This window comes from Silene latifolia, chromosome 6, assembly GCF_048544455.1.
Source record: "Silene latifolia isolate original U9 population chromosome 6, ASM4854445v1, whole genome shotgun sequence".
NCBI classification, from domain to species: domain Eukaryota; kingdom Viridiplantae; phylum Streptophyta; class Magnoliopsida; order Caryophyllales; family Caryophyllaceae; genus Silene; species Silene latifolia.
In genome coordinates, this window is record NC_133531.1 from 140,937,926 (window position 1) to 141,010,014 (window position 72,089).

At 38.7% G+C, this 72,089-nt stretch overlaps 2 protein-coding genes and 1 long non-coding RNA gene across 3 annotated transcripts; all 3 read left to right on the plus strand.

Moving 5' to 3' along the window:
- The first annotated feature begins 22,074 nt into the window (after positions 1-22,074).
- Positions 22,075-24,476, plus strand: LOC141587432 (uncharacterized). The gene is made up of 6 exons (XR_012519773.1): positions 22,075-22,372; positions 23,555-23,616; positions 23,872-23,931; positions 24,018-24,059; positions 24,176-24,302; positions 24,400-24,476. It is a non-coding gene; the product is annotated as an uncharacterized LOC141587432 (long non-coding RNA).
- An 11,032-nt stretch (positions 24,477-35,508) lies between these two features.
- Positions 35,509-36,132, plus strand: LOC141588821 (uncharacterized). Its single transcript, XM_074410243.1, has one exon. The coding sequence runs from the start codon at positions 35,509-35,511 to the stop codon at positions 36,130-36,132; it is 624 nt and encodes a 207-aa protein (XP_074266344.1).
- Positions 36,133-54,104: 17,972 nt separating this feature from the next.
- LOC141588822 (protein FAR-RED IMPAIRED RESPONSE 1-like) lies at positions 54,105-56,569 on the plus strand. The gene is made up of 4 exons (XM_074410244.1): positions 54,105-54,540; positions 54,954-55,646; positions 55,986-56,182; positions 56,516-56,569. The coding sequence occupies exons 1-4, from the start codon at positions 54,105-54,107 to the stop codon at positions 56,567-56,569; spliced, it is 1,380 nt and encodes a 459-aa protein (XP_074266345.1).
- The last annotated feature ends 15,520 nt before the right edge of the window (positions 56,570-72,089 follow it).

Sequence of the window (72,089 nt, forward strand, 5' to 3'; positions counted from 1 at the left end):
TGTGGCCCGTAACTTGTAATACGGTTTCTGAAAGGAAATCTTATTTTGTGCTTCCTGATATGCCTGTCTCTACACCTATTCCTGTTGTAACCCCTCCGCCTCAGATTGGGAGCAAATTGGAGGAAGATTCGTCTATTTCCGTTATTGCAGGAGCTGGTTTGGGGAAGGAAGAGCCACATGTTGCTCCAGCTGTGAAGGAGCCAATAGTTCAAAGAGGCGGTCTAGGATGTCTTAGCTATGGCACGGATGAGGAGCCCGAAGATGAGCCAGTCAAAGCAACGGAGCTTGATCTGGATTCCGACGAGTCCGAAGAGGTCATTGAATGGGAAGAGGTCCCACATGTTGATCCGTTGAGTTCTGTGGATGCTGGAGCTGAGAAGAGTGCAGCTGAGAAGATGTGCATTATTGAGGCTACCTCTTATAGCCAGAAGCCGACCAAGTGGGCCATTCTGTGGCCATTCTTGATCAACTATTAGTTGATTAAGACTTTTTCAAAAACTATACACTTTATTGCTTTCGTTGAACTTTTTATTGTTTTGTGTGCGCGAGACTTTGCCTTTTTATAAGTTTGCTTAGGATTTTAAACACTTTAGTTGGTTACATTTGGGTTTTGCGCAATTTTGGGGCGCGTTATTATGTGTGTATGCAGGTTTGTAGACCATATTAGCTCAAGTTATTGAGCTAAATAGACGAAATCAGAAAGTTACAGCAGGTCAGCCAGTCGATCAACTGCCTCCTATGGTCGATCTACTGAGCCGCAATTTCCAGAAGCTCCTGTTGGTGTTCACCTTGGTCGATCGACTGGGTGATGTAGTCGATCGACCGCCCAGAGCTGCTGTACCTCTTATCGATCATTCCCCTGTTGTGCTTGATTGATTTGAGGAATTGAGGGAGTCTTCCCTCCTCTTTATTTTCCGCCATTTTTCTGTTTTCTCCCGTTTTTAATTTTTACACATAATTACCGCTTCCACTTTGCTTTCTCGGTTTTACGCGTGGTATTCGTTGTCTTTTCAGGTACCTTTTAGTAGCACTGCTGGCTACTGAAACCTCCTAGCTCACGCTGGTTTGGGGAGGTTTCCTTTTGCTGCGCTTAAAGTCTTGTGAGTTTCCCTGTCTTTACTTCATATCTTATTTACTTAATTTTTTCGCAAATTCCCGTTTTCCTTTTCTTCATTACATGATTTTGCACAATGGGGACATTGTGCGATTTGGTTTAGGGAAGGGTTTTGGGTTGCATTTCATATGTTTTTGCATTCACGTTTACATTTTTGTCTTGCATTGTTGTTTCATTTCCTTTCATTTCCCTTATATATACAAAATACCAAAAAAAAATTAAAAAAAAATTTGCATCAAAATTCAAAAAAATTGCACGTTTATTTTAGCATATAGGTCGAGTCGGAACGGTAGTATTTCAATGATGACATTGCATTTGCATTTGTTTTATCGCCTAAGCCTTGCTAATTGACATGTTATTAGTAGAATCATATATGCATATCTACGAGTTTTTCGTTAAATTACTTGCTGGACTTGAAACTTGACTTCGATTTTTGGCAAACTACATCATTTTCTGAGATTTAGAGCCTCATAACTGTTGTCATCCATAACCAGTTCATCTAGGATTGTGAGTAGTACTCCTTATGAGACATGTTACATAAATGTGCATAAATGTGAACTTAATCTGCTTAATACCTGTATATATTCGGTTTGTGGTTAGTTGACACATGTGGTAGAGGTTTCCCTTTATTCATTTTACCCATAAGCTCCACACTGCCAAAAACAGCCTTTTTGTCCCATTACTACATCCTACACTTAGCCTGCCTTTGTCAAGCTAGTAGTTTACGTTCTTGGGTTGTTACTTCGTTTTTGGTGGCATATGCTCATTTTAAGATGAAGTTGGGAAGTTGGAAAAAGGAAAGAAAGAAAGGAACAAAGAAAGATAAAAAAAAGATAAAAAAAATGATTCGAAAAAGAAAAAAGAGTGTTGTATTGTTTAATGCAGTCGATCGACCGCTCTACTTGGTCGATCGACCACAGCCCGAGGAAGAAAAGAGAAGGATCAATTCGCATGATTTAAAGTTTTATTTTATGGCGATTTTTGCTCCCATGTTGCATTTATATCTTATGGGGAGTTGATTGATTATAATTATTTCGGAAATTGTGAGTTTTGTGCTTGCTATAGCACCGTGTAGATTGAAGTTTGAGCAAGAAGTGGATATTGTCATATGGTTTTGTTACGGTACTAGCTTGATCACCTGTACCCCCACATTCCCATAAATGTTTTGCCTTTCCTGCCCATTACCTACATATCCCATATATACCTCGGCATGTGTCATGGTCATTTGTTCGGTTGGAATGCATATGTGCGGTTGTAGAGATTACTTTCATATTATATTGCAGGCATGTTCTTATAGGTCGTAGTTAGGTGAGTGTCACTAACAAAATGAATTATTTCTATCTTTCACATATGTTCACCTTGTGCTTATTTGAGTGATTTTGAGCGACCCGTGAGAGTCCAATTTGATAAGTCTCTGATTGTGTTCGCAGATTTTTAACGACTCTATAACTCGTTTGCATGATTCATATTACTAATTGATTGTTAGTTGTGCATTAAATTAGTTTAGGCTATTCAGTTTGCATTTCGCTCTGAGATTGAACTCGTTCCATTAGGTTTGGTTTGGGGAAGTTTGATGCGTGTCAATTATATGATGTTTTACACCCTATTTTACACGCATTTCAGAGCTCATTTATGTGGTTTAAGGCTACTATTTGCCCCATTTCGTCTACTTTCGTATTTTATTGTAATATTGCATAATTATACGGAAATGAGTAGATATTGAGCCAAATCCGTCCCCGAGTACCTTGCACTGCATTTGACGTAAAATATTTACTCAAGGAACGAGCTTGGTGCGCATTTCGAAGCCCGAAAGACAAATCCACGAGAAGTTAAAAGCGGATCGGCTACATCGATCGATCGATCACCGCCCTTAGACGATCGACCAATGCACAGGCGAAGCTCTTTGTTTAGAGCTTACCAGTCGATCGACTGCTTATCCTAGTCGATCGACCACACCGCTATTCGGACGAGAATTAAAAGATCAAGATTAAGGAAGCCCATTGTGTTTTAGGTTTTAGAATAAAGTTGCGTACGTTTACCTATATAACGTAACTCATTCCTGATGCTACGATCATCAAGCCTTAATCTAGTTTTATTATCAGAAATTCTTTAGGGTTCCTAGTTTTAGAATATTGTTTCGTATTCAATACAAGTTACTTTTTGCATTCGGTTTTTGGATTCTGTCTTTACAATTCCTCTTCACGGTACTATCCTACTCTTATTTCAGTTTGTTACTTTATTTGCATTCATAGGTATAGAATTGTTAGTTAGTATCCCAAAATCCAATTTTATCGTTTTATGTCAATTGCTTATTTCATCGTTTTAATCATGAATTCTTCTGTTTTATTAGTCAACCTTATTGTCGTTATCATTCCTAGTATGAGCAGCTAAATTCATTGTGCTAGGATGTAGGGAATCTGTAGGTTAGGCGGCATTAAAATTGGTACGACCTAAATCGCATGCCGGTCAATCGACTGGGTTCCCTGGTCGATCGACTGGCCACGCCGAGATTGCTTCGTTTTAATTGTTTTAATTGTTATGTTTGACGAATCGAGTGCACGCGACTAATTGAATGTTTAGGAATTGACCGACCCAATAAAGATCGAAAGATAGGGAAGGAAAATAGCCTGCCTAATTAAGACGACTAGATTAATTAGATCGAAAGATAGATTAATTTAGATCCTTTAGTCACTTTTCAGGACGAAAGTCAGTATTAGTGGTATTAGGGACCTGTAGCGAGATCGGAAGATGCTACCTGTGAGAGTGGACCGAGAGGACCTCTTATTTTCCCGTCTCACGTGTTTTATTTAGACCTACCTAGTATGCTGCCACCGAAACTATAGTGAACTGACCATCTTAGCACCTTTTTTATTCTTGATTTCATCTACTGTTTAGTTTATTTGTCTTTTATTGCTTTTAGCTATAGATCAACTCAAAACAACCCCCACACTCTGTTACTTTAAGACCGAAATTAAGACAACTAATAATTACATCTGCCTCTCTGTGGTTCGACCCTGTTACCACTAGCTTCTGTTAGTTTTAATAGGTTTATAAATATTATTTTTGGTACTCACAACGACGGGTATCACCAGGGTCCCGGAACAAAATTCTATGGAAATCACATAGAAAGTTCCTCGGGTCAGATAAAGGGGCCACGCAAAATTTGAATAGCAACGGAAGACATTTGGGGGTGCCGGTATGCCATGAATCAGCATTCGTCGAACCTCGGATAATCGTGAAAAATGGACTAATGCTCGTTATTTGAGGCTGAATCGAATAGGTTAACTCCTAAAATGACCTCGGACGCGTGATTGAAAAACCGGGAAAAAAAAGAAACAGGTCAAAGACGACCTCCCGAACGGCTCAAATTGAGGTGTATAATACATGGTTTTTCGGATTTCAGGGTCCCGGAACAAAATTCTCCGGAAATCACATAGAAAGTTCTCGGGTCAAATTAAGCGGCCACGCAAAATTTGAGTAGCAACGGAAGACATTTGGAGGTGCCGGTATGCCATGAACCAACATTCGTCGAACCTCGGATAATCGTGAAAAATGGATTAATGCTCGTTTAATGCTCGTTATTTGAGGCTGAATCGAATAGGTTAACTTCTGAAATGACCTCGGATGCGTGATTGAAAAACCGGGTGAAAAAGAAACAGGGTCCGGAACGACCTCCCGAACGGCTCAAATTGAAGTGTATAATATACGGTTTTTCGGGATTCCAGGGTCCCGGAACAAAAATTTTCGAAAATCACATATAAATTTCCTCGGGTCAGATAAAGGGGCTACGCAAAATTTGAGTAGCAATGGAAGACATTTGGGGGTGCTGGTATTCCATAAACCAGCATTCGTCGAACCTTGGATAATCGTGAAAAATGGACTAATGCTCGTTATTTGAGGCTGAATCGAATAGGTTAACTCCTAAAATGATCTCGGACGCGTGATTGAAAAACCGGGAGAAAAATAAACAGGGTCCGGTACGACCTCCTGAACGGCTCAAATTGACGTGTATAATACACGGTTTTTCGGGATTTCAGGGTTCCGGGACAAAATTATACGAAAATCACATAGAAAGTTCCCCGGGTCAAATTAAGCGGCCATGCAAAATTTGATTAGCAACGGAAGACATTGGGGGTGCCGGTATGCCATAAACCAGCATTTGTCAAACCTCGGATAATCGTGAAAAATGAATTAATGCCCGTTTAATGCTCGTTATTTGAGACTGAATCGAATAGGTTAACTTCTGAAATGAACTCAGACACGTGATTGAAAAACCGGGAGAAAAAGAAAGAGGGTCCGGAACGACCTCCCGAACGGCTCAAATTGAAGTGTATATACACGGTTTTTCGGGATTCCAGGGTCCCGGAACAAAATTCTCCGGAAATCACATAGAAAGTTTCTCGGGTCAGATAAAGGTGCCACACAAAACTTGAGTAGCAACGGATGACATTTGGGGTTCCAGTATGCCATAAACCAGTATTCATCGAACCTCGGATAATCGAGAAAAATGAATTAATGCCCGTTTAATACTCGTTAATTGAGGCTGAATCGAATAGGTTAACTCCTAAAATGACCTTGGACGCAAGATTGAAAAACCAGGAGAAAAAGAATCCGGGTCTGGTACGACCTCCCGAACGGCTCAAATTGAAGTGCATAATACACGGTTTTTCGGGATTCCAGGTGTTGGAGTATGTGTCCCTGACAATGATGCGATCACAATTGTCGATCATGATGATCACATGTTTAAATCTCATATTTAAGAATACAAGAGGGAAAGTAATATTTTACTGTCAACTGGTCCACACATATCGGTAATGATTGGCTGACTAGAGTTTGACATTACTGTCGTGCGACGGTGGTGATCAGTTGATACCCTGAGGTCATACCTATAGGGTAATACTCTTAATTGATTATTTAATTAATAGTATGCCGATACGAGTTAATTAAATTGCTTAAAATTGACGGATGATTTGTGAGTAAAATTATCGTATCTCGTTATAATTCGATTAAATTAGATACGGTCTAAGTAATCGAATTGTTTTATTACTTAGATTAATTTATTGTTTACGAAACAATTGAAACAGGTTGAATAATTTATTATAAATACAAGTCGTTGTAATTTATAATTCGATAAACCATTTTGGTACAAGTAATCAAGAATTACTAATTAAATTTTGTATGTGACATATTTTATTAATATCTTAAAAATACACTATAGTGTAACATGTCATGTAACATGTGACACATGACAAAATTGACAAATGACAAAATAAAATGGACCTTCCATTTTATGTTAAGTGTACCGAAAATGGGGAGGGTTAGGGTTTAAAATTGTGTTAATTATTTTAAATAGAGAACACAATGATCACTCTAGTATATAGTCATGCAACCCTACAAGCTTTTGAGAAGAGCAACTTTTGCATGCATTGGCTCCCTAAAATCCCACCCCCCAACCGGTTTTCCCACTAGAAAAGGCCAAGGGTTTTCCTCTATAATTAATCACTACTTCATTATTTATTTTCTAGTGTTAGAAAATAATTACTCTCTACATTTGTGAAATATTTTAGAGAAAGAAAAGCTCACAATTTCCTCTCCTCTTAACCGAAATAAGAGAGGACAAAATCACTATTTTGTGTCAAATTTAAGCTTGTTTTAATTAGTACTAGTCCTACATTAATTAGAATTATTAAGGGTATTCCTTGGGTATAATTCCTTATGAGAGATTCTAAACGTGAATCTTATTCTTCCATTGTGGAAAGCTCAAGATCTAGTAAGAAGGAGAACTTACTAGTGCCCATTTATCCAAAATCATCAATGTAAGAATTGATTTTTCTTCTTATACTTGTAATAGTTTTGCATGCATAAGATCCATTTTAATTTTATGACTAAATTAATTTATTATACTATTAATATGTTAACTTTTGAGATTAATGAATCATTACAAGTGGTATCAGAGCAATATGGTTGTTGCAAGTAAAATCGGGTTTGTTTTTCCGAGTTAATTAGTTAACAAATAAAACTTGTTATTTAGGATTTATGAAGATAAATCACGAAATAATTTTGCATGTTAAAGGTTTCTGTTCCTAAATAGATTTTAGGTCAAATGGGACGATTTATGGATTTTTATTGTTCATTTTATATATTACTAGATTTTGTGCCCGTGCGTTGCACGGGTTTCAAATTTGTCCTTCCTCTAATTGTTTAGACCTTTTAATATCATTTTAAATGATACGCAAAAGTTGTATTTCAATTACTCAAATAAGGTACTCCGTATAAATAACAAAGAATTACCCTCAATACAGAGTAAAATATCCCTCTCCCATTAATTGGTCCAAATATAAATTTAGAATGAATCTCTCTTCATTAATAGCGTGTCTGATAGAAATCCATTTAGATGTTTACAATTAAGATGTATGCGTCATCCGAATTTAGAACTGCACGTATCATTCATCCATATTAAACAATACAAAGAGTAGCTTTTTTTTTAGTTGTGAAGGCGTGTGTTGAGATGAATTATGGCACCATGCGTCATTTATATATTGGAGATTTGCAAATAATTTTACGGAAGGTTTAGTTCTTCTTTTAGCCATTTTAGCATTGCCAGACTTCTTTAATTATCGTTCTACCTCTAAATAAAAGTTGTTATTCTATCTTAGAATAAGTATATAATTTAAACAGCTTATTTAAATATTTTTTTTTTGTAGTTTAGATAGTTCTAGAAGTCTTCCCTAATCACACCTATGTAACAAACCCATTATATAACTATTGATTACTCGTATTTATAAATAAATAATATCTACTGGAAAGCTGGTAGAGTTTATTAGCAAGATGACTAAAATCAATAGTGATTAATAACAAGTGAGCTACACTATATAATAAAAATATGTGTACTCCACGGAATACCAATACCAATTTTATTGTTTGAAAATATGGAATCGATGAACTTAAATTTATAATGTATACAAATATGCTAGGAGAATAAAATTGTAATGGTTAGAAAATTACAGAACAAAACTTAACCAATTTGAACAACCCTCTTAAAATTAATTTACTCCTCCCTAAAGCTTGTTAATCTAAATCTCACAACGCCGTCAATATATAATACTATAATAGTAGAATATGCTCATTGAGATGAAGCCTCAATATTTGAACAAAATTTAACGATTTAAGCAAAAATAAATGAAAAAATAAACTTAATAATATGTCACTATTATTCAAAAAAGTAATGGATAAGAGAGACACTGAACCGAATTAATTCCTAATGGGCATCAGATATAGATACGAACTCGAGTTAACCACACAATAAGGACCTCAATTATCACAATATATAACTTTAAGGACCTGAAATTCTAAAGCATAGCAATAAGAACCTAAGGTTATCTTTTCCGTTAAATGTAACGGAGGAGTGAGCATTGATATATGGTATTGTTCTGCTTGCTCGTTTCTTTGTGTTAAATTACTAAGAAGATAGTCTTTGCCTTTTTTTTTTTCCTTCTAATGAATATAGAACAATTTTTTTTTATTGTAATGTCACACTTGAAACTACTCCATATAGAAAGGGATGAGAAATTGAGTGTGAAAATTTTATGTGTGAAAGGTTGGAGTCTTGGAGATGAATATGAGGGCTGACAAAGACTCATCGGAAGAAAATAATTAATTAGTTTCATTGTAGACGGATATATCCGTCTAAAAATGTAGACGGATCAAATAATCTTATTTTTGTATGAATAGTAATCCCGCATTCACTTGTTATTTGTCTTATTATATAAATGATCACATATTTGATCTGTATACAATTTTAGACGGATAGTGTCCGTCTAAAGTGAAATTTTGTGGAAAAGAATAGCTAGGAAATTTTTGGCTCATATACCGTACATTGTTTATGGCTTGTTCCATGTGGCATATTGTTACGTCTGATTGTGTGATGTTTTAGGCTTTAACGGAATTTTAACGGACATCTATTCTAGGTCCTTAAAGCTCCCTAGAAAAAATTAACGTCCTTAAACCTTCAAAACTCAATAATTGAGGTCCTTTCAATATTGTTTACTCATACGAACTCCAACCCCAAAATAGGTTTCTCCAGCCTCAAAAGTGGCATTTTAAGACTTGAATTTGGGATTTGAGATGATCCATGATACAATGCGCTTTTGTGCATTATCTTAATGGGGCTATTGCCTATTATTGTTTACTCTTTGTTTAATTATTCTTTACCTTCATGTAAAAGAGCTAACAATGAACATATTTTTTCAGCGAGGATGATCGAACGGGTAATACTCGACATTTTTTTGGAAATTCTAACTAAAAACATTGAAATTTTCCTCCTCCGGCAAGGGCCTGCGCCTCTATTAGCCCTCCTCTAACTCTGATACTACTTCGATTTATTCAATTTTCTTAATTTCGATTCAAATAGTTCTATAACATCGAATCAAAGTATTTTATTTCATTAAATTTATTAAAAAACGTCTTACACGAGATTTACTCTCACCTAGTGAAAGCTTCTGGATGATGATTAAAGTGAATGATGAAGTAAATGGCAACTCCTTGACCTCAATAATCATATGGCGTCATACATAATTGATATACGTACAAAATGGTATAGTGGTACCATGTAGATGAGTATCACAAGAGAAGCAAACCCATGATCCAATTGCAGTTGCATCAATATCTGAGCATACGCCAAACTATTATTCAACTCACAGCGTTCACTGGTGGGCGCCGGGCGGTGACTGATCGAACCGACGAACACCGATGTTAATGAATCGTACACTGTTGAGTAATAACATGAACATGATTTCACTTTTGTTTTTATTTATAACCTCGTTTTTGCATGATCCACCTTTTCTATCGGGAGTAGGTTTACGTTTGTAAATTTGAATCATGTACCTGAAAATACGAAGGAAAACAATTAGCGATAATTAATATGCAAGAAATTATACGAGAGCAATAGAATAAAAATAAAAACACATAATAATAATAATAGACATAAAATAGAATGGGGAAAGGAAAGCCGTATTTGTTGTTTTTTATATGCATGTTAAAGGGTGTGTGTTACAAATGTAACTCTATCATATTAATTAAATAGAGTTTGTTTTTTAAATAATATCTGATAAATAAATATAAAATTTTGGGGGATAATTTACATTTTAATATATCTGTTTTAATCTCTATCTTATTTAAATTTTATCCTTAATATTTTTTTTTAATTTCTCTATTATTTATCTATTTAACGTGTTTCGTTAAAGTTGGAGTTTCTAGAATTGCCTCAAAAAAGCCTCTTTTATATATATATACTAGATTTAATGCCCGTGCGATGCACGGACCACTTGTTAGAATCTTTTGTCACAGTTTATTTATACGTGAACGTTATTTAATCATCTTAACTATGAGAATGATTTATCGACGCGACATGCAATGGTAAGATCGTCAGTACTAATAAACTTAGCTTAGTTACCCATTAACCGAAAAAAGCGAAAATTCTACTGACTTGCTCGTATCTATATGTGTGGAAAAATATAAAGAAAGGATACATACTTTATCATATGTATAATAGACTATTAGGTGTGTTCCGGGTATGAATTCCAAAGCAGGTTTGTTTACCACGCTAGCTTTGTCGAATAATGCCTCTCCTAGCCTTGACTGCTCTCCTCGGCCTCTCCTGCAACAATGAGCAAGCGGGGCTTGGCTTTGTGCCAAGCGTACTCACTCAGACGCTCAAGTCAGTGAACTTATTGTGATTAAGTAGTATGTAGCTCGATGACGTGTATTGTAGAGAGATGAGAGAGATAATACCAATTTAAGTGGTTCTTAGGTCCGATTCTCTCTACAATACACGTCATCGAGCTACATACTACTTAATCACAATAAGTTCACTGACTTGAGCGTCGGAGTGAGTACGCTTGGCACAAAGTCAAGCCCTCGATTTGCTCATTGTTGCGGAGAGGCCGAGGAGAGCGTCAAGGCTAGGAGAGGCATTATTCGACAAAGCTAGCGTGGTAAACAAACCTCGCTTCGAATTCATACCCGAACAATTGGCGCCGTCTCGTGGGGAAAACGGATACTAGAAGCTAGTCATTCCCAAACAAAAAAAAAAAAAAAAAAACCCACCCAAAAAGCTAAGAAGATGTCAAAAGAACAAGAGGTGTTCGAATCGAAGAGCCCCTCCACCGGGTGATACCGTCCACAGTGCGAGTTGTGCGGCCCTCCACCACCGGATAATTCAACCGGAGTTCGGGATGCCAATAATGCCAGATCGCCACGCCGCCGCCGACCAGTCACCGTCATGGGGACGTGTGGTTGATGCAAAAAAGCCGGCACTCCTGGACCCGATTGTCGGTCTGGCCGGCTCACACTTGTCACACCGACAAGAGCGGCGGGACCCGTCCGAAGCTAGGGCCCAAAAGGTGACTCGAGAAACCCGAACGAAGCACTAAGAGAGGCCGAGCCTACCAAGACGCCGGGGGAGCCCAGAGTGTCAGTGGTAGAACTAAGCCCTTCCCGCACTCGCGGAAGGACGATGTCGCCGCGACACCCACGAGGCATGCCTCAGACGAGCGAAAGGAGTTCGACTCACCAGAGTCGGAGAAGGAGTCCGACTCACCAGAGTCGAAGAAGGAGTCCGACTCACCAGAGTCGGAGAAGAAGCCCTTCCCGCCACGGGGAGAGGGGCCGGACTAGGGATGCGAGGAGCCGATCGCCGCGTGTCATTAGACACGTGGTCGTGACCCCTCGGTGCCTACGTCCTAGAGACCAGTGCCGCCAAAGCTAAAGCTACCGTCTATATCATACAAAGGAGAGGGCGACCCAACCGATCATGCCGAGGCTTTCGAGTCTCACATGTCGGTGTGGGAGCAACCTGACGAGGTCTGGTGCCGAGTTTTCCCAACGACCTTGGTTGGAATGGCGCAAAGCTGGTACAAGGGGCTGCCCGATGGGTCGGTGTACTCCTATTCCGACCTAAGAGACGCGTTTTGGCCCAAGATACTCTACCAATAAAGGAGAGCCGTCGAGACATCGGATCTCGACCATCGGAGAGGGAGGCGAGTCACTCCGAAGCTATGTGAAGAGGTTCGATGCCGGGGTTCAGATTAGGGAGGTCGAACAATGAACTAGCGGCCTTCGTGACGGCGATGAAAGGCCTCCCGGAGGGGACTTGAAAACGAGCTCATCAAGTGCGGTGGCCCGAGCCTTGAGTCCGCCAGAAATTGGCCGACCAGGCCATTAAGGTCGAAGACTATCACAAAATATGGATAGGCCACGGCGAGGCCGGGCACTCAGAAAGAAAGAGCCACCGGGAGGACAAGCCGGATGAAGGGCGCCGTGACAATAATAGGTCGCGGACCGACAGGCCCGCCAGGAAGCAATACCCAGCGGACGCCGGGGGGAGTTCAGGTCCGTACTACCATAAGAAGTACAAAGATCACACCCCCGGTCGTATCGCCGCCGAGGTCTTCTCCCGAGCGTAAACGAGGGGCAGAAGTGGGAAAGGCCACCCAAACCTAGGGGGGACGGTGACACGAGCCTGTACTGTGAGTACCACGGCCACACCGGTCACTTAACCAACGACTGCCGGCATTTGAAGAATGCCATTGAAGAGCTGATCCGAAAAGGGAGCCTCGGCAAATATGTTGCGGAGGCAAAAGACTAACACCGGTGGCTCGGATAAAAATCCGTCTTTCAACGAATAGGAACAATTCATGTTGTCATCGGGGGAAACGAGAACGGCGGATCCGCTCACGGGCACAAGCGGCACTGAACGAATCGTATCGGGCCGTCAACTTCGTGCCCACTACAGCGGCCCGCGCTTCCAACATCCCGAACATAACTATTGGGAAGAAGGACTACGAAGGAGTCATCGCCCCACATAGCGACCCACTCGTAGTCCACTTAGACATAGCTAACCACCTGGTCATGAGATGCCTGATTGACACGGGTGCTTACACGAACATCATGTTTGGAGTGCTTTCGGGGCTCGGCACGAAAATTGCGGACCTTAGCCCATGCACCAACCCATTGTACAGCTTCTCCGGGGCAGGCTTGGTCCCCCTGGGGTCTATCAAGTTACCAGTGATGTTCGGCCAGTCCGACGCGGCCAAGAATGTGATGTCCGAGTTCGTGGTCATCGACGGCTCATCCGCATACAACGTTCTCATCGGTCGTGTCACCCTGAGTGAGGTCGATCTTTGTAATGTCCATCCAGGGCCCCGACAACGATGTATGTCTCGGACCGCGGGGAGGTTCATAAACTCGTCTCAAAGAACGAAAAAGACGAGGTGGTCAACGTCCAAATATCGGCCAGAGGATGCAACATGCAATCCTTCAAAGTGGCAAAGAAAGAGGAAAAAGGGAAGAGCCCATCCTTAAGACAGGAAGACGAACCGATGAGCACCAACCACGTCGCCATGGTCGAAGGGGCTGAGACCGAACAGATAGAGATTGATCCAGGACGCACCGTGACTGTCGGTGTCGGCCTGGAACCAAAATTCAGGGCAGATCTCCTAGACCTGCTGAGAAAGAACAAAGACGTCTTTGCGTACTCAGCAGCCGAGATGCCAGGTGTAAGCCGAGAAGTCATCGTTCACAAGCTGAACGTACTCCCAGGCTCGCCACGTGAAGCGAGAGGGTGAGAAACTCCTCGGCCGAAAAGGAAGATGCCATCAAGGCCGAGGTTGATAAGTTGTTAGATGCAGGCTTTATCATCCCTTGTACATACCCTGAATGGCTAGCTAATGTTGTAATGGTTAAAAAGTCATCAGGGGGGTGGAGGATGTGTGTTGATTTTACGCAACTTAATAAAGCATGCCCGAAAGACATGCCTAAATGCTGAGCCTGCTCGACGCCTTTTCAGGATACCATCAGGTATTCATGGCAGAGGAAGACATGCCTAAATGCGCATTCATCACCATACACGGCACCTACATGTACAAAATGATGCCGTTTGGTTTGAAAAATGCCGGCGCGACTTACACAAGACTGGTGGACAAAATATTCCAAAATCAAAAAGGACGAAACATTGAGGCTTACGTCGACGATGCTATTGTCAAGAGCAAGTCCGACGGCGAGCACCTAGCCGATTTACACGAGACATTTTGTTCACTAAGGAAATACAAGATGAAGCTTAACCCTACAAAGTGCAACTTCGGTGTCCGGGCCGGCAAATTCCTCGGCGTGCTTGTTAGCGCCAGGGGAATTGATGCCAATCCAGAGAAAGTCCAAGCAATTCTCGACCTGCCGGAGCCGAGGAACCGCAAAGAGGTTATGATACTGACCGGAAGGATGGCGGCCCTTGCCCGTTTTATCTCTCGGTCAGCCGACAAGAGCACCCCTTTCTTCAAAGTGTTGAAGGGGAATAAAGACTTCTGCTGGGGGGAGGAACAGAGCACGGCTTTCAAACAACTGAAGGCCCATCTGCAAACTCTCCCGACCCCCGTCAGGCCGACGCTGGGGAAACGCTATATCTATACTTAGCAAGTAACCTCGGCCACGGTCGGTCGTGATCGTCGAGAGAAGAAAACAAGCAAGAAAGACACCAATATACTTTATCGACCATACTTTGTTGCCGCCGAGAGAAACTACCCGCCGATTGAAAAAGGCCTTTGCCGTGGTTGTTGCCGCAAGGAAGTTGAAACCCTACTTCGACGCACATCCCATGACGGTCTTAACCGACCAGCCGTTGGAAAAAGCACTGGAAAAATTCGAACAATCGGGCGCAGACTTATCAAATGGGCGGTGGAGCTATCTGGCTTCGGCATCCAATACAAACCGAGGCCTTCGATAAAAGGGCGGCCGCAGAACTTCTTGGCCGAGTGCACGTATCGGAAGAGTCATGTCCCGGCATGTGGGAGGTATATACCGATGGATCCTCCACAACGAACGGCTCAGGAGCCGGCATCCTTATCATCAGCCCAAACGGGGACGAGTTCGAGTACGCTTTGAAGTTTACCTTCTCGACCTCAAACAACGAATCCGAATATGAGGCAGTGATAACCGGAGTTGAGTTAGCTTGAGCCGCCGGGCGTAACACATCATTTTGAAAACAGACTCTCTCTTGGTGACTAACCAATACGAAGGAGAGTCTGGCTCGGGACGATGGGATGGTAAGATACCTGGAAAAGGTAAAAGCCGAGACCTCAAAATTGAAGTCATTCAAAATGCGACACATCCCCAGGTCTGAGAACAACCGGGCCGACGCTCTCTCAAAGCTGGCCAGTTCAACCATAAAGAATATCACCGAACCGTCTTTGGTGGACATCGAACGCTAAAAGCATTGACGAAACCATGGGCATGGTGTGCGACGTGGAAGCCGAAACGACATGGATAACTCCGATAAAGAGGTATAAACTGACACATGAGCTACCGGAAGACCGCAATCTCTCACAAAAGATAAAGAGGATCGCAGCAAGGTACTTGGTGTTTGAAGGAGAGTTATACAGGAGGTCCGTGACAAGGCCACTCCTGAAGTGTGTCGGTCCAGCCGATGCAGAGCTAATACTGACAGAAATACACGAAGGCATCTGTGGTCATCACATGGGGGCAAGAACACTAGCCCACAAAGCTCTCCGAGCCGGCTACTTCTGGCCCACCATGCTTGAAGATTCCAGAAACAAAACCAGAAAATGCAACAACTGTCAGATGCACGCTCCGGTGATACACGCACCTTCCCGAGACCTGCAACCAGTGCTTAATCCCCTTCCCTTTGCACAGTGGGGAATGGATCTACTAGGGCCATTTCCAACGGCATCCGGAGGAAGAAAGTTCCTAATCGTCGCCGTCGACTACTTCACCAAATGGGTTGAGGCCGTAGCAGTTCCTGCGAAGACTGCGGCGGCCGTAAGAAAGGTGATCTGGGAAAATGTCATAACTCGCTTTGGGTTACCCCAAGTCATGGTGTTCGACCATGGCCGAGAATTTTGGAGTGACACAATAATGAGCTGGTTGGAAGAACTCGGCATCAAATTTGCATACTCCTCCGTCTGCCACCCCCAGAGCAACGGACAGGCGGAGGCAGCCAATAAAACGATCCTCAACGGCTTGAAGAAGACAGTTGAAGACCTCAAGGGAAGATGGGCCGATGAGCTACCCGGCGTACTATGGTCCCTCCGGACCACGGAGAAAGAAGCAACGGGTACTGATCCTTTTCACCTAGTCTACGGGTCCGGCGATCCCGCCGATTGAAGCAACGGTGCCAACATTCAGAACGGCCACTTTTAACCCAGATGAAAACGAGGAAGGCCTAAGAACCTCCCTGGACCTGGTCGAAGAAAGCCGAGATACGGCACGCCTCAACTTAGCAGTATATCAGAGCCGAATGAAAAGGGCTTACAACCGAAGAGTCCACAAAAGGGACTTAAAAGTAGGTGATCTGGTCCTAAGGAAGTCGGCTGCCACCAACAAAGGAAACATCCATGGCAAGTTGACGGCCAACTGGGAGGGTCCCTACAAGGTAGTTGAAGAGATGAGGCGGGTACATACCGCCGATTTGACGGACATGGGAGATGTACCTTTGATGAGCCATTGGAACACCGACAATCTTTAAAATACTTTGTATAACAGCGGAGTTGCCCAAAACAATTGTTGGCACCCCAATGCATATTCATATCTAATGAGGAGTCATCCAAGTTTTTCATCAAAGTGTTAATCCACCCCAATCAGAAGGCATACTAACATATGTACACAGCAGACAGAGCCAAAACCTCGGTCATCCCGGCCTTTAACGGGGGTGACGGGGGGACGAGCCGATATGCTAACATATGTTCAACGGCGGTCAAAACGTAAACTCCGTTGCCCCGGTAACTGGCCGGGAAGAGACGAGTGAAACGCGACTGCCCTCGGCAAATTAAGACCGAGTTTAAAGACGTTAAACACAGTTGAGATACGCATTCTAACTGCCTCGGCTAAAGCCAAAGGTAAAAACGAAAAAGCGCTCAATTAATTAACGCAACTGCCCTCGGCAAATTAAGACCGAGTTTAAAGACGTTAAACACAGTTGAGATACGCATTCTAACTGCCTCGGCTAAAGCCAAAGGTAAAAACGAAAAAGCGCTCAATTAATTAACGCAACTGCCCTCGGCAAATTAAGACCGAGTTTAAAGACGTTAAACACAGTTGAGATACGCATTCTAAACTTCGCCTCGCCGAAGCCAAAGGTAAAACGAAAAGCGCTCAATTAATTAACGCCAAAAGACAAGTGAAGGGATAGACCAAATGCCTCGGCCCACCGGAGGCAAAGCAAGCAAAATTCTCATTAAGAAAAAGATAAACGAGTTACAAGAAGGAAAAAACAGACGGCGGTAGTCCCCTTTGGGATAAGCCAAGACTCTACCTACCAAGGTCTTACAAAAATACAAGGAAAAGTAAAGCAAAAGGTTTCGGACTGGTTCTTTGAAGCGCCAAAAGGATGGCAGGGAGAAAAGGCTTAATAGTTGGCCCCGAATAGCCTGAAGCTATCCGAGACGCCGGTGAGACCGGGTGACGACCGCCCGTCTCCCTATGCCTGCTTCTTTGCTTGCCCCCTTACCGCCATCAGCAGCGTTACCCTCGGTGAGCGACTTAGATGCAATCTGGGCAGCCTTAGCATCCTCAGCTTTCTTGGCAGCCTTAGCATCCTCAGCTGCCTTATCCGCAGCTTTTCTTAGCGGCCTTAGCATCCTCGGTGCCTTGATCGGCGGACTCCTCCCGGCCGCCCTCGTCTTCTCGCAAGGGCCGCTTTGCAGCGGTCGCCTCCTCCTCCTTCTTGGCCCTCGCATCCTCGGCAGCCTTATCCGCCGCAGCCTTCTCTTTAGCTTCGAGCCTATCATCGAACAGCTCGTCGAATTTTGTCCACAGAAAGGAGCCATCCGGATAGACCTCATCTATCACCTCCCTGAAAGCTTCTTCGGTCAGGTCCCTATACTGAGCACACATGCGAGGGAGAATCGTGCTTTGAAGTGTCTCAATATCCTTCTCCCTTTGGGCAAGGATAGCACTAGTCTCCCTATGCGACTCTGCTTGGAGCCGATACGCCCTTTTCGACTCCTCCCTTTGGGCGACAACAACGTCGTAGCCGCCCTTGTACCTGTCCCGTTCCTCCTTGACTTGGCGGCGGCGGAGATCGGCAGCCTCTACCTTGGCCTTCTCGGCCGACAGCGGCTTCTCAATTTCCTCAACCGCGCTTGTGCGGCAAGGAGGTCATGCTTAGCCTTCCCGGCCACCCCCTTTGCGGCAACAACATCGAGCCTGGTTTGCTCTATCAACGGTCCCGTCTCGGCCAAGGCCTTTTCTTGCTCCCTAATACGAGAGCCGACCAGTTCGGACCAAATCCCAACCTTCTTGCTCAGCTTTGTACCCTCCGCTATGAGCCGGTCGTTGGATATCGACGCGAGTACGGAGTCGGCATTTTTTCCCGCCGTCTGCATAGGCCTCTTCTCAACTCGCCGCTCAGTAATTGGGATGATGCGCCGGTTGATCTACAAAAATTCAACCAAAGAGTCCACGTCAACGTTCATGGACATACCAGAGAGCCGGTCATCGGGTATATCTAATGAGCCGGCTAAACCGAGCCGCAAGTTAGACTGTGCACGGAGGGCTTGCTCTTCTTGGCGGTTGACCCGTTTCCTCACGCTGGCATTAACATGAGCGACGGAAGCAGAAGCATCGGTGGCATGGATAGATCTTTTCCTCTTACGCCTAAGCGGAGATCCCTCAGCATCGGAATCCTCTCCATCGACAATGTCAACGACCTCCACCTCTGGTTGAGGCGGAACCGAGGTTGACACCGTCGCCGCCGTAGACTTGGCTTTTCGGACCCGGCGAGGCAAGGCAAAGACTACCTTGGCCTCGAGCCGTCTCATCCAAGCCCTTCAAGAGGTCAGTAGGCGACGGACGGCGGTCATGCACATCGACCTTCGGATTCTTCTCCTTAACGTTTCCGTCTTTGTCCAGCCCCATCTTCTCGAGGAGTTGCTCAGACAGTTCGGGACCAAAGTGCTCTGTAAAAGAAACAAAGTAAAACTTAGACAAAGGGACATGTCAAGAAACAAACAACGAAAAACATTAAAGCAGAAATGGGCCTCACACCGACCCCACTCACCCTGTGCTAGGGCCGGTATGAGGCCGACATAGCAAAGCGGCTCGTCCATCAAGATGACTTGCGTCGGGGGCAACCAAACCTTCGGCGCCCCATCATCATCGACCTCGAAAAGCTTCAGTGCCTGCTTCTCGTCCTCATTAAGATAGACATTCCCGGCGTCCATCTTATTCTTGCCCTTGGGGATCATCTTCTCACGCTCCCCTTTGCTCTCGCACCGCAAGTTAACGTGGTGCTCAAAAGACCGAGGCAACGGATAATCATCTGGGACCTCGACATACACCCACCGTTCCTTCCAGCCCTTGCAAGAGGTGAGCTTAGGCACGGTGAGATAGCCTGGCTCAGTCTGGACGCTATACCACCCCCGGCCACCTTGAACATTCATTCGAAGAAAATGAATTCGGCGGAATAAGTTTACCGTTGGGATCACCCCCCTGAAGCGACACAGCCACACGAAGCCAATTATAGTCCTAACGGCCAAAGGATGAAGCTGCGCCGCTGCAACGTTCATCGCCTGAATTATGGAAGAGACGTACATATTGAGAGGAAACCGGAGACCATACTCCAAGTGCCTCATATATACGCCGATGTGACCCGGGGGAGGGCAACAGACGGCCTGACCCTCTCCAGGGATGACAATGTTGTACCCCTCGCCAAAAAAGAAGTGCTCTTCGAAAAATTCAGAGCCAGAGCAGCGGGCGAGCCCATCGGTCCAAGCACGATTGGGGCCGATGGTGCAGACATCGTAATGATGCAAGACTGTCGCCCTCTCCGCACCGGAAGGATTCCTTTCCTCATCATCAACATCATCTTCCCACTGCTCCAGAACTCTGTGGTCAACTTCAGGGGAAGGAGACCTAGGGCCCCTCGACCTTAACGGAATTGCGGCTACCGCCTCCTCCTCATCAAAACGCGACGGGGAACCCCCCGGCGCACGGGTACTGGGACCGGCATCAGTAGGAGACATGGTTCACAACAATTACTTAAACAAAACAAAAAGTTGAAAAGGTTTTTTCGGTTTACCTTGAAGAAAAGTGCTACGCCGACGTAAAAATTCTGAAGATCGGAAGAGAGGGAAAGACTTGGAATTTTGGAAAGAAGAAAATTTTTTTAGAATGAATGAAATTATTAACCAATTTCATTCATTGATCTGGTATTTATAGGCAAAGGCCCATAAAGGAGGACCAATCAAAACGCAGCCCATGAAGCGTCAGCCAATCAACGAAGAGACACATGTCAGGCATGCGTACACGGAATGTCAATCGACGCAACAGTTGAATGTCAATCAAAGCAACAGTAACCAAGCGTCTTCAACACGCCCCTTCATATCCCTTTGCCTATTCATCTTCCTCAGCAAAACTCTTAAAGTATCTATTCTCCGCCGGCAACACGACTAAACAAGCTAGGCAGCACCGGCCGGGGGCAATCAAAAATACACCGGCACTCTCAACCTTGGGTCCGCCGGCCAGCAGCACCTTCTCTTCCACATTTTGATGTCCATTACACATCCATGTGGAGGGGGGATACGGTACGGCCTGTACAGAAGTAAGCCGAGGGAGAAAAAGTCGGGGCAGAAAATTTTCACTTGCACAGAATATACACTCAGCATACATCGGAGCCCATACCACGGCATAGACTACGCTGGGGGCAAATTGATGGGGCATATTCTGCACCGCTGACCAAGTCAACATATTGAACGAGGTCAAAGATATCCACAGCAAGCCAATGACTTAGACATCCCAGCCGATGCGGCCTTTCGGCCTGCCAGCCTGGGTCTCGGCATGGCAACCTACCAGCCGGGGCACATACCCGCGTACTCATATCCAAGAACCCTCGGCATGGAGTCAACCAGGCTCGCCGGCCTGCCATAGGTCCCTCGGCCGAGGGTAGATCAGTCTTTCCACCTGCTATGCCACTTGGCCCACTTGGCCACTACGTGACAAAAAGTGAAAGTCTATAAATACTCCTCAATCCTCATTGAGGAAGGGATCTAGAATCGGACCTAAGAACCACTTAAATTGGTATTATCTCTCTCATCTCTCTACAATACACGTCATCGAGCTACATACTACTTAATCACAATAAGTTCACTGACTTGAGCGTCGGAGTGAGTACGCTTGGCACAAAGCCAAGCCCTCAGTTTGCTCATTGTTGCAGGAGAGGCCGAGGAGAGCAGTCAAGGCTAGGAGAGGCATTATTCGACAAAGCTAGCGTGGTAAACAAACCTGCTTCGGAATTCATACCCGGAACAAGGTGCGTTTTATATTAACTTTAGATCTTTATAAACTGACATAAATATGGTCTTGTTCCATGGCAACTCACAAGTATATTTGTTAAACTGTTCTTTTGAACTTAATTTCAGCTTATTTCAATTCAATTTAGCTCTATTAAGTTCAGTTTAACTCTTCTCTCACAAAACAACCCTTATTTCAGTTTAATTCATTTCCATTAAGTTAAGTTTAACTCAATCAAGTTAAGTTCAGACAGTTTCAGTCCAAAAGAATAGGACTTTAATGTCCGTTTTTTTTTTAAAGGATCTGTTTTTTGCTGAAAAGAGTTGAGCTGGAAATAAGTGGGCTGAGCTAAACTGAATGAATTTGAAGGAAGTGTTAATTTGGGAAAAGATGAACTGAAGGAAATTGAACTGAATAGAGCCAAAAATAAGTCTGAAAAAATTAGGGTCATACTCTGTATATTTAAGCCACGTGAATCTACACCTTACCTTAAATGTGTGAGCACCATGTTACTATTCACTAATGAATAGTAACTTGTATAATGAATAGTGTCACAAGGTTGGGCTGGGCTGTTCTTGTGCGGATTTGGGTTTGTGGCGGGTTTGTGCGTTGGGCGTGTCCAGTCCACACTAATCACATGTTTTCCTTTTAGCCTTTTTCACTCATCCCTTCAATGGCCTTTCCATTTCTCTCACCCACAACCACAATTTCAACTTCATCAATTCCCCTCATTCTGATCCACTCATTCTCATCTCACTCAACTCATCGACCCTTTGTCAATCTACAAAATCAAACCCTAATTTGATCTTTTCATCTCTCACCAGTTTTATGATCATCTCCCTTCACCATCGTTATGATCATCTCCCTTCACCATCTCATCTCATCATCACCTTCAATCTTCACCCTCGATTTGAGGTTAGTAATGGACAGATCATCACTTTAGACATTGATGTCAACAAAGCTGTAAGTTTTTCCCCTTTTCTCAATCCCTAATTGCGTACTTTTTTCAATAAATTTATCATTTTCAGGTATGTTTATCATTAAATTAAACTATGATATTTATCCCAATTCGCAATCTCCGGGTCGAAAATGTCAAAGCTTTGCTCGAAGTCGAGGTGAATGATTTAATTATCACTTTTTTTATTTAGGGTTCTACAGATTTACGGATTTGCCCAATTGCTATTTTCATAGGGTTTTGAGGAATTTGATGCTGTTTTGCATTGTAATTAGCTTAAATAATGCTCTTTTATAGTTAAGTTTAGCGTAATTATCGTGAAATTGTGAGGTATGCAGAGCGGTATAGCGTTGCACCACCAACAATTGTTGTATAACGGGAAGGAGATGAGGAATCATGAGAAGCTTAGTTCTTTAGGCGCAACAACTACTCATTTTTATATCGGCGTTATACCCATGGTGACATTTTTATATATGGGCATTACTTGTTTAGTGTTCTTTAATCATTATTATCTCTTGCTTATAACATAACAAAATGACCTTGACATCTAGCATTGAGACTTTCTTGGGGACCATACTCTTGGTTGAATTGGTTTTTCTGTGTGGGAAACTTTGAGCACAAATATTTAGGACCATCTGACTTTTGCTTTATGTTCAGACCATCATAGTTTTTAACTTTTCATGGGGGTTAATTTTCGTGTGAGTTTTAGGGTGTGTTTGGATTGAGAGATTTGGAGAGAAAAGAAAGGGAGGGAGAGTAGGGGAAATAGAATCCCTTGTTTGGATAGCAAATGAGGATAAGGAGAAATTGAGGGGGAGAGATTTGAAGGGATTGAATTTCTCTCCAAGCCTAATCAAAATCTCTCTACAATAGGCAAGATTTGGAAGGAAATTGTATCCAAACACCCACACCCCATTCCCCCTCCCCTTCCCTTCTCTCCCTTTCCCTTCCCTCCTTCCCCCTCCCCTCCCTTTCCCCCCACTTTTGCTATCCAAACACACCCTTAGGGTTTTTTCTCAGTTGCTAAAATGATTGAAGTAGACGATCCCTGCCATGTTTCTTGTACAAGAGCAGATAACGTTGCTGTAATAAGGCTTCTTGAGCCATATATTCTAATTTTTGGTCCAACTTCCTTTAAGTTATGTTGTCGCAGACAATTGACTTTATTGGTTTAATGCTCTGGGATTTAGGTTGTTTGAATAATGCTTCCAGAGACGATGGTACAGGACTGCTGCTTGCTACATACTTCTAGGTACATTCAGTACTTTCTTAAATGTTATGCGTGTAATTCTATCCTTGACAAATGATCTTTGTCATTACATTTACTATAATCTGTGGTGTAATGAATGCTTGTCCTCCTAGATGATTCGCTTTCCAAAATTTTGAAATATGTCAAAACATAACCTATCACATGCTGACAACTAATAGAGGGAGGCTTTAAATTTTTTACTCTTCTTAAAATGTTCCATAATAATGTTTATCTCTCACAAATGCCTGCTTCTGCTAGGTGATTGCCAAACTTGAGGGTACTGCAGTGAGTCAGTATTGTGTTTTGCGCTTGTTACAGGTACTCAAGTGGAATACAGGTTTCATCTATACTTATCGGTGATTGTAGTCAAGTCTTTCTCTGACAGGGAGTTTTTCTTTTCGCAGGCCACTCTTGATGATTCTTTATATGAACTTGCTGGAGAGTTGGTGCGTGTCCTTTTTATTTGGGAGTTCTGCTCAGTTTTAGTATCTTACATTCTTATTTCTCTGGTTTACATATTTTTTTTCCTTCACTAGCATATTTTGGTTTCTTTGTGTCATAGGTGAGGTTCTTGTTGAGATCTTCTCGAGAGTATGAGCAGTTACCAACAGAATTCGATGGATTATATCACCTAGGTTTTTGGGGTTTTTGCTGTTCTCTTCAAAAAAGCGGTCTACAGATTCTAAGAGGTAATTATTGCCCTTGATATAAATATTATTGTAGGAATTTATCGCGTATATATTTAAGGAGTTTATTGATTGAAATTCGGGGTTGTGGTTGTTGCAGTTATTCATGAAATGATGAGCTGAGAGTTGATACAAATGGGTCGGCTGTGAGCCCTGCCACTTTTTAACAACAAATTCTTATCTCATCTTGCTCACAAATTAAGTGTGGTTTGGCGAAATAGATCCAAGTATTCAGAATTTTTTGGGTATTGCAGGTGGCAAAACTTCAAGGCTTTGTGACACCAACTGAGAAATCGGAGCAGATGTATCTAAAATACGAGAGAAAGAAGATTCAGATGTTATGCTCCACCTAGGGTACTGTTCTATCCTCTTATTGCGCATGGCAATAGATTTTTATCTGTTTGAACGAAGATATAAGTGGCTGGTCAGTGTTGGAGGTCCAAATTCAGTACATGTACGTTAAATTCGAGCAAGTCATTTATGTTCAGTTTACTAAACGTCGCTCTTTCATGATTACTCTGCTTTATCTAAGAACAAATGGCATTGCTGGAGAATGAGAGCTTATGCAGACAAGTGATTAAGTTCATTTCTTATCTCATCTTGCTCACAAATTAAGTGTGGTTTGGCGAAATAGATCCAAGTATTCAGAATTTTTTGGGTATTGCAGGTGGCAAAACTTCAAGGTTTTGTGACACCAACTGAGAAATCGGAGCAGATGTATCTAAAATACGAGAGAAAGAAGATTCAGATGTTATGCTCCACCTAGGGTACTGTTCTATCCTCTTATTGCGCATGGCAATAGATTTTTATCTGTTTGAACGAAGATATATCTTTCATTGATTCAAATTCAATTGATTCTTTCACTCATGCCACCTTGTTGTGAAACGCGGAAAAGGAAGGCATATGAGAGCGAGTCCGGATTTCCAACTGTTAGTCCCTGATGTTCTTCTCCATGTCAATGATGGTCGTAGGTTTTGATCATGTTTGATCCAGACATTAGAAAAACCAGTAAAACTTATGTCAAGTATTTTAGTGATATGTTAGCTGGCCAAACATTGAGATCACTGTTTTATGGAGAAAATTGTGACGTCAGCAATGTTATGATAACATATCTCATAGAACTTGTTTATGAACTTTGTCAAATTTGTCCAAACTCAAATGTGAAGCAATTTTAAAGTTTGTGGCAACAAGCCTATCGAATATACAATTACAACTTATAAGTGGAGGACGAGACAACTTTATGTGTGAGACCAACTCAAGTTCTATTATTAGTCTCACACGTCTTTGCTTATTCCATCCTATATTTTGACTTACACTTGGTAAGTATACCCACAGGTAAGGTTGACAATTATGACGCGATCTCGGTGACTCAAGGAGAACTCGAGAATTTTGCGAACCCAAAATGATTGACCCTACCCGATAACGGTAGTCCGATGATCAGTGACCCGAACCAACTCGACCCAATATGAACCCATTTTGATTAAAACGATAACTCGATAATTATTAAGCTTAATATTGACCAAAATCAAATGATTTAGTGTTTATTTGCTTACGTTTGACTTAATAGTAACTAACCTAATAATGTTCGAAAACTAAACTATAGGTCAAAACTGAAGTAATGCGATAAATTAGACCCGATAATGACCCAAACCAAACCTGATATGAAATGGTACATCATTTGACCCGACCTAACTCCGAAATTGTAGGTTGACCTTATATGACTCGAACTTGATCCGGGCTGACCTGGCACATCATTTTGACCCGACCTGAACCTGACTCGACCCCGAAAGGGTAAGCTGACATTATATGACCCGAACTTGATATGATTTGACTCAAATTCGACATGACTGACCGAATTGCCTCCTCCAATACACAAATTCTCATTGAAGACATGACATATCCGTCACAAGCTGAAGACGGATACCATTTTACCTCACAATGTACCCACTTTTTCTCTCTCTGCAACACTATTCATGTGGTCCCCTTTCTCCACTAACCCATTTTGTTACCATTTTATCTCACAAAATATCCGTCACAAATGGTAACCCGTCACAAGGGAGACCAATTACCTCCAATATTAGGATGGTAAACAAGAATTATACATTAGAAAACCTGCCAATATAAAGTGAAAGATGGTAAACCCCCTTTTTCTTAATTGTTTACTATACTGACCGATAGTGGCCGTCTCCGTTTCATGCATCGTATATGTTGTTTTCCACAAAAGCTTTATAAATTATCTATAAATAATCTCTATAAGCAAAATTTATGCATTATATATCCTCACGTGCTCATAGCTCAATGTGGTGATGGTTATGTTCTCAAGTTTAAAAAGGCTAAAATTTCAATAAAGAAATTACAGTCTCTAATTATCGTCACTTGTGGAGCTTTGCCATGAAAATCGTCAATTGACTGACTAATGATTAGTATAATTAGTTAATTATACGTCTGATAAACACAATTATTTATGTTAAGCATCTTAATAAAAAAATAATAGATGCAATATTTACCATGTTGGTAAATCGTTGTTAGTTTCATTTGGGTTTGTGATGTGTGTTTATGTTACTCTACGAGCTAACAAGTACTGTTAATGGCTTGTATGTTCAATGTAATTATATTCTTTAACAACTAATCATTCAAAGACAAGGTGTGGTTGTGTCTTAAGAATCATATTCTTGACAAAGTTACATATGAATTATTTACGAGTACTTGTTTTATTTAGGAACAATTTACTTGTCAATGAAGTACAACGATAATAGTTTACTTTAATGACAATCAACATGTACCTACAACTAACATAAAAATTAAATGTTAACATGCGCATGAAACGTCAACAATCAAGAATATCTTGGGCTATTGCATGAGAGAAAATGGAGAGAGAAAGAGGAGGACAAGAGAGAGAGGGAGATGTATGAGGAAAGAGGAGGATGAGGGGGTAAGAGGAAAAGGGCGAGTAGTATGAGGAGAATAGGGCGGAGGAGTAGTAGTAATATGAAGAGAAGTGGTTATAATGAGACATTTTAAAAATTATCAGAGAACTCCTCTTAGAAAATAAAATTTATTAAATGTATCGAATTTCATTTTCATTAGTGTATCAGTTAATAGAGGCAATAGTAACAAGGATGTCATTTTCTTCGAACAAGCATAGAGAGACTATACATAAGAGGAGGCAAGGAGACATAAAAATAGAAGGGGAAGAAGGAATAGGAAAGGCGACAAGGAGGATGAGAAGAGGGATGAGGATTAGGAGGCGACAACGTTAAAGAGAAAAAATAGGGGGAAAGAAGAGAACGAGGGGAAGAGGGTGAGGAATAGGGGGGAGGAAGGGAAAGAGGGAGTAGGACAAATAGTAGAAGGAGAAGGGGAAGGAGTAGAGGAAATGGACGGAGGACGACGAAGAGAACAAGGGGAAAGAATAGGAGATAGGGAGAGGGAAATGGAAGAATGTGAATGGTAAGAGGAAAGAAAAAGATAAAGGGTGAGGGAGGAGAAAGGGGAATATATGGAGGAGTATGACGAGGAAAAATTGGAGGAATAATAATATGAGAGCAAGTAGAGGAGGAGAGGAAATGGAAGGTATAAGGGAGGAGGAGGGGGGAGGAGAGAGAGAGAGAGAGAGAGAGAGAGAGAGAGAGAGAGAGAGAGAGAGAGAGAGAGAGAGAGAGAGAGAGAGAGAAATGGCAGGATGCGAACGATAAGGAAAAGGAAAGAGGAAGGAAGAGGGGGGAGAAAGGAGAAGATATGGAGGAGTAGTACTACGAAAACAGAAGGGGTAATATGTGAGGAAGGGAAAGAGGGAGTAGGACAAATAGTAGGAGGAGAAGGGGAAGGAGTAGAGGAAATGGACGGAGGACGACGAAGAGAACAAGGGAAAAGAATAGGAGATAGGAAGAGGGAAATGGAATAATATGAATGATAAGAGGAAAGAAAAAGATAAAGGGTGAGGGAGGAGAAAGGGGAATATATGGAGGAGTAGGACGAGGAAAAATTGGAAGAATAATAATATGAGAATAAGTAGAGGAGGGGAGGAAATGGAAGGTATAAGGGAGGAGGAAGGGGAAAGGGATGGAGGTCGAGAGAGAGAGAGAGAGAGAGAGAGAGAGAGAGAGAGAGAGAGAGAGAGAGAGAGAGAGAGAGAGATGGTAGGATGCGAACGATAAGGAAAAGGAAAAAGGAAGGAAGATGGAGGACAATGGAGAAGATATGGAGGAGTAGTACTACGAAAAAAGAAGAGGTAATATGTGAGTAAGTGAAGGAGAAGGAGGGGCAATGGAGGATACATAAAGAAGGATAGAAGAACATAGAAGGTATATGGGAAGAGGAAGGGGTAAGGGAAGAAGGAGGACCACAATATTGAAGAGGAGGAGGTGGTTTAGGATGCGGCGGCGTTGGATAGAAAGGGAAAAAGAAAAGAAAGAGGGGGACGAGGTAGAGGGTGAGGACGGTGGGGAAAATGGAGGAGGAGGAAGGGTAAGAAGGGCTGGGGAGATTAGTATGAGGAAAAAGGGAAGGAAGAGGAGGAAGGATGCTTACGTTATTCTGCAAGTTACAACATAATAATAATGTCTTGCGTATTCCATGTAATTGTATTCTTAAACAATTAATCATCTAAGTAAAAAGTGTAGTTATATTCGGATATTCATGCTCTCAACAAAGTTAAATACCCATTATTTAATGGTTGTAACTTTGTTTGCATTTGATTCAACCATCAAAACAGTATAACAACAAGAGTTTTACTGTGATCGACAATCGATACTCAATATATACAAAAAGTTGAACCAAATAAAGATACGTTAATACACACATGAAACGTCAAAAATCAAGATATCTTGGGGGACCGTGCGCTTTCGCGCACGGTGCAACCAACTAGTAGTGATAAATAATACGGAGTACCATTCATGTTTTGTTCCACTAAATCACATTTTATTTCATCAATTAAAGTTAAAAACAAATTCATCTCTTCATAATGCTAGTTTATTCCCAACCTAACAAAAGTGTCGTCTTTCTTCGTTGGAAGTATAGATTTGATAAAAATGGCGTTTAATCGTACCTCCTCTGTATACTGCATATATTTAAGCCTCATGTTAGTGAGGAGCCGCCACCGATCAGTGAGGAACAATACTGTTAGCGATGAATAATACATTTTGCAGAAATTGTAGATTAAGACGCTCACACCACGAAACATACCTTTCTTTAAGAAAATCATTTATTTATTGCATGCTATCAAAGAAAAAATGAATCTTATTATATAAATAGACCGTCTTACAGTGTGAGACCGTCTCCTATAATAATCAGTGTTTTATACATGTTAATGATGAATAATATACTATTTGCACAAATTCTAGATTCATATGGTCTCACACCATTAGAAGGTTCTTTACTATAAAGAAAGACAATTTATTATGAATAGTTACTTTAGGTATTATATTGATTTATTTAACTTGTGATTTTACACTTACATTAAAAAGTTGTTTCAAGAAGTTGTTTCAAGAGGAAAATAGTAGTAATAAAGGAATCTATAATTTAATGAACAAAGCATAAGATTAACTTTATGCTACAATCGGAAACAAAGTAAACATGATTAATATGCATGTATACATTTATATGAAACTCAATTACATACTCTGCTAACTAATCACTATGTATGGCAGTATGGGTAGTCTCATCTTTCAACTATATAAAACCGTCCACTTGAGTACAAAATTAGGGTAAACACTTATTAGAAAACTATTTCCTAATTGATACAAATTTGAAAATTTGAAAATATAGACAATCCACACTCCACTAAAATATGTGCTTCTACTTGCATACATAGCGTAATGGTAAACAATTGAGAGTTGAGAAAATCTACACGGCCACGCACATTAAAATATATGTGTATTTTTTGTTTTGTAAATCATAATTATTGGCGGCTACGTTTCTATATAATATATATAAATTGATTTAGGTGATCTTGTTGCACACTTAAGTCCATATTTTAAAGAAAAGCTTCAGTTTCTTCCACTGTATAACATGCAGAAGTAGCCCGGGTCGCTTCTCGTCTTGAGTTAATCTTAGATCTAGAGCTCTATAATAATTTTAAAAACACAAAATCTCATTGAAGACGGCGATATCCGTCACAAACTTGTGACGGATACCATTTTCTCTCACAAAATACCCATGAAAGGTGAGTGGGGAAGCACATGGGGTGCCCCATCTTGTCCCCTCTCCCTTTTTGTGAGAGGTCTTCAGCTTGTGACGGGATTAGCCCGTCACAAGCAAGACGCTTTGTTTTAAAAAATATCAATAATTTCTACATGTATAATTATATGAAAAGTAATTATTTCCATTCACAAACCAGATGCAATGTATTCACGTCAACATGTTTTGTCTTAGAAAATACTTTGTAGTTCCTCTCACGATCACGATTGCAAATTGATCCTACAAAATACAAAGAAAACAAAAGCAAAACAAAGTCATTAGAAAACATTAATGAAGAAAAAAACATTCATTCTAAGGTTACAAAAAAAACTGCTCCTAGGGTTTCGCCTATGGAGATTTCGGTCTAGGCTCGTCTTTGCTCTTTCCTTCATCTCTTTGGGGCTCTTTCCATCCGTCTCGACGTGAGGATTCTTCTGGTGATAACGGTTTTGCCTCATTCTTGTTTTATCGTTCTTTTTTTCGTTTGCTTGTATCGTTTTGGCCTGTTACGCATTAGCTTCGGTGATGAACCCTAATCGACGTGCGGGAAAGGAGGTAATGGGATGTGATGCTGGTGGTATCTTCGAGTGGGAACCGGGGGAAGGAAGGGAACAACAAAAACATAACCTAACCCTAGTGGGGAAACTATGGACGGCGAAAGGGGTAAATGCCAAGGCGGTGATTGATACTATGACCAAAATATGGAGCCCAACGAAGCCGATTATAGGGAATATTGTTGATGCGAAGGAGAAACTCTTTGTCTTCAAATTCCCTGATATCCGTGAGAAGGAGAAAGTGTTGGAAGGCCAGCCCTGGCACTTCGACAAAGCGGTGTGGTGTTTTAATGAACCCAACGAAAATGGCAAGATGACGGATGTGCCACTGTTTCATCTACCTATATGGGTTCGTATTTATGATTTGCCTATCAGCGGGAGGAGCAATGAGAGCAATATTCAGCGGCTATGTGGACAATTGGGGACTTTTGTTGCGAAAGGAGAGGACGAGAGTGATGGTGTGGATAGGGCCATAAGGATACGGGTGCTTCATGATGTTCGACAGGCAGTGAAAGCATCTGTCGTCATTAAAATGCGTGGAGGTGAGGTAGTTCGGTTTGATGTAAAGTACGAAAGGCTTCCCAATTTCTGCTATGGGTGTGGGTTGATGGGACATGGAGAACGAGATTGTGATGAGGGTCCGTATGAAGAACACGAGCTGCAGTTTGGGGATTGGTTACGCGCTTCTCCAAGGAAGATAATGAAGGTTGCGGGTTCGGTTCCTTTAAAAGCTGCTAGGGACTTAAGTTCTGTCTTTGACGCGGAGAAGAGGAAGAAAGAAGAGCTGGATATTGAGGTTATGATTAATAAATTACAAAATATTGCGGTCTCGCTGAAACATAAGAAAGCTCAAATTCGTGATGAAGGAAGAGACGGTGAGAGTGTTGTGAGGAATGTGAGTGGAGAACAGGTGGGGGAGGGGGAGGATTTGTTGATGTCCCCTAGGGCTGCTGATCAGGACACGGGGGATAAGGGAGTAGAAATTGAGACAGGAGTAGAGGAGCTGAGTAGAGAGATTTATGGGTGTGACAGGGGGAGGCAAATGCATCCGCAGGGTGGCAAGTGGACGAGAATCCCGCGTATTGAGGTGAGGGAGGGGGGAAGATCGAATACAAATGAGAGTGGGGAGGAACAGGGATCAAAAAGGAGAAGGGAGGAGATGGTGAATGATGAGGAGGGTGCGGCAAAGAGACTTCATATTGATATGGATGTGTGTTCATCTGAGGCGGTGGTTGAGGACACTCAACCCTGCCGGGCCCAATGAGTTTTTTGAGCCTTAAGCTGCAGGGGTTTGGGCAACTTGCTGCGGTAGGCGGTCTATGTAACTTACTCCGAAAGGAGGCCCCGAGTTTTGTTTTCCTGTGCGAGACAAAACTTCGTAGTACAGAATTGCACAAACTTAGGAGGAGATTAGTTGATTACGAAGGGTACGCCGTTGATTGTGTGGGAAAGTCTGGGGGGCTAGCGTTATTGTGGAAGAAGTCTTATGTGTGTTCGATTCTTTCTGCGACGGTGCACTACATTGATTCGGAGATTGGAGAAGGGGAGGAAAAATGGCGGGTGACAGGTTTTTACGGGTGGCCAGCGGTTCAAGATCGCCATTTATCGTGGCAGTAGCTGAGAATTCTTGCATCGATATCTCTATTGCCTTGGTTGTGCCTAGGGGATTTTAACGAAGTTCTTTATTCTACCGAGATGAAAGGGGGCTCGCGTATGCAGAGACAGATGAATAACTTCCGGGATGCAGTTGATGAGTGTGGCTTAAGGGATCTCCCATATGAGGGGTACGCTTTTACTTTCGACAATGGCCAAGCAGGAGATGCAAATCGTCAATGTAGGTTGGACCGAGCCATGGTTAATGGGGGGTGGTCGGACAAATTCCCATATGCCAAGCTGCTTCATCTTGATAGGGAGTGGTCTGATCACGCACCTATTAAGGTTCTTTTTAATGGGCGCGGGGAGTTGGAGGGGAGGGCCCCTAAGAGGTTTCGCTTCGAACAAATTTGGGTAGGACAAGATGGGTGTGAAGAGGCGGTCAAGAGAGCTTGGGAGGTGGATGATGGGGAGCTCCTTAATTCCCAGCAGCGATGTGCGAGTGAGCTGAAGGAATGGAAGGGAGTGACGATTGGAAAGGTTATGCGTGACCTACAAAAGAAACGCAAGAGATTGAAATCCTTGAATGAGGGCAGGCGGTCAGCGAGAGAGGTCGAGGAAAGGCGGAAGATTGTTCATGAAATCGCGGACTTACTCAGACAAGAAGAGACCTTTTGGCGACAAAGATCTAGAGCCTTATGGCTACGTGATGGCGATAGAAATACGAAGTTCTTTCACCAAAAAGCAAGCCAAAGAAAGAAGAAAAATAATATTGCTAAACTCATCGATGAGAGGGGCCGAGTGGTGAGCGATAGGCAAGGGATGGCGGCATGTGCAGTTCGTTATTTTCGGGGATTGTTCACATCTGATCAACCGGAAAATTTTGAGGAACTACTCATAGGTGTGGAGGGGCGAGTGACGGAAGCCATGAATGAGGGGTTACAAGAAGAGTATTGTGGAGATGAAGTAGTAGAAGCGCTAAGCCAGATGCATCCTCTTAAAGCTCCAGGCCTCGACGGTATGAATGGTCTTTTTTATCAAACTTATTGGCATATCGTGGGACCTGCTGTGACCCGTTGTGTACTGAATATTCTCAATGGAGCGCCGTTCCCGGAAGGTATGAATGAAACGAATATTGTCTTAATACCTAAGAAAAAGGCACCGGATAAAATGCAAGACTTAGTCAATTAGTTTGTGCAATGTGGTCTATAAATTAGTTTGAAGGTGCTTGCGAATAGGTGAAGAGATTTTGGGAATATTGTTTCGGAGAACCAAAGCGCCTTACCCGGGTCGCCTTATTACGGACAACATTCTTGTGGCTTTTGAACTTTTCCATTATATGAAGAACTCACGGAGTAATGGGGGACATATGGCGCTCAAGTTAGATATGGCTAAGGCATATGACAGGGTAGAATGGCGGTTCTTGGAGGCGGTTTTGCGGAGTATGGGTTTCGATGGGAGGTGGGTTGATCGTGTGATGAGTTGCGTGACGACGGTCTCCTATAGAGTTTCGGTGAATGGGTCACTGTCTCAGAATTTTGTACCGGAACGAGGTATTCGCCAAGGGGACCCTTTATCCCCTTACCTCTTTATTCTTTGCGCGGAGGTCTTGTCGAGTATGATTCGGAGGAGTGTTGAAGCTGGGACCATTAGAGGGATTAGGGTGGCTGCTCAAGCACCGATTGTTTCCCATTTATTATTTGCAGACGATAGTATCATTTTCACGCGAGCTAAGGAGAAGCGATTGTTGTTCGTGATATACTGCGTGACTATGAACGGGCATCCGGACAGCAGGTAAGCCTCGACAAAACAACTATCTCTTTTAGTCGAGGCACTTCCAATGGCAGGCGTGAGCGGGTCCTGGGAATTTTACAGGTTCGGGAAGTTCGGGAACAGGAGCGGTAACTTGGTCTTCCTACGGTCGTAGGGAGGTCGAAACAGGAGCTCTCCAAATTAATTCGGGATAAGATTAGTAAGCGGTTACGAGGATGGCGGGGTAAGTCGCTCGAAGAAAGCGGGGAAGGAGATACTCATAAAGGCTATAGGCCAAGCAGTTCCAACTTTCGCGATGAGTGTTTTTAGGTTGTCGGCTAATTTCTGTAACGAACTACGCTCACTTGTTTCGAACTTTTGGTGGGGCACGGACAATGGCCGAAGGAAGATACCGTGGGTGGCATGGTATAAAATGTGTCGGCCTAAATATCAGGGTGGTATGGGTTTTCGTGACTTCCATAAATTCAACCTGGCTCTCCTTGGTAAGCAAGCTTGGAGATTGATGACGGAGGAAAGCTGCTTAATGGTGCGGGTTCTTAAGGGGAAATACTTTGGTGGGAGGGACTTTATGAATGCTGAACTTGGGACTAATCCTAGCTATACATGGCGAGGAATATGGGAGGCTAAGGAGGTGATCCGTTTAGGAGCTAGAAGGCGGATAGGAGATGGCTTGAGCACACGGGTGTGGAGTGATCCGTGGGTCCCTGGCACGAGTTCTATGCGCATAATTTCACCACGTGGTATTGCTGCGGATGAGGATATGAGAGTGGCCGAGCTGTTTAAAGTCGATGGGCAAGGATGGGACCCGGATAAGGTAAACAATCTGTTCCTTCCTTTTGAAAGTGCTCGAATTCTACAGATTTGCCTTAGTGATACTAGACCGTCGATGATTGGTGTTGGTTTTAGGAGAAGTATGGAGAATACTCTATGAGGTCACTTATCGGCTTTTGGTGGAGGAGAATCAAAGAGAGGAGGCGGGTCAGTCGGCCTTTGAGAAGGAGAAATGGCTTTGGGGTAAGATTTGGAAAACACCAGTCTTGCCGCGAGTCAAAGTGTTCTTTTGGCAGCTATGCAACGATGCTATAGCTACTCGAAAGAATATAGCAGCCCGTATGGATTTGACGGATAATTCTTGCCCTCGTTGTGCGAACTGTGTGGAGACTTGTCTCCATGTGGTTCGGGATTGTGGGTGGGTGGAAGGTATTTGGGAGGAGTTGGGAGTGGACGTCTTACAGGGGTCGGGATGTGGAGAGGTGAGGGAGTGGGCTGAGGCCGTCTTTAGAGGCTCGGATATGAGGGAGTGTGGGGTCTTTATGACGGGGTGCTGGGCAATCTGGGAGAAGCGAAACAAGGTTCTCTTTGATGAAGGGGAATGGCGAGGTGACGAGGTCGTTAGGAGGACGAGGGAGATTTTATGGGAGATGGAAGGTGCAATAGAGGGAAGGGAGAAGGGAGGGGGGAGGAAGACACAGGAGGATGGTGGGGGACGGTGGGAAAGACCAGGTGCGGGGTGGTGTAAAATTAATGTTGATGCGGGAGTGGCGGAGGGCATGGGGACGGGAATAGGAGTGGTATGTCGGGATGAGTTAGGTAGCGTGCATTGGGGGGTGGCTGTTCAAGAGGAGCGTGTGGTTTCCTCGGATGTTGCTGAAGCGCTAGCGATTCTACAAGGCCTTAAAGAAGCCAAGCTCATTTGGAATTCCTTTTGTCGTGCTCGAGAGTGGCGCAAGGGGTGATCGAAGATTTGAAGAACCAACGGTCGGGAAGAAGTGAATTGTTTTTAATTTATCAGGATATTTTTCATCTTTGTACTTCGTTTAGTTCGATTTCTTTTACCTTTGTTCGTAGAAACTTCAATAGGGTAGCACATGGTCTTGCTCATTCTTTGCCATGGGTTACTGGTAGGCGTAGATGGACTACGGACTTCCCGGATTGGTTGTTATCTTTGGTTTGCGATGATTTGAAAGAAAGGAATTAACCCTTATGGGTTTTTATCAAAAAAAAAAAAAAAAAAAAAACATTAATGAAGAAAGAACTATGCTATAATATATACAGTATAATAAGGAATAACTCTTAATTACTTGAATAAAATAATAAATCATGTATAAAATATACAAAAGTTGGAACACAAATATTTGTTTGAGTTTGACTGCTATAACAATCAACGGGTATTTATAGTTGATAGACGATCCTCAATCTTCTTGGTATACAATATCAATGAGGACTCATATACGATCTATTATTATGGGTCATTATATTACTATATCTTTTGTTTGTTTTATTAAGTGTTTTAATAGGCATAAAACTACTATAGATTGTCTAGATGCTTCTACATAAAACCCTCTTCCAAAACCTATCCCATCTTAAAGTCTACAACTAAATCCGTAATCTACATATATTATATATTAATTAATAATTAATGCAATGTAATTTCAGAATTATTTATGTGTAGGTAGTTCAGAAAAGGTGGATTCTCTATAATCGCTCAAAAAAAGCTTCCTTTATTAATATAGATAGATACTAGATTTAATGCCCGTGCGATACACGGGCCGCTTGTAATATCATGTTTTATAAACAGTTGTTGAATGACATAGTGTTTATTATCGTGTATTATCTCGATCTTTTCGGTTTTTAGATGAGCCGAATTGAACCAAACGGAGTTGAGTTGAATGGATATGAGTTGAGTTAATTAAATGAAGCTTAGTTGAACTAAAGGGAGCTGAAGTGAGAGTTAATTTGTAAAGCGATGAGCTGAATTGAAATGAATGAAGCTTAACTGAATAAAGCTAAGTTAAACTAAAAATGAGTTGAAATTAAGTCAGAAAGAACAGGGCCTAAAAGTGTACGTATTTAACAACTAATAGACCGTCTCAATAATAGCAAATGGTAGTTAATCTTATTTTTTATAAATTATTATAGATAAACTTATATTAAGTACTCCCTCCGCCCCGATCAATAGTTTACACATTCTTTGTTTGGATGTTTCAATCAATAGTTGACGTCTGACGTTTATGTTTTGAGTATATTTTAGTTATATTTTACTCTCACTTTATATTTTCATAATATAAAAATAATCCTCTTTTTGTACCTTGTTCTTAGTATATAATGTATATGCAAACATTTCATTATCCAAATTAAATTATTTTCTTAGTTTTAATCTTTGAATGCCTAACTTCTTTTTAGCAACATTGCAAATTAATATTTATGATTATATAAATGTCTGTCAATCACTAATTAAGCCATATTGTTATTAACTGAGTAAGATAACTAATAAATTCTCTATCTTTATACACAAAATCTCATTGAAGTAGGAGGGTAGAGTTTAACACTTAAATAAAGTAAAAAGATGGATTTGATGTGCTCTTCTCTGTGTCATACTCCGTATTTGTTATTTGAGATTATATAAATATCAGCCAATCACTAATCAAGCCATATTGATATTCATTGAGCACGATTGCTAATAATTTTTGTACTTTTGTACCGTTATAAACTTATAATAAGAACGTAGCAATGCTTGGAAGAAGAGAATCAGACGTGGTTATCTCTGTACTATGTACTCCGTATATATGAGTCCATCCATAGACGGATTTCCACCGAAGTCTAACTTGAGTCCTCCGATCGTGTTTCCACGGGTTTTATTGTTTCTCCGAGTAATCCGTTTAATATGTGTATTTTTTTTTATAAGATATGAAAACTATCGGTTTAATATGCAATACTTTACCATCTCCTATTCCAATTAGATATTTGGAGTCTCTAGGAGTCTAATATAGTTCGAACCTCATTTGAAGTATGAAGGTAACTCTATATATGTTAATTAATGGTGGAAAATGAGTTAGCACCACCCGGTGACGCTCAATCTTGGCGTTACCCTCTCACATGCAATAAGTAGCAGTTCAACTCTTAGGACTTCTTTACCCCGCAATTCAAAAGCTGCGTGTATATGAAGTTTCAACTTAAGCGGATCATATGTTTCCTGCAAAACGAAACTGAAATTATCACTAACACACTTATAAACAATCTCAAATAGTACCCTACTAATTAGTAGGGTACATGGATACCGAAGCCATGAATGACTTAAGTAGGGTACACGGATACCAAAGCCAAACAAAAGCACTTCTCGTCAACACTCCCATGGCAAAATAATGGCACAGATGTAAACAATAAGTATGAATGACTTAAGTAGGGTACATGGATACCAAAGCCATGTTCCATCTATAATACTCCATATCATTGATCATGCACTTATAAATTATAGTTATTGACCTCTTCGTCCTATCAATATGGCAAAATAAATTCATTAGTAAAAGTCACTAAAAACATCTTACCTAATATCTTTTAGGTCAAACAAAAGACGATTAGCATACAATAAAATAAAACGGGTGCCTATACCTCGCCAACATAATACCACGTCTAATCATTCTCCCATGATCTCAACCTCCTACCAAAACAAATAAACAACAAAATTATAGTTCGATGTAAATTTAAGTATACACCGTACACAAAGAGTAATGTAAATAACATATTACTTCGTAGATCATAATTGATGAAACATAATATTTTTTTTTTTTAAAAAAAAGAGTTGCATATGCATGATTTGTCGAGCCATGGGGATAATTTGTGAATTGTACCATTTATATATAGGAATGGGGCAATGCATGTTGTAATACAAATTATACAATGCAACGATTACTCTACACTAAGTATGTTCATGATAGGACTCTGATAGCGGTAAAACAGTTCATGATAAGTATTTGATAGGTTATAGGATCTTGGCTATTGGACGTATAGTGATAATGATTATTAGGTGATGATAAGTCCTAGCAGTATATTAATTTAAAGTGCAGCGATATTGCTCCAAAGGGTTTCCGAAAAATTGGACTCTCTTTAATCGGTCGAAAAAAGCTTCCTTTATTAAAATAGATGAATAGATAGATGTAAATGAGGTATATTGAAGAACATGATCCTAGAGCTAAATCATAAAAGTGAGCAACTAAAAGATCCCTTGAATTTAAGTTGTTGACGTACATTCAATAACAAGTTTTGTTTCTAATTTAATAACTTCACATATGTGATCATAATAAGTGATTATGCTTTAAACTAATCGGAAAACATCAAAAAAAATCAAAAGTTTGGATTGCATACCTTTATAGGTGGTAAGACGGAGAATATGCGTAGAACGCACTGGAAGTAACCTGAACGTCAAAATAAAAAGAAAATATTAATTTTTTTTTAATAAACTACAAAAATAGTTTCACATAGAAACACATAAATTACAATCTTAAACAATCAATTGGATTAAAAGAACCAATGCAAATACAGTGAAGACACGAACAAAAAGAACATGAATCAATCTTCAATCAATGTCTAATATTATGAACAAATAAAAAAACATTACGTGAAATAATTGGAATAATCGAATGGTTATGGTTGGTTAGGCAAGGGTAGATTAGATATATATAGGAGCATATACGTAGCTTAAGAGTTATTTTACGTTTAATATTCCTCACAACTATATCTTTTACGATGGTATTTTGCTTCCAATTTGATCTCTTCAATGCATTCGACTTTGAAACACAATCAAAGACAATAACAAAGTATAATAACTTATCTGACCTTTGTAAAAATAAAATTAAAAAATATTTAGTCTTTCACAATTGTTGGACTCTCTGTAATCGCTCGAAAAAAACTTCCTTTATTAATATACTAGATTTAATGCCCGGGCATCGCCCGGGCCAATTTGTAATATCGTATGATTATTATGATTTAATAATATTCTACTGTCCCGTTCTTCGACTTAATTTTGCTAAACTAAATATATAGAAGTTGAACTAAACTAGCCGGAACTTAACTTTTCTGAACTGAAGTAAATCAAACAATTCTAGTTTCACAATAAGAGATAAATGTAACTTTTAAATAAACAAATACTCCTTGGTACTGAATAGGACTATGGCCAGTTAGATCCTACAACCAGTTGTACCCGGTTGTATGCTCTAGAACCCGAGCTATATAATAAAATTTTCGAGTTTTGTTTTAAAGAAGTCGAGCTATACCATAAAATTTCTGAACTCACTCACTTAAACATAAAAAAAATTAACTTTAAGAAAGCTCGAAAAAATTACACATAAACTCGATAAGATATAACTTGGTTGTAAGATGCTATTGTACCACTTGAGGTATAATATTATTTGTGGATTATGACTCTATGAGTTTGGCCATAAAACTACTTTGTCATTGACGTTGTAATGCATTTTTCACTATTACATTGCTATAATTGTTGCAAAAAATTATTTTATACTCTCTCAACCTATTTTTTATTTTGGGAGAATTTAAGAAAAAATGGTGAATTATCAACTTTACCTCGTAAAAAAGGAAGAGTTAAGAAGTTCCCGATTTTATGGTCATAGACTTGTATAGTTAGTTATTTAGGGGCAATATTAAATAACTAAAGTTTTTTCTTACTAAATTCAGAAAGTAGACAATAATTATGAGATAAAATTTAAAGTGGAAGGGAACAATAAAAATGGGATGGAGAGATTAATATTTAATTTTTATCTTAATCTTTACCAACCTTAGAGCATGTACATTGAAGAGTATCTCCTCTTCCTCTTATTTCCTCTTTTTTTCCTCTATTTTTTTTGACATCTCATTTTCCACTATCACCATCCTCCTTTTAACTTTTCTTCCATTTTTTCCCCACATCAAAGAGGATCCTCTCTTCTTCCTCTTTTAAATTTTAATTATTTTTATAATAGTTGATAAATTTATAAACATAAATTATAATCCACATGGTCTCACTTTATGGGAGAATGGGCACAATGGCCTAGGATTAACTTCCTCTAAAAATAGAGGAAGTCTTCCTCTTCCTCTTCCAAAGAGGATGTCCAAATTGGTTCCACATTAAAGAGGACATCCTCTTAAAAGAGAGATAGTGCTAAGAGGATGCACCATCCTCTTTAATGTGGATGCTCTTACATAAAACTTACTTCCATCTTCCCTTACTTTTTTTAGGTGTCTCATACTTGTAGGTGTCTACTTGCATTACTTTTTTTTATTTTAACTCAAGCTTTTATCAATCTCAGCTTAAATTACTAAACACTTATTATGCCCAGCCTAAGCCATAACTCACGCTTTTATCAATCTCAACTAAAATTACTACACTTATTATGCCCAGCCTAAGCCATATGGTAAACATTACGGAGTATAATGGTTAGAATTCTTAGAAAGTTTTAAGTCAATCTCAGTTTTTATTGTCCTATTCATGTAAATACTCTCAATTCATACTTCCTCCCATTCAAATCAAGGGTAACACTTCTCTAATATATGTGAGTAGTATTATATTGAAGTGTTGTCTTTGATTTGGATGAGAGGGACTATTGTATTGTCATTATACTTGTTTTAAATTAATCATAAAATATTCTCCATATTAATTTAATTTGCATTCATAAAGGATAACTTAAATATTTATTTTCCTGTTTCTCTTACCTATTTTGAGATGTCAAATTTTGTAGGAGCGTAGGACTCTTAAAATTAATTAATTTATATAAAAAAAAGCAGCACAATTTTTATATTCTTGCTAAATATGATTAATTAGATTGAAATGTACTTTGATTAAATTCTAAATTAATAAATCTACACTAAGTAATCTATGTATTTAGAAATTTGAAGCTACTACAAACTCATATGTAAAAAGGACTACAAACTTTTAAGTGATATTCTTTAAAGCAAAATTTCGTGATACAATTTCAAAATATGTAATTATATACTTATATAAATAATAACATAGCTAAATACTAATAAATAATAATATATTCTAACTAAACAAATGATTAGAGACAAAGGGTGTACTATGTTTAGTATACAACTGAAAGTATATTATGAGATGATAATTTCTCACAAAAAGGAAAGGATGTTGCTTCAAGATAAATAAGATGTTACTCCATTCTCTCGTATGCCTTGATTTACATAGACATAAACTTGTTTGGGAAGATCTACTCCTTCCGTCTCAATCATTTATTTATCTTTGATTAAAATAAATCTTACAAAAAAATAACAAAGGTAAACAAATAAGTGAGTAAGTGAGGCAAATGACGTAATATTTCGCTAAACCATAGACAATGAGACATGACCGAAAAGCAACATAAGAACATGGTAGATTCAATCTAGACATGATAAAGAGCTAGAAAAAACTATACATAGTAAGAATTGAAATAAACGCTAAAAATACAACAAAAAAAACAATACTATAAGTAAGCTTGGCAAACTTCTTTATTTTGTCTTCATTACGTTCAATCCATCAAGTTTGCGACTTCCATTGAATTGCCACTATTTTGCTTCCTACAAACACAGTCTAAGAATGGATGGTTATTTTTCACATACGTAATTTACTCTTCCACATACGTCTATATAATTAAAAACAAAAATATACAACCTAATACTCCATATATTGTTATCAACCATCAACAAAAGCTTTCATACAAATAATAAACAACAAAAAAAACGACAACACCATATACAAAGACAAAAGTTGCATTAGTTTTAATAAAAAATTAGGTAAACATGAGTAACATGTGAGGGTGAGTTATTCAATCTCATAAACAGGAGCAAATTTAAAACATACTGTCATTTATTAGGCTAATGAAATCTCTAGATTGATATGTATCTTCAACTTTTAACAATGTCGGATATGTATATGCTCAGTGTTCTTCAATATATTTTTCCTAGAAAAAGTCCCATTAACCTGCCCATATAAATAAATAATCAATGTCAGTGAAAGTGATTAAACTGTAACTTACTCGAACAAAAAGAAAAGAACAAATCAAACAAAACAGTCAAACGAAATGTTTTAATTAGGCGACCGTCATATATAACTACCAAATGTAAACAAATATCAGTAATAGAAAATAAATTAAGACAAGTTATTAACTTTTTTTTGGTGACAGCATAAAAGTATTGCACAATTACGCAATCAAATTCATCTCATATAGAAAACTCATACAGAAAAATCTACGACAAAGCAGTTAGTTAGTAAGTATATATGGCAATATAGTAACTAAATATATATGATCATAAAAAAACACAATTATGTGGGAATAGTAACAAAATCGCTGAATGAGAAATAATTATGGTATAAATCTATCTATATATATATACAACATTGGAAGTAGGCGAGATTAGATTCTTTATAAGATGTGTATTTGACTTAAAAAAGACTTCTCTAAAGCTAATCCCCTATCTTCACGTTTATGATTAGTAAAAAAGTCTATCTTCTATTCTTAATTATTTAATTTGTTTATCTATTCTTAATTATTTAGTCTATCTTCTATTCTTAATTATTTAATTTGTTTATCTATTCTTAATTATTTAATTTGTTTAAGGTAGTTCACATAAGTTGGATTCTCTAAAATCGCTCGAAAAAAGCTTCCTTTATTAATATAGATAGACTAGACTAGATTTAATGCCCGTGCGATGCACGGGCCATTCGGTAGAGTCTTTTGGATTATTTTTAATTATGTCAAAAATGTTATTGATTACCTCAACTTCATGAACGACTTTTTTTTCAATAATAAAAAAGTATAGTATATGGCTTAAATTGAAGTGCGTTAAGATAAGAATTGTTGGTAAATACTTCTTCTTGACCAATATATGTCTCAAATAAACTCGATCAATAATTAAAAAAGGGTTAGAACTTAGAAGTATAGGGTTTGAACTTTGAAGCCATTGAACAAATTAACTCTACCAGTGAACCTGTGATTCTCAAATAGTTTACTTCTTATACAAATCGCCATATCCTTGTATATTAAGGATTAGATGAGCATTCTTTACTAATTTTTGTATTTATCTTTTTTTTTCCCTAAAGATTTATAGTATCCTGATAGAGTCGGAGAAGGAGTTTCGTAAACTCACAATCTCATTTATAATTCTTTATATTTTATGTAGTAGTCACCGTAAAATGTTTATCTACTCCAAATTTTTTAATACCTACTTTCGTGGCTTCTATTCAAATTAACTCATCTCATCACCTTTTATATAGTTATACTCATTGATATGGTATATTTGTCATTATCCTGAATTTCTTGAGCATTATTCTTGTCTCTCTTTACGTAAGAACGCGCCTCTAATAAGTTCGTTTTATATAAGCATGAAATTCTTATCTCCGTTCCAACACAAACTCTTGATATGAAAGTAATAATCCATGTTCCTTATTCGTAGGATTTTACTCTTTTCATTTGTTAAGTTTGTCGTAAGACGATTTTATATTAATATGGTTGTAAAACGTAATTAAACACAATTCTTTTAATGTGTAAAAGTGGTTAATAAAAAATTTCGTTTTACGATTTTTCTATAGAGAAAAGTACTTATAATTTACACTCTTGTACGCATATATGCATTATACATAGTAGGTTAAATGGGATAGATATTAATTATGTGTGCTGCATGGATCATTGATTGACTAATCTATACGTAATTTTATATCTATGATTGACCAGTTTTTGGGTACGGATATTAAAGAACGATTAGAAGCCATAAACTATAAGAAGCTAGCACTTGTAAATCACTTGTTTTATTGGTCTAAATTAACATCGTCTTCTACTCATCTTCTTCTGGAGTTTTTATTAATAAGTCACCGGATTCTTATAGTATAGTCAATTATAATGCTCTTCTGGAGTTTTTATTAATAAGTCACCGGATTCTTGTAGTATAGTCAAGTATATTATATATATGATTATTATTAATCGTGGGGGTAAATGGTTTGTTAAATTCAGCAACGGACCCGGGCCGCACCCAAACAGAGGAGAAAGAGTCCACAACGTAGGTCCAAGAGGGTTCAACTCTAAAATCAATTGGCAATAGAGGGAGTAGTCTCTTACCTTATAAGGTTGTAATTTTTCTCCTCTTTTATCAATGTAAAGCACAACCTCACATGTGGAACTTTTTGGGTTTTCTTCACATAGTTACTTTTTGGGTTTTCTTCACATAGTTTATAATAAAGGAAGTCTCTAAAAAATGAACAGAGATAAATTTTCAATATCTTAGATTGGCTAAAGCTGTGTTAAATTAACTCAAAAATAACAATTTATAAAGTGACAACTCTTTTAATTCCTTTTGCCTCGCTAAAAAAACGGATAACGATACAGACAAAAAAGATACTTACATGGGAATTATTTATCAATGCCAAAAGGCTGATGATAATGCTTAAGGAGTCGTTCCATAGGTTTTAAACAAAATCTGGTTATTAATGACAAATTAGTTTGTCATAGATACATAGCAATCAACCTGTCAAATATGCAATTAGAGCAAGACAATTTTATTTACCAAATAAAAAAATGAAGTGTGATATTTGCAAGGTACTCCTAAAAGAGTACATATTTCAAGCTTTGTAACTGGAAAAATACGTCAAGCTTAATTGTGTACATCAATATCAAAATTAGTAAATCTCTCTTTAGACCGCATGTGTATTTTATTATATAAATACATGGTATATACTTGACCCGTCTTAAGTTTAAGAAAAATAATGCCTTGTAAATATGAATTTATGTATCAAAATAGACCATACCTCGAAATAGATTATTTCATTATTTTCCATTCATGAGTTCAACAATCTTCTTAATCTTTTTCGTGCCTGAAATTTCAACACAAACACAATTAGTACAAATAATAACTCTAAAAAATTGTTAAAGATACAACATGCCAGAGCACAATAAACACACACAATGTAATTTTTAGCTACGTAACACACGGAACATGCTTATGTAAAAGTTAAATCTATACAAATAAAAGAATCATCTAAGCTTGCGCTAAAAACTGAATCAGATCAAAAAAGTTTGTTTGGTGCATGCAATTTATATAGAGTGCTCCGTATATATAGTATTTGTATATATGCACACCTACAATTCTACAAAGTTATACGAAAGAAGTTAAACTCTATTTCTAATCTTATTGTTATTATTATTAGAGGGAGTAGTAGATGGATACTAACTCTTAATTAATTATTTTTTTAATATTATAGCTGGAAAGTCTTTCGCATAGGTTGGAGACTCTATAATCGCTCGAAAAAAGCTTCCTTTATTAATATACTAGATTTAATGCCCGTGCGATGCACGGGCCAATTTGTAATATATTTTAGTGTAAAATGTAGTACTTCGTGATTGTTAGATATCAAGGTGTATTATCGATTTATTAAGAAGATGACCTTGTATTCTGCAAATAGTTTTTATAAAATTTAAAATCGAAACATAGTTCATCAAACTCATTTTCTAAAATAAAAGCGTGACTTAAATTGTGTCCACACCTTCAAGGACTCTATATATAGGTATGGAGGTATCACGTATATGATAAGTAACTTATTATTGGTGATTGTAATTTTAGCAACCTATCCTACTGATTGTATACATAGGTTCAAGTGGAAGGAATCCTAGAGATTTTGTTTTATTGAAGTAAATAGTATACACACTATATACGTAATATATTATCAACTAAAGAGTTTCATTTAAAAAAATTTTGACTATCCCACCTATATTGCAGTCGGTTAGCTATTAATGATGTAATAGAAGTGCTATATTAGAAAGCTTATTATTAATTAGCTACTTAGCCTAATAGCTAACTTGATACTTGGTGGCTTAGTATTTTTTTTTAGAGAAAAGAACAATTCATTAATAAAACGTCATACGACACTTACAAAGAATAAGTATAATCGAAAACAAATCTAATGGAAACCAAAGAAAAATAATTTTCTTATAAACTATGGATCTCAAAACAGCATCTGACAATTCGGCTCGTCCTATTATCGCTATCTTCATGTAGCTTTTGAGGGGATCCTTCATTTGATTTATGAGATAAAATTTATGTCTGACTGGTTCCAAAGATCGTTGACAAATAACTTTTACCCTTTGAAAGAACACGCTGCAAACCATCAACGAATTACTTTTGACTATATTACTGATGATAAAACTAACCCATGAATAAATGGAAAAACCCCGAAATAAGGGACGGAAAAACGATTCCCACCAAAAGGGAGACTTTTATTGAATAGAAGATAAATATGCATACTATTGATTAAAATTTGAAACAATTTTGGGGCTTATTATCGATCAATTGATAATCGATGGGAGCCCCGTAAACTTTGATGGAAGCTAAGATTTTTAGAGAGAGTTTTTTGAGAGAGAGAGACAATGCCGACTACTCTTTCAATCAATCCTATTAGGATGTGGCTTAGTACATTTAATTAAACTAAAATAACAAATATTTAGTTAATTGTGATAATAAGTTAACCAAATCAAGTAAATTATTGGAATATTTTAATATATTATTTTTTATCTCCAAGTCCAAGTCCAGCTCTTGTGTGATTTATTAAAATAAAACTTAAGAAATTTCAATAATATAGACTCTCTACTATTACGTGGATACCCAATTTTCAATGAGACCTAGAGCTCCCAAAAAATCATTTTTTAATGAGAATATGGATTATCTCTAATAAAAATAGTACAATTTTGCTCTTTGCAGCTTCAACATTCACTTAACCCGCTGCCAAAAAAACATCCACTTAACCAAACTCTTTCATATTTTCTTACTCAACCAGGTTAGTATATGGGAAAAATATACGAAAACTTGAACTATTAAGCAAAATGGCCCTTATTGTTGAAGGATTCATCGAAGATCTTCAAAATTCTGATAAAGAGAAACCAAATATATGTGAATCCTTATTTCAAAAAAAAAAAAAAAAATACATGTGAATCCTCGCCCAATTTCAACTTATTGATTAAATTAACATGTAACCAAAAAAATTACTCAAAGCATATTCATGGATGTGAGTATGTGACATAACTGTACAAAAACTTATACTTCGTATTCACCTTATCCAGCAGACTCATAATTGCAAGGGTGTATCATAGCTTGCTAAATGCTAACAAAACCAAGCTTCACTTAGGCCAACTTTACGTAATAACTCGCCTCAATAAATTTGTAACGTCATATTAAACTTGTTTACAACACAAATCTACACTAATAAATAATTTAAATTAGAAGTTAATAACCTCCACACTTACCAGTACCGCAAATTCACTAATTCAGTGTGCACAATTTTGGCATCGTAATTTTGTAAGTTGATTTATTGCTTATCTAGCCTTCAAAGCAAAGTTTGAGTCAATAGAAAACAATCATAAAAACAAATTTAAGGCAATATAAATGAAGAATTAACATCTGCATGTTAATATTACAAAGTACGTATAAACAAATTTAAATCATAGGTCTTTTACCTTATCTTATTCATCTTATATGATAACAAAGTCTTCACTTGTCTCTTCAAATCCCATCCACACTAATTTTAGCGGCTTAACCAACCCAGTTGTAGGCAAATGAATTTCATGGGGATCAATCTAATGAGCAACATAGTGAACCCAATGGAGTGAGGCTGAAGAAGACCATTGTGTTGGTTGCAATTGGCGCTTCGAATTTGGCACGATGATGCGTCATTGGTTTAGTTTATGGGGTAGGCCGACGGGTGAACAAAGGCTTCATTCTTCATAATATTCTCAACACAATGTATCATCAACATGCATCATATACATACAATAACGTTTGTTAGTGAATACGATACGATAAAAAGTATAACAATAACCATTAATAATTAATTACTCATAAAAGCAAGTTCTATAACATGTGGCTAAACGAACATAGTAAAAGAACACAACGAAAAGAAATTATTTGAATCATGGAATCACGTTTGATATCCATGATAAAAAGATGCTATATATATATATATGTATTATGTATAAGTGTTCTAATTGTCTTGGGATTGGTCTGACGTATGTTTACACACAAAAGGTAGCAATAACCATAAGTATGTTAATTATAGGATTGTAGTAGTACTCAATTGCTTATTCGGTGATCTGCTAACAACCAAACAACTATTATTGAGTTTTCTATATTTAATAATTTATTTTAATGTATTTTAGGTAGTTCGTAAAAGTTGGAGACTCTATAATCGCTCGAAAAAAGCTTCCTTTATTAATATAGATAGATATATATATATATATATATATATATATATATATATATATATATATATATATATATATATATATATATATATATATATATATATAGGCGGATCCGGTGAGGCACCTCATTATGGCGAGGCGGCGGTCTCACCAAATTACTACCTTGGACTCATTTGCATTATACATGGATGGGCTGATTTTGTAATGTTGGTGAAAAAAAACAAGGATGAAAATTAGGGGTCAACACAAAACTTTTCATTTGGTCCAAAACACTTTCTCTCTCTAGTCTAAAAAAAAGCCCAAATACCTTATTCTCTCTAATCTAAACAAAAGGCCCAAATTCTTTCCTTCCAAAACTAATGAGCTTTCACGTTATACAAAAACACTGGGCGTCGATTTCAAAGAGAGCTACAATATCATCAAATTTGTGAGACGATTTCATCATATTAATCAAATTCGATACAATCAAAAGAGGCGAATTCATCAAATTAATCGATTTCTAAGAAGATTTGAGGTAATTTCAGGTAATTTCATATTATTTGATGAAAAATTGATTTTCTTAACTTCGTTCATTAATTGATGATATAATGATCAAATTTGAACAAAATCGAACTGTTTTGTAAATTTATAAGATCAAAACTGAAGTATTTCGTTAGTTTAGGGTTTGAAGTCGATCAAAACTGAGCAATTGAGCAATTTCGGAATTCGCGGTGTAAAATTTGTTGATTTTGTTAATTAATTCATTAATTGATTATAATTCATTCATTAATAAGGCTCAAATTGACGTTGCAGCTTTAATTTCAATGGAGATTACGGACATTACAATAAGCGGTGATAATCTGCTTTGTTGAAACAGGTAATCTCCGTTTTTTTCGCTATTTTATGAAGCTGTTTTGCTATTCTCCTGATTTTGTGAATATGTGAGGTTATATTGTGAATCTAATAAGTTATTTCGTAAATCTGAGAAGTTATTCCGTTAATGTAGGCTATAATATCCACGAATTTGATCGAAAATAATCAATTTCGCCCCTACTTATTATGGTATTACTAGCGATGTTGCAGTGTCTAACTCCCGATCATCGCAACGACTCCTGATAATAGTGCTATTACAACAGGTATTCTGTTTTGTCCCTATTTTATGAATTTGAGACGTTTTTTTGTTCTGGTTTTGTGAATCTGAGAGGTTATTTTGCGAATCTAGGAGCTAATTTTGTGCATCTGAGAGGATATTTTGAAAATATAAACTGTTCTGGTTTTGTGAATCTGAGAGGTTATTTTGCAAATCTAGGAGCTAATTTTGTGAATCTGAGAGGTTATTTTGTAAATATAGATCATTTGGTTTTGTGAATCTGAGAGGTTATTTTGCGAATCTAGGAGCTAATTTTGCGTATCTATAACATCCTGAAACTTGGATCGTGGCAGAAATTGTTTGACATTGTCTATTTTGTGAATTAGAGTGCTTATTTTGTGAATATAAGAGCTAAATATAATATTCAGAAAACTTAAAAATCTTGTAATTTTTCATCACATAAAATTTCGCAGGCAACATTCAAAAATAAAATAAACTTAAAACAACAACATTCAAAAATAAAATAAACTGAAAAGCTGAAAAATTAAACAAGATATGATATTTGTTTAGTTTATCAATCACCCCTATTTGTTCGAGGCAATGCACATAGAGCAATATTGATATAGCTATAGGTGCGGCGTTCATCGCATCGCCGAGTGATCTTCCTGCATGTTTAAATGGATATGGGACTCTTCTACATACTGGAGTGTAGCTAAAATATTGTGAATCAAGCCTTGATGCTACCCATAGAAAGGGCCCCTGAACTCGGGAATAGGTAGCCAGCCATTCAGATCTAGTACGCCCAAATTGCTCGAACTTCTCCTGCAACTTAAAAGCCTGTTTGCGACCATTGTCATTTGTGCCAAATTGTATTAGTACTATTCCCATAAAATGACAAGTCTGTCTGCAGATAACAGGCACCAAAGACTCTATCTCATAACCTTGGCTCATTAAACAATCTGCCAATTTAGAGAGGTCAGGACAAACATACTTCCCTTTTTGATTCATATAACCTGGAACATTCGCCAAAACACAAGTATAGGGAAATACAAATAAATGAGACATTGTGTGCAAGAGGGATTTTTGAAATGTTTTCTGAGAAGAGAGAAGAGAGGTTATTGGTATATACTATTATGTTTCAGAAATTAGGTATTTATAGGCCTGGTATTTGGCACAATTTGTCAAAAGTGCTGTTCACATTACCCATGTATTAAATTTTTTGATTGAATGCTTGATTGTTCAATGTCAAAAGTGCCTGTTCACATTACCCATGTATTAAATTTTTTGATTGAATGGAACTGTTATTAACAAATCAACAAAATATCTAGATACATACAACCTGACCTTTTCTTAAAAGTGAATTCATAATCTTCACCAAGTTTTTTTTTTTTTAATTATTTGAACTAATAATCTGATACTTTATTTAGTGAATCTCGGATTTTATTTGGTGAATCTCAGCCTATAGTTAGTGAATCTTGGGCCTTATTTTACGAATCTCGTTGTTAAACGTTCTTGATGCAATTTATTTATTTCTTATAGTTAGTGAATCCTGGACCCTAGTTTGTGAATCTTGGACCCTAGTTTGTGAACCTCAGACCCTTGTTTGTGAATCTTGGGCCTTATTTTCTGAATATTGGGCCTTATTTTCTGAATCTCAGCCTATAGTTAGTGAATCTTGGACCCCAGTTTGTGAAACTAGAAGGTTATTTTGTGAAACTTAAATAACTAATATATACAACCAGGTAAGATTCACAAACAAGGGTTTGCACAAGTCCGCACCATTTAATGCTTTAATTGTCTTGTATCAGTAATATTGCATGCTTTCTTATCTATGGTTGTCCTTGTATTCATACTTATTATGGTGTTCCTACTATTTTGTTAATTTGAAACATTATTATCGTGAAACTGTATTTGTTAATATAAGAGCTAATAAGGCTCAAATTGACGTTGCAGCTTCAATTTCAATGGAGATTACGGACATTACAAGAATCGGTGATAATATTTTGTTGAAACAGGTAATCTCCTTTTTTTCGCTATTATCCCGATTTTGTGAATATGTGAGGTTATTTTGTGAATATAAGAGTGAATTTTGTAAATCTGATAAGTTATTTCGTGAATGTATGCTATAATATCCTGAATTTGATCAAAATTTATCAATTTCGTCCTACTTATTATAGTGTTCTGCTGATGTTGCAGGTCTAACTCCCGATACTACGGCGACTCGATAAGAGTGCTAGTGCAACAGGTATTCTGTTTTGTCCCTATTTTATGAATTTGAGACGTTATTTTGGTCTGGTTTTGTGAATACGAGAAGTTTATTTGCGAATCTAGGAGCTAATTTTGTGCATCCGAGAGGTTATTTTGAAAATATAGACTAATATCCCGAAACTTGGTTTGTGACAGAGGAACTTAGATGCTAATATTGTGAAACTTGATTTGTGAATCGCCTATGTTGCTCTGTTTGGCAAAACTTACTAATTGAACCGAAGAAACATCAATCTTTTATGAATTTGAGATGTTATTTTGTTGAGATTGTTTTGCTATTCTCCTTATTTTGTGAATCGATGACTTATTTTGTGAATATAAGAGCTAATTATGTGAATTTGATAGGTTATTTAGTGAATATAGACTATAAGATTATGAAGCTTGGTTTGTGGCAGAGATTGTTTAACATTGTCTATTTTGTGAATCAGAGTGCTTATTTTGTAAATATAAGAGCTAATTATTTGTATCTAGTAGGTTATCTATTGAAATATAGACTATCAGATCCTGAAACTTGGTTTGTGGCATAGATTATTAACCTTATATGCTAATATTGTGGAACTTTATTTGTTAATCTCCTATCTTGCACTTTTGGCTTATTTTGTGAATCTACAATTTTCAATTGTTGATTCCAATGTTAATTGCGGTGAAGCTTCTACCTCTCTTTGTGTTAACAAGCCCTACAAGTACCAACTATTTCCACACCTACTACTCTTATAACTTACACACCGAGTGGCAGCCAACAATGGATAAATAGGATTGATGAAAAGTTTACACCAGCGATTGGGAAAACATTTATTGACTTAGACTCAGCGATCTTTGTTTTATGAAACGTCGCCGTTGCTTGTGGGTTTAAATCAAGGAAATCTTCAAGCAAAAGGTTTCGTGATGATATTATCAGAACAAAGTGCATGGTTTGCAATCGGGAAGGTTGTAATAAGAAGAAAAGACGACCTGCCCTAACTGGGTGTTGCGAGAAAAGGCGGATGAATCCGTTGCATCGAAATAACGAGAAATAGGTAGTACAAAGAGCAAACCGAACAAACCAACTGCTAAACCTAGGGTGAAAAAAGGTGGAGGAGAGGCAGAGAGTTCCAACAAAGGGTCAACCACAAGAATAACAAAGATTAGAAGGTGGGGCTGTCCAAAGAATGATAAAGTTCAAGTTCCATGAGAACAAGTACATGGTTGACGTGTTTATTGAGGGTCACAATCACCCGCTTGATGTTGTGAAAAATAAGGAATTTGAGAAACTTGCTGAAAATATCAATGAATTTCATATGCAAATGATTGTCAGCAATTCAAAAGCAAATGTTGGTCCTAGCTTAACACACCAACTATGCACTCAACAATTGGGTGGTTTTCAAAATGTCGGGGCAAAATGATCAAGCAATTCAAAAATTTTCAGAGGGAAATGAAGTGTCTAATGAACAGTCATGATGGGGAAATGTTCAAATCACGCTTAGACACCCTAGCTGAAACAAAAGGGCTCCACTTTGTTTATGAAAAAGATTCCAAGAATGCATTGACAAGGATTTTCTGGACGAATTGTGACATGCAAAGAGCGTATGCTCTGTTTGGGGATGGAGTTTCATACGACCCAACTTATGGTACAAACAAGTACAACATGACGTTCACGCCTTTCACGGGCATTGACCATCATAAAAGGTCAATCACATTTGCATGTGCGCTTATAGAACATGAAAACGATGAGTCATTCATGTGGGTATTTGACCAGTTTCTGGCAGCTATGGGTGGGAAAGAGCCCAACTACATAATCACTGACGAAGACCCAGGAATAATTAATGCAGTTCCAGGTATGTTTATGTTGTTTTGTTGATTCTAGTTGGCACTGGAAAATAGGATGGTTGTAATAATTTGTTTGGTTTTTTGTTTATGTGAATCGTAGTGCTTATTATGCGAAACTAGATCATGAATTTGTGAAACTGGGGTAAAAATATGTTTCACGTACTTATATCGCGAATAAGGCACAAAATTTATATAGTCTGAATCCGAGGCTAAGACATGAGATTCACAAAAAAAACCCCCAGATTTACAAAATAAGCTATAGGATTCACAAAATAAGCTATATGATGTATAGTCCGAATCTGAGGATAAGACTTGAGATTTACATAATAGTGCATCGTATGACTTTGTTATGTGAAACTGCGTGAATTTAGTTATTATAAAATGATGGTGACGGTCGATAATTTGATTTTGTTCATTGCAGCTAAGTTCAAAACAGCGAAACATCGGTTTTGCATGTGGCACATCATGAAGAAAATAACCGACAAGGTTGGGAGTAAAATTTGTAGAGATACCGACTTTTTAACCCGTCTGAACGGTGTTGTATGGGACGATGACCTGGAGCCCGGGGAATTTGAAGAGAAGTGGCTTAAAGTCATGAACGATTTCTCCTTGGAAGACAATACGTGGTTGAATGGGAAGTTCGCTGATAGACACACATGGATACCCGCTTATTTCAGAAATGTGCCAATGGGCGGTTTACTACGAACTACACAAAGGTCAAAGAGTGCTAATAGTTTCTTTAAGCGGTTTGAAAACAAATACGGGACATTAACTGAGTTCTTGGTGCGCTATGAAAGCGCCACTGACCACCAAATGCACCTGCTGAAGCTCCGTGAAGAGGAGAATGCGAATTCAATCCCTGAAACACTGTATGGGTCAAAATGGGAGACACAAGCAGTGAGAAGCTATACCCATGCGATGTTATATGAGTTCCAAAACCAGGTGAAGCTTTCAATAAATTCCTGCAGTTTGGTTGGATACACTCCGCCAGATCCTGTGACGAACTTTGAAGTGTCGTTAGTTGAGGATGCAAAGAAAGGACTAAAATTTGCAGTTGAGTGCAGTAGAAGCACGAATGATGTAAGGTGCACATGTAAACTGTTTGAAAGGAGAGGTATTTTATGCAGTCACATCATTTGGATTTGTTCGGGTAAGTTTAAGGACATACCTGATAAATATATTTTGCAAAGGTGGAGCAAGAATGCACTCAAAAGTGACGTTTATGATTGGAATGGGAATCTGTTAGAGAAATACAACAATACCGTACAAAAGCAGATTGGAATGTCCGTGGTGTGGTCTCGAGATTGATTAATCTGTTGGTATGCTCAAAAGGAAAGAAGAGTCGGATGTGAGAGAGTTTGCCAAGTTAATCAAGGAATTCAGGACAAAACTAGAGGGAAACACTCAACCGTTGACAAAACAACAACAGATTGAGCTTCTCTTGGGCTGCAAGGTTCGGAAGAAACCAACATCTTACCGCCTAATGTGTCTAGGAACAAAGGCTGTGGTAAACGGTTGGTGAGCAAGAAAAATAAGGCAATCAAGAAGGCGGAAAAAGCAAAAAGGTTGTGTGCTAACTGTAAGCGCAAGGGCAACCACGACAAAAGGAATTGTCCATATGATTTTGCAGACCTTCTTCCAGTGAATCAGGTTTGTATTCATCTACGCAACTACATCTGATATTAATCAAGTATTTCATTTATCTGTTTATCTTACTTTGAGAATCCCAGAGGTTGCTTTGTGAATCCCAGGTCTTAATTTGTGAATCCTGTGACTTGTTATGTGAATCACATATCTTTATTTGTGACTGATTGTATGTAGTAACCTGATATAATTCCTCACTTTGTAACATAAATGACAACAGTTGCCTTATATGAATGTGATTCACGTCGTGTCACCCAATTTTGCATGATCCTCACTTTTATTATTGTACATCTAATGTTTGTAAACATCTTTCTAATTCCAGCTCTGTCTTTTACGTAGGGAGAGCTAGCGGACGAAGAAGTAGAAGAGGAAGGGGATGAGGATGAAGAATGAAGGAAAGAGTCTTCTTTCCTTGAGAAATAGATATGATGATTGAAGAAGACACTGACAATTTTGAAAGGAGCAGTCTTTTAGTTTGGCAACATATTTATTTGTTTATCTTATTTTTGTGAATCTGAGAGATTCTTTTGTGAATGTAAGAGGTTTTTTTATGAATCTTAAATCTTAATATGTACAAAAGACCTGGAAATCTTATTTTTGGCATTAAACCAATTCTCAAGCGCGCTTTCTTATTTCTTACAAACGAATTTCATTGTATTATAGCAAGAAGGTTAGATTCAATTCAAATCTTATTTTAATCTTTTAATCACATTTATTACCTTCAAACAAGATAGGGACTCTAAATAGAAAATGCCTAAGTACATCTTCTATTCTGTAAGTGCCTCATATTACCTTTTCGGATTGTTTTGAAATCCGCAACTCGTCATGACCTTTTTCTAATTGAATACATAGGATATGAATACATAGAATAAAAGTAAAATGATCATTATCACTTTCAACCCAATCACCATCTTTGAAGTTAATAAAATATAACCAACATTATAAAAAGTACAGTACAAATTAATAATCCGGAAAGTAGTTGCGGATTTCAAAACGAATATCCTTTGAAAACATCATTATCACCTTCAACCCAATCCACGGGTCGTTCTCCCATGCAAGCGGAATTGTCCCGAACTCAAAGGAAGGCCCCTTCGCATACAAATATGCGACCAGTCCCAAATCATCTCTATTAGCAACCCATAAATATGGTCCTGACGGAGGTTGAACGTTTTCAAACCACCACCTCGAAGCTTCATTATTAGAAAAAGCGCGCTCCAGTTTGCGCGCTTGAAGGAAGCAATTGCGCTCATCTTCCCCTCCAAACTCGATCATTGCATGTCCCTTGAACGACCCATTGTCAGTAATAGCCGGGTGGATAGCTTGAACTAAATTTAATCCAAAGACCCCGAATAATTTCTACTAATCTGTCAAGATCATATGAGAGAGTTTCCTTTCCAAACCCATCTCTTGTGCTTGGCAAATTATAAAGAATGCACATCACAGGTTTGACGTACGATATTTTGAACGGCGTCCGAAACTTTCTCTTTGAATCAAAGGATGCATCAGATTCATAGCCATCGATTCATAGCCATCAGATTCATACGATGCATCAGATGAATTAGACATAATGGTTTTAGAGGGAATTCACTATGGATTAAGTTTGAAGTTTCGGGTATGGAGGGTTTTAGACGGGTATGGAGGGTTAAATAAATAGATGTGAAACAAAGAGATGTGAGTAACTAAAGAGAATGAAACAAAGAGATGTGGAACAAAACCTATTTATATAGAAACAAACCGATTGATGAAACAAAGAGATGCATCAGATGCAATGGATAGAGTTGAAATGTGTTTGGTGTGAAACGTTTTAAATAAAGAGAATGAATGAATGTTTTGTGTGAAACGTTGTAAATAACAACATTCATGGCACTTGCCACGATGTGTAGAAATGTCTAGAAATGTGTATGTGTGGTAAATGAGTAACACAGATGAAATGTTTAGAAATATGTAAATGACGGTTTAATCCAAAAAGAATTGAAACTCATTCTTCGTTTAATCCCAGGTCTTAATTTGTGAATCCGGGGTCTTGTTATGTGAATCACATATCTTTATTTGTGAATCACATATCTTTATTTGTGAATCACATATCTTGTTATGTGAATCACATATCTTGTTATGTGAATCACATATCTTGTTATGTGAATCACATATCTTTATTTGTGAATCACAGATGAAACGTTGTTTATCTTATTTTTGTGAATTTGAGAGATTCTTTTGTGAATGTAAGAGGTTTTTTTATGAATCTTAAATCTTAATATGTACAAAAGACCTGGAAATCTTATTTGTTGGTATTAATTTGTGAATCCTGGGTCTAATTTTCGCGATTATTAGGAAGATTCGTAATCTTATTAGAAAGGAACGGTCAACTGGCTAAACGGTCTCATTTTGTGAACGACACAATTTAAATATTATTTCATGAATCTTACCGTGTGAATGACAATATATAAATCCGAGGTCTAATATTGTGAATCGACTTGTTTTGTGAATCCATCTTTTGTGAATATCGTTTTTTTTTTTTAAATCTCAGACATTTTTATTCTTTTGTAAATCTCAGGTCTCATTTTATCGACTTGTTTTGTGAATCCATCTTTTTGTGAATATCGTCCTTTTTTTTTTTGAATCTCAGACATTCTTTTGTGAATCTCAGGTCTAATTTTGCGAATCAGACGCTTTATGAATCATCCACGTTAAATTTCCCTGCTTATACCATATTCACTAATACTTGATTGTATCCACCACAAGTTAAATCTCCCTGCTTATACCATATTCACTAATAACATTCTGTTGTGAATCTCAGGTCTCATTTTGTCGACTTGATTGCATACACTGAAGAACGATCTCCCTGCTTCACATCATATCACCACCATAGACAAGCACATCTTGCTACTTATACTCCTATATCGTAAAAACACATAAAATATTTCAAAATATATACACGGACAAGCATGGCTCGCTACTATTCAAAATATCGCGCATACTATGAATGAATGGGGATTTGATATGCAAAAGTTATTAAAGAACCGGGACTGTACCGTTCTAGTATTTGCATCCCATGAAAGTAGTTGCATCATTACAGACTTTCGAAAATCTGGCATTCTCTGCAATTGTAAGAAATTATAGTTGAAATTAATGAACAACACAGTTTCAAATACAGATTTCATGTACGATATCTTGTTCAACTTGTTTCTTACACGATAATTGTGCGGATTCGCCAATCACCGAGCTCACAGTCCAACATACTCAAATACCTCAACACGTGAGCTCCACAATCAAAACTGAATGTAGTATAGTGTTCAACTGTTTAGTAAACAATATTTAATTTCCGTAAAGCGGACACATTAGGGAATAACTTACTTATTTGATTGTTGAGGAACTTTGAGAGTTATAACCCTGTGAGAGTGCAGAAACCGCATGGGATAATATGACGGGGAACTTCTTGCCAAAATAGGAGATAATTTGGCCACCTGAAAATGTATCGAGTTAATACTGATTGTACAATAAAAATGTTTTATATACTCTGATTCACAACCTGTCAAGGGTTAGTTTAGGCAAATAATTAATACCGTGTCTATGGTTGTATTATGTACATCATACTGATCGTATTTGTTGCTTGAGTTGAGGATGTAATTCGTTTTACTCTCCATATCGCATATACAAGCCCACCAATGTTTGTCTTTGATCAGCGGTATAAAAACCTGATATAATAAAGATTAGTCTCCAATTTACTGACCCTACATGTCCGCCACAAAAAAAAAAAAAAAAAATAAGAAAAATATTGTGGAGGGACCGGACCTTTCGGATTGTGGCACCATTCACCGGTTTGTATGTCCCATTGATGTATTGATTCCAAATACAAGGGTTTTTCTTCTTTGTACAGTTCTACATACCACAAAAGGTGATTTTACAAACCATATCAATTTGGGATAATCAAGATACTTGAATATTAAAACAAGTTCAAAGCTAACCACGATGACAATCGATGGCAAGTACGAGAAGATCCGGTCGATGAAGTGTCGTCTTAATCCCAAACATATCAATCACCTAAAAAAACAATATTAGGAATGAAACAAAAGATTACAGATAATACAATGAAATGAACGCTAGTAGTCTACTTACTTGATCCATAACCCATCGACGCGGTCTAAGCGTAGATAAACCCGCTCGTGTGACTTCCATCCACTCAGTACACACCATAGCCTCATTTGTAGTAAGGCACATTAAGAAACATTACTAGAATTATCCAAAATAAAAATAAAAATTAAAGTAAAGGGGCAAGGGAAAAGCACAAAAAAATAAAAGTAAAGGGGAAAAATACTTCTTGTATGACATCTCTTCCTTTGCGGTGCCAAATAACCTTCACAAGGTGGTCTTCAGAATAAGGTAGACGCCGGTAGCCCCTGACAAATATTAATAAGACAACTTAAGATCTGTGATTCACAAATCAAGATCTTTGATTCACATAATAAGACCCACGATTCAGAAATTAAGAACAACAGATAAAACCAAAAATAACATCTAAGATTCACAAAACATGATTAATAAGGGAATGGGTCATACATAGGCACACAATTCCACTCTCTTCGCACTTCGTTCGACAAAGTAGCTTTCAACATGTTGTCACCGGAGGTCATAATTCGAAGGCATAACTTCAATGCATAGCGTTTGATTGACTTACCTATAAATGCAAAACAAAAAGTCCTTTTAATTATTCCAAAGTTCACAGGCGGCCCCAGGTTTTAGGAAATTAACTCCGTGTCCGACAAATCTAACTCTCGGGTTCACAAGGTTAAGTAAAGGTATCTTACGAAGTTATAATTAAAGGACAGTCAGTTTTGTTCCCTTTGTAATGCTCCAACAGGTGAAACAAATAGACGCCGGTATCCATTTCACCAGACTTCAAAATTCACTACTACAGAATTCATCAAGGACATCAGTGGATGGACATCGGATTTTTGAAAAAACAGATGTAATAAGTTTGCACATCGGATTTTTATAAAAGTCTGATGTAATTATATTATATGGACATCGGTTGTTATTTTCAACCCATGTCCATTATAATGGACATCGGATTAAATTACAACCCATGTCCATATAATCCTCAATTTGGGCGCAAAATGAAAACAATTCCCCCGCCCCAAATTATTTTCACTAGCATACCGAGTCAATCTATTATACTTACTCCATATCATTCTTTTTTTTAGACAAACCCAAACCCAAACAACCCTTCACCTCATAATGAACCGTCCTCTTTCTCTCTACTAAAGTAAAAACCCAGCAACCCCTCACCTCAACCCCTCATTCAAACTAACAAAATTCACCAACCTGATTACCAAAACCCTAACGTCGCCTACGCTCTAACGCCAGGCACACCGCAGCACCAACATATCGTCACCACTCGGTGCACGATCTTCTGATTGCATAACTACCACTCGACGACTTCAAGGCGCTATTCTTGTGGTAACCACCTCCTTTACTTGAGTATTGAATTTGATTTATTTAGCCATCTGAAATTGATTTGTGTATTTGAATTGAAAGTGAGTAATTATACCAGGATTAAATTAAATTTAAATTAAAATTAACCCAGAAATCAGGAAAACGCTATAAAATTTTGATTTCTTTAGCAGTCTGAAATTGATTTGTGTCTTTTGTTCTACTTTGGATCTGTAAATGTCTGAGGTAGTGTGTGAATTTCGTGAACATCTAAGACGGTCTTACTCTATACTTTGGGCAATAACATAATATAACATTATAGTTTGAGCAATAGCAACACGACTCCTATGTCTGCTTGAATGGTTTCCAAATTTTGTGCTTTATTCTTTGCGTTTTGGTAAATAGTTGTGTATGCATTTTTTATGTTCAAACTGTAGATGGAAGCCTGAAAGTTGATGGCTTTGCATTCATTTGCCTTTTAATTCCTCTATATAGGAAGTATATATCAATTAGATATCATTGTTAAACCGTTTGGTGGGGGGTTGAATTAGTTACATAAGTGATTGTTTGGATGAGGAAGGTATAAATTTCCCTTGTTTCACCTGGTTTTAATGAGTATGTAGTGGAGATCTTAGTTATATCGGGAGGGGCTTGACCATTGTTGCTGTGAACTTCGTTGTTGGCTAGGCTAGCAAGATCGGTAGACGCGTGAAAGTCATTGTTTAGGTATATATGAGACGGCCAGATTGTTTGTCTTGGCTAAACTCACGAATTCTATCCCTTAATTGATTGCTTTTGAGCTCTCTTACCTCTAAAACTATATAAATGTTCAGACTACCAATATTAGGTAGTATCTATACAATCATTTGACAAACGATGGCTAATTCCACGATTTTCAAGGTACTCTTTTTAAATGATCAAATGGTTTATGGATTATATCTATTAGTTTAGGGTCCACTGATTGTGCTACTTGGGACATATAAACCAGACTTGATTCAATAATCAAGTGAATATATATAGATTCATACTTGCAAAGGGAAAACTTTCATTTTTGTAACTGACAACGTGACATACATGATACAAGTATTCAACGAACTAGGTAAGTTTACTTCACACTCATGTCTATTAGGAGTATTATTTATATCAAATTGTTTTATACTAGTTTAGTATCATGAATTGCTGTTGAATAATTTATTGGTTACTTCGTTGCATTGGTGACTTTCAAGTGGAGCTGCAAGTGAATGGCATCTTCAATATGTATATGGGTTAGAAACAGTCAAAGTTGTCAGGTAAGAAACACACTTAGATGTTTTTGTCAAATCTAACTTTATTTTCTAGTGCCACCATACATCGTACCTAACAAAATGTTCTAGATTTTATACTTCATAGAATACAATGATACTGATGACGTTTGCGTTAATGCAGTATTCAACATCTTTGTATTCAAAGCATCTCTCGCACCGGTCAAGGTTGGTGACAGGCATGTGCACTCTATGTTGTAAGGATCGATAAGGCGAACAATCTTTGGATATGCCAATATGTAAGTTAGCAATTATATAATTTTAGTACTTCATTTTATGCTTGAAGGTGGTGCGTCATTTACTAAAAACAGTATATGGATATTGGCACTTAGTGTATTATGGTTTGCATAATGTTTATCTTTGAATATAGATTTGGTCAGAACTAAATGTGATTTGTTAATCTTGGTCTTGTACATGGTCTTGTACAGGCGAGTTGATGTGGTTATTGTATTTGCAATTGCCATTTGCATGTCGGGGCTCGCTGGATCCAATATAGTAAGATTATCATCCCAAATGTTTTTTTGTTTTAACCCTTTATTATCATTTGAATTTTTTTTCTCACTGACGGAATTTTAATACTCTTTTTTGTTGTCACTTATTTCATGGTTAATGCACCAAAAACATATTCAGAGGAGCAAATATCCTACTTTGACCTGCTGCCTATACGCATTGTGGGCGATGAGCTAGCTGTTGCACCCTCTTCCCTTAATTATTAGCTTATATGAAGCTGCCCTTGTGTGAGGCCATGTCTGACTGCCCCATTGTCATTAATATGCATTACAGGTTTTTCAAGACACCACGCCATATTCGCAAGAAGAATTAGATGAGGTTCGGGACTTGTGGGCGAACTATTTTCTCAATATCTAGCCGTAGATAGCTAGCTAGCGTAGTAATGTATTAGGTAGTTGCATTTTGAAAAACTGATTACATGATCTGCAAGACCATATGTTATGTTGGCTGGGATTTGTTATGCCCTTTGTTGTTGTTCGTTAGTTGTTGAATTCGGATGACGGAGACGGTTGCGTTGTATGTTGATTGGGATCGGTTTTTATTAATTGAAATCGATCATTTTGGTTGAATGGCAGTTGGCATGTTTTGTATTAATGTTTTGGCATTCAAATTGGTGTAATGCAATATGAATTGGCCTGCTCTTTTCAAATTTTAAAAAAAAAAAAACAATATAAAGGACAGCGGATTTATAAAAGTTCGATGTAATTCTAGCTTCAAAGGACATGGGCTTTCTATAAAAATCTGATGTACATTACACATATGGACATCGGATTAATGTTAAAATCTGATGTTCATTACTCATATGGACATCGGATATATTTAAAAATCCGATGTGCATATATTAATGGACATCGGTTTAAAGTCCCATGTCCATTACACCCCATATGGACGGGACTGAACTCTACATCGGCCTATAATCCGATGTCCATGTGTCTAGAAGTCCGATGTCCTTCATGATTTCTGTAGTAGTGATTGAAGGAGGGATAAACAACTCAGGCATCATGTCAGCCACTGATGCGAATCTTGGTGAAACCCAATTAATGAGCCTGTCTTTCTGCACAGACACAACCTAAATTAGCACTTAATTACGTGGATGTGTTACATGCTTGTCAAACACTTTGATCGTGAATCCACAGCTTTGCATAACCAGAAATGGAGGAAAAGACGCACCGTAGGTTGCACATAATCAGAATAGTTAACATCTACTCCATTCATAGGGTGTATGACTGTCAATTTATTCCATCGAAGGTCGAAACAAAAGAAGAACGGTGGGCATGATGTAGACATGATTGGAGTGCAAATCTGAAAACAAGACAAGATGAAATGAAAAGAAGAACATAAAGATGAAAATAGGTTTCACAAAACATAATAACACCAAACCAAAACTTACTAATTGAATCAAGAAACATCAATATTTTCCGGACAACCCTGGGGGAACTAACACCGTCATTGGAGTATGGAACAAATAAACGAACAGGAGAATCCGGTGATTTCAACTTCTCATTATTGTTTAGGATCTCACACCAAATATTTACTGACTTGAGAACATACTCGATCACCTTCGAGGTATAGTCCTCAACATGCTCCTTGTCAATCTCTCGAGTGTTACTTTGAAAAAGAATATCACTTGCACTCAACAATCAAAACAATCGATTCGCAAAACAAGCCGTCGATTGGCAAAACAGTCTATTGGATTCACAATATAAGCCCTACGATTTATAAATTGTCCGATTCACAAAATGAGACCTGAGATTTACAAAACAAGGTCATAGTCAAATACCTTTGTTCTCTTGTTGAGCAAAGCCCGAAATCCAACAAAGTATTTTCTCCTCCCTATTAAAAGCGTAATAACACCGATGTTTCTTTGGAGATACGGAGATTGATAGGCGGCGGACTGGAATTATATCTCTTCTAGGACGCACAATAGCGTGAGTATTGACATCAACATTATTGACATCAACATTAGTGACATCAACATGATCGTAAAGCGATGGTACGGATAATGTAGGAAATCTGGTTCCCTCATCCTCTTCCCTCGACCTTTGAACTATTCTTTCCTCACCTTGTATGCTTTCCTCACCTGGTCCCTCTTCGCCCCGCTTTCTCGGCACGGACCGGTGGTTTCATCACCGACAAACGGTTTCCATGACGACGACGAATGTACGGGTGAGTGACCAATGGTTTTTCAGGCAATTGCTCGATTCTTCCACACACAGTTTCGGAGATGGTGGACGGACGATTTGGAATCATTGGAGTATCGGGTAAATCAATAATGATTGGGGTTTCGGCTAGTTTGACAAGCTGGTGTTGGTGTTGGTGGGACCGAGGATCAATAGACTGTCTTCTTGAGAAGACAAAAAATGATCGTCGTCTGCCAGCGCCTCCACCGTGGGCAATCGATGGGGTTGGCAATCTTGGTTTCTGACGTTCGAATGGGTTTGCTTGTCACTTTGGGATCGGTGCACGAATCGGTACAAAAGTGTCATCCATAATTTCCAATGCCGCACGTAAATCAGCGTCGGACCATCCACCCATCCTGTCCACATCGTCATTAACAACGTGATCATTCTCCACAACATTCGCTGCAATGGATAACGTGTTTCCAACGATATTATTGACCACGTTGTCCAAATTCAGTTCACCATCCTCATCCTTCTTAGCATCCTCATTATTACCCATCTCTATATTTTCCTCCTTATTCCCATCATCGGCATTTTCTTCATCCCCAACATTCTCATCAAACTCATCCTGTTGGGATGAAATATACCCGTCCGCAATACCATTAACGGCTGCCACCATAGTAGAGAGACTGCTTTGAAGAAGGTAGCTTGTTCGTAGCTTGAATAGCAAGAGATCTGTACCTAGCGAAAGTCGCACCGCTACCTTTGCGGCGTCGGCAAGTTTGTGAACAATCTCACACTTCTTGTCACTAAGGCCATCGTTTCCTTGTCACCGCAATGTGGAATGTCGGACCCTATATATCCGGTATGCCTTCTTCAATGGTTGATTTTGACCGAACATGCTCAAGCTTTGTGGACCGGTGGGCCGAGGTGCGGGTGCGAGTGTGTGGTAGCTCATGACAAGGGGAGGCTCCGGAACCTTGACCGAAACCTTTTTTGCCTTCAACTCTGTTTAATTCTTTTTGCAATTTTTTCTTTCGTCCAATTACAACAAGTTGGAAACTTTCTTACGACCAATCTTGATTTGTAGACGAAACGGTCCAAGTAAATGTACACGAGCACCATAATGGGTCCACCAAAAAAATTATCTCCTTTCAAGCGTTTGACATCTCTCCACTCCTCCTTTTGCCAAGACTCAACTTGGTCACCAAACTGTTTGATGAAATTGCACCAATTGAATTCCGGAATCAGTGAAGTATCACCTAAACTTTTTAAAATCCTCAAACTTGCGCGATTCCCTTGCACGCCACCCAACAGAGACGAGAATATGTAAACGATGAAATTTCATTTAAAGTCATCTCCACCATCTTTCTGCATGGATAATTTGGTCAAGACGTGGTGATCATCGATATATTTGTGTGGATATTGCTTTCGAAAGTTTTCCAACGTAGCTAAATAAGCAGGACACTTATCCACATGTGACGCTTCCTCAACAGGTCTTGAACCCATTGGAATGCTCATGCAAAGATGGATGTCCTCCTCTAATACAGGGAGTTTTTTGTCAAATAACCATCCCTTTGCTGGGTTGTAATTTGACACTAGCAATAAGCAAGGTCCCGGGAACCTTGTCTGTTTCAATCATTAACAGACCGCCAAAGCCCATGTCTTTTATAGCTTGAATCTGTTGATCACTCGGTGGATTTTTCGTATCTTTCAGAAAGTTGTACAACCCTTTTGGCGACATTCGAGTCCTCACTGTAGGCAGTCCCTCTGTACGCACCCTCTGTTTTTTTGCTGGTGGAGGAGCGGCAGCTTGCTCAACAACCGCCCGTGATGGTCGCTTCATCGTGTAGCTTTGTTTCACAATAATCTTCTTTAAATAAGTGAAAGGATACACAAAAATAAGAACTAATATTTATATAGTCTATTTTGGGGGGGGGGGGGGGGGGGGGATAGGACCTGAGATTCACAAAATAACTCTCCAGTTTCACGAAATAACCTCAAGGATTCTTTTCAATAAGACATAAGATTTATATAGTCTGAATGTGAGGATAAGACCTGAGATTCACAAAATAACTCCCCAGTTTCACAAATTAACCTCTATGATTCACAAAATAAGGCATAAAATTTATATAGTCTGAATCCAGGGATAAGACCTGAGATGCACAAAATAAACCCCCAGTCTCACAAAATAAGCTATAGGATTCAAAAATAAGCTATATGATTTATAGTCTGAAACTGTTCTTGATCCAACGCCAAGACCAAAAGACACCCTAGGAGGGGACGGGTGAACCCTTTTTGGGGGACGGGGTTAACGAGTAGGGGCCAGTGTCCTAAAACGGGACGGGAAAGGGTTTAGGGTTGGATTAGGCGGATCCGCTACCGCGGATCCGCCTAATCCAACCCTAAACCCTTTCCCTTGTACATAGTCATTCGACCAACGCCAAGACCAAAAGACACCCTAGGAGGGGACGGGTGAACCCTTTTTTGGGGGACGGGGTTAACGGTGAGGGGCCCGGGTGTCCTAAAACGGGACGGGAAAGGGTTTAGGGTTGGATTAGGCGGATCCGCTACCGCGGATCCGCCTAATCCAACCCTAAACCCTTTCCCTTGTACATAGTCATTCGACCAACGACAAGACCAAAAGACACCCTAGGAGGGGACGGGTGAACCCTTTTTGGGGGACGGGGTTAACAGTAGGGGGCCGGGTGTCCTAAAACGGGACGGGAAAGGGTTTAGGGTTGGATTAGGCGGATCGCACCGCGGATCCGCCTAATCCAACCCTAAACCCTTTCCCTTGTACATAGTCATTCGACCAACGACAAGACTAAAAGACACCCTAGGAGGGGACGGGTGAACCCTTTTTTGGGGGACGGGGTTAACGGAGGGGGCGGGTGTCCTAAAACGGGACGGGGAAAGGGTTTAGGGTTGGATTAGGCGGATCGCACCGCTGAACCGCCTAATCCAACCCTAAACCCTTTCCCTTGTACATAGTCATTCGACCAACGACAAGACCAAAAGACACCCTAGGAGGGGACGGGTGAACCCTTTTTGGGGGACGGGGTTAACAGTAAGGGGCCGGGTGTCCTAAACGGGACGGGAAAGGGTTTAGGGTTGGATTAGGCGTATCCGCTACCGCGGATCCGCCTAATCCAACCCTAAACCCTTTCCCTTGTACATAGTCATTCGACCAACGACAAGACCAAAAGACACCCTAGGAGGGGACGGGTGAACCCTTTTTTGGGGACAGGGGGTTAACGAGTAGGGGCGGGTGTCCTAAAGCGGGGACGGGAAAGGGTTTAGGGTTGGGTTAGGCGGATCCGCTACCGCGGATCCGCCTAACCCAACCCTAAACCCTTTCCCTTGTACATAGTCATTCGACCAACGCCAATACCAAAAGACACCCTAGGAGGGGGCGGGTGAATCCTTTTTGGGGGACGGGGTTAACAGTAGGGGGCCGGAAATGTCAACGGGGCATGAAGTTATTATTGAAATTGTCATTTGAAGTTATTATGAAACAATAGGGAACGCAAGGATTCACAAAAAACAAAGAACACAAAGCAAACTTCATTAATAAAACATAGTAGTCATACATTATATTTATAAACTATCGACAATAGAACACGGCAAACAAGATAGCAACGTTCAATGCCGAAAATTACAAAGATAGTATTTTAGGAAAAGGGATACAAATGTAGGCTATAGGTCCATAATAGAAGGTAAATCAATAGAACATGCGTCTATACAATTGCGTAATAAGTTGACAGCAATAGCAATTGCAGTGGCTCGTTTAGTAGACATCACTGAAGGTAAAGAACGTAAGTTCTCATAAATTGTAGCGCGATCAATAGCATTCAGAAGGTTCATGGCACTTGGATGGTTATATTGGTGAAAATGAAGGATGAATTTAGTGACATATTATCGATCGGCAAACATTTGCACGTTTGGAATATTAGGTTAGCACCCCTATGAATAATTAGAATACCCTCCACATGGTTGATTTCAAGAGAAAGCCAATATGCAGCGGTTACACAGGAGCATTGGGATGAATAAGAAATAATCGAGACCAATTCCGACACACACAATAGCCATATTTGCCTTGTCTTCAAAGGCATCAAGTTTAGAAAATATATTATGCATAACTCCTTGAATATTGAAAACAGAATGTTGTGAGTGATAGCGAGGGGAAGATAATTTAACACGCCAAATCGGCTTCCTTAAAAGACACACTGATTGCGTTTTGTTTTTTGAGGACATAAGTCGCACGAAATGACGATTCGTCTTCTTCAAAAGCATTAACGACACACCCTTTGCACCAAGACTCCATAATTCACTAAAAATAATAATAGGAACGCATAGTAGGTTAGTAACTAAATGAATAAGTTTCACAATGGCAGATCTAGGTTTCACAACAACTACTCCAAGATTCACAATATCAAGTATACGATTCACGTAATTATGAATCAACATTACAAAGCATAGAGAGATGACGAGAATCTCATCAAGTGCATCCCAGCTAAATTATTATGAAAGTTGTATTCGAAGTTATTATGAAAGATAGATGCTCGAGGATTGACAAAATAAAAGGAAAATAAACTTGATTAATAGAACATAGTATTCATACATTATGTTGATACAACATCCGAAATAGAAAACTACTGATTACATATTTATACAAGGGTGCCTTAGCAAGTATACAAACGTAAGATTAAATACTAACGGTGATAGACCTAAGTACACCGACCGACAACTAAACATAATAGGTTCATTTGAAATATAATTTAGTAGCTACATCCCTAACACGCAAGGGTACAACTTTAAGTCCTACAATTTGTGTTCATAAGGTATTCTTGTCCTCATATTCAGCTCTTACTGTACAATTCCTTGTGTTGTATTATAAGGGCATTGTATAGGCAAGCTTTCTTTAGATGTACAAGAAAGCAAATATATCAAAGATGAAGATGAGGACGATGAAGATAATCGATCCCTCCAAAACAAGTCTTTCTCATGGCATATATGTTACGCCATATCCCACCATTTGGTGTTGCTCATTTAGCCGTGAAACCGTCACAACTAGAAGGCGGGCTAAATGAGCAACACAAATGTTGGGATATGGCGTAAAAATATAGGTCGTGAAAGGCTTGTTTGTAGGGATCGATCTTCATCGTTATCATCTTCATCTATGATACATATTCTTTCTACTAGTACATGGAAAGAAAGGTAACCTAAAATTCCGTTTTAATACAACCCAAGGAATTGTACAGATGAGGCAGAGTTTGAGCATAGTAATACCTTAAGAACACATTTGTAAGACTCAAAAGTGTACCCTTGCGTGATAGGGAATGTAGCTACTAAATTATATTTCAAATTACCAGTACTAGTCCCTACATCAAAGCAAGTCTGTCCGGATCAATATAGCATATCCATTTAATGAGCTCAAACTCGCCTCTTCAAATATATCGATTACCGACCCGTACACCAAGTGTCCATAGTTGGCAATGTATACGCAGACAGGAGCAATTGACCTAGGCATATAAATAACTAAAACGATTGGAGAGAAATAAATGAAAATAACTAAAACATAATAAGTAATACATTTCATACACATACACAAAATGTCATGTTTCGTATAAGTACATTCCAGATAAGTAGGATTAAAAGCCATATCAAAACAAGGCAAAGCATTTAGATGAAAAAATAACCAACTATGGACAAAGTGGTCTATAGGTTTTGCAAGATAAGGTCTATGCTTCAGACAAACATTCACATAAACTCATCATAAAAAGATGACAATCATGAGGCAGGGTTTAACTTCCTGCATTATAATGAGAATGATTCGCAAAATATTGCACCAGATTCACAAAATATTCCACCAGATTCACAAAAACGACTCCAAAATTCACAAAATTAACTCGGGTTTAACAACGACACATCAGTCCAATATTCACAATATCACCTCCAAGTTTCATGATACACAAACACAGGTTTAACTTCCTGCATTATAATGAGAATGATTCACAAAATATTCCACCAGATTCACAAAATATTCCACCAGATTCACAAAAACGACTCCAAAAATCACAGAATTAACTCAGGTTTAACAACAACACATCAGACCAAGTTTCATGATACACAAACACAGAACTATGTCGACATTGCGAGAATCAACGAGCACCACAACAACAACAACAAAAAAGCACAATATTAACAAAAACGAAACATATTAAGCAATGAACAATGAGAAAAACCTAATAAACAAAAATTGACGAAGTAAGTATTGAAGAGAGCGAACAGGACATACAAATAGTAGATCAAAAATGCTCCGAAATTGATTTTTCTGCGTTCGTACTGACCGGATAATTCTTCGAGGATGATTAAAACCTGCATTATAATGAAAATGATTTAGTAATACATTATCGGAAAAAATAGTAGATTGAAAAGCGTCTGAAAAAAGTAGATCTACAATAATTGATCGAAAATGAAGAAAAATAGTGATCTTAACGAGAATATCACATACCTAGATCCGAAAAAGGACGACCGAACAGAGATGATGAT

What these genes read in the sequence shown, in the direction of transcription:
- LOC141588822 (XM_074410244.1), top strand. Translation starts at nt 54,105, where the DNA reads ATGATCAAGCAATTCAAAAATTTTCAGAGGGAAATGAAGTGTCTAATG. An exon ending in AATAATTAATGCAGTTCCAG is followed by an intron (nt 54,541 to 54,953) that starts GTATGTTTATGT and finishes TGTTCATTGCAG; the next exon opens with CTAAGTTCAAAACAGCGAAA. An exon ending in ACCTTCTTCCAGTGAATCAG is followed by an intron (nt 56,183 to 56,515) that starts GTTTGTATTCAT and finishes TCTTTTACGTAG; the next exon opens with GGAGAGCTAGCGGACGAAGA.
- LOC141588821 (XM_074410243.1), top strand. Translation starts at nt 35,509, where the DNA reads ATGGATTTGACGGATAATTCTTGCCCTCGTTGTGCGAACTGTGTGGAG.